Source organism: Quercus robur, chromosome 11 (assembly GCF_932294415.1).
Source record: "Quercus robur chromosome 11, dhQueRobu3.1, whole genome shotgun sequence".
Classification (NCBI taxonomy): domain Eukaryota; kingdom Viridiplantae; phylum Streptophyta; class Magnoliopsida; order Fagales; family Fagaceae; genus Quercus; species Quercus robur.
Genome location: NC_065544.1, coordinates 25,549,605 through 25,621,693, shown reverse-complemented (window position 1 = coordinate 25,621,693; position 72,089 = coordinate 25,549,605). Strand labels below are relative to the sequence as shown.

The 72,089-nt window shown below is 36.2% G+C and overlaps 1 long non-coding RNA gene and 1 pseudogene across 1 annotated transcript; both read right to left on the bottom strand.

Annotated features, from left to right (window-relative positions):
• Window positions 1-28,036: 28,036 nt before the first annotated feature.
• Window positions 28,037-57,711, bottom strand: LOC126704874 (probable ubiquitin-like-specific protease 2A; annotated as a pseudogene).
• A 946-nt stretch (window positions 57,712-58,657) lies between these two features.
• On the bottom strand, window positions 58,658-59,695 carry LOC126706643 (uncharacterized). The gene is made up of 3 exons (XR_007648677.1): window positions 59,630-59,695; window positions 59,458-59,523; window positions 58,658-59,370 (listed from the first exon to the last, which is right to left on the bottom strand). It is a non-coding gene; the product is annotated as an uncharacterized LOC126706643 (long non-coding RNA).
• Between the last annotated feature and the right edge of the window lie 12,394 nt (window positions 59,696-72,089).

The following is a 72,089-nucleotide window of genomic DNA, read 5'->3' as shown; positions in this document are numbered from 1 at the left end:
AACGAAGAGTTGAAACAAAAGGCGCGTCCCAAAGGTACAAGTATATTGCAGTCTCTACGCAATTGCAACGACAATGACGATGAAGCCCAGAGTCCAAAGAATAGCAGAAGGGAAACTTCAAAACACACCGTGCAATCAACTTGCGATAGTGATAAAATGATGAAGAACATGAGGAAGGAATTAGATGAGGTCAAAAATGCCATGAAGGATAAAACAATAGTAAACCTTGATGGCATGATCAAGAGGACAGACTCACCTTTCACTGCCAGTGTCTAGGGGTGCCTTTTACCTCCCAAATTTCGCCTCCCTTAGCTGGAAGTTTACGATGGCACTAAGGATCCCCTGGATCACATAAGGGCATTCAAAACAATTTTAAGCCTCCAGCAGATCCTAGATGAAGTCATTTGTAGGACATTCCTACCAACCCTTAGGGGAGCAACAAGAGTGTGGTTCAGTAAACTGCCCGCGACGTCTATTGCAAATTTTGACCAGCTGAGTGACTCCTTTGTCCGTCACTTCATTGGGGGCCAACGCCATAAGAGGCCCACCTCCTATCTACTAACTCTAAAGCAGCAGAAAGGAGAAACCCTGAGAGAATATGTGAAGCATTTTAAAAAAGCAGTTCTAGAAATTGACGAAGCAGATGATCAAGTGATAATGATGACCTTCCAGGCTAGGTTGAACAATCTTGACCTCGTCTTCTCTCTTAGGAAGACTACTCCAACGTCAATGATGGATCTGTTGTTCAAAGCGCAAAAATACATGAAAGGGGAAGATGCACTGACTGCAAAAGGACTAATGGGTAAGTGAAAGAAGGAGGAAAACACTGAGTCCCAATGCAAAAAGAGGGATCGTAAAGATAATCCCATAGAATCCAAGACCAGCAAAGGCAGTCTGGAGGCATCATCAATGAAAAAGCTGAATTTCACTCCCTTGTTGATGTCCGTGGACAAGATTCACACCCAAATAAAGGATGATCCTGCACTGAAATGGCCCAAACTGTTGAGCTCGTCCTCAAGACGGAGAGATATGAAGAAATATTTCCACTTCCACAAAGACCATGGTCATTATACTGACGAGTGCTGAGACTTGAAAGAACAAATAGAGGAGTTGATCCAGAGGGGAAAACTTTAAAAGCTTATTAAGAAAGATTATCAGGCCCGCCAGCGGACGGAGGAGAAGCCTACTGACGACTATAAGGAAGAAGATCGAGACAATCTCAAGCTGATCGTGGGAGAAATAAGGACGATCACTGGAGGATCAATCGTTGGGGGATCATATAAGTCCCTGAAGAAGGCAATCCTAAGGCAAGTAAACAACGTTCACATCAAACACCCAATAACAAAACATCATCGCACTAAGAATGACGAAATTGTTTTCTCTAAGCAAGATGTAAAGGGGATCAAGTAGCCACATAATGACCCCCTTGTCATTATGCTAACCATTGAGGGTACAACACCTGAAGAGTGCTGGTGGATAATGGAAGCTTGGCCGATGTAATGTACATGACGGCGATCTAGCAAATGAAGTTGGATCCAAAACGCCTCAGACCCTTCGGATCCCCGTTGGTCAGTTTCAGTGGAGACCGTGTATATACAAAGGGCATCATTTCATTGCAGAGTACATGTAAGGTTGAATTTATTCAACCATCTAATTGGCTTTATTCCGTGCCAAATTTGCTTGTAATTCAGCATTTAGTAACCCTGTATTTAGGTGGGATTGTTGTAAGGGTAGTGAGTGAGATAGTGTGAAGATTGCTCAAGAGTGTGCAAGAAAACAGAGAGTCGCGGCTGGGACTCGCGACTGGACTCGCGGCTTCAACCCGCCAGAATCTGCACACGTGCCAAGCATGCTGGAAGATGAACAGTCATGCTAGCTGGAGCACTACAGGACAAAACAGGACAACTGGCCATACGGTTAACTCGCGACTGGAACTCGCGACTTAGTCAAGCCGCGAGGTCAAGCCGCGAGCCACCCCTGTTTTGGAAAAACCTGACGTTTCGCATTCCACTCCTCTTCAGTATAAATACCCTTTTAACCCACGATTGAAAGAGAGCTTCCAGAGAGAATTTTGAGAGAGAAACCCTAAAGAAAAACCAGATTGTTTTACCCACAATCTCTACCTTAGAGTCTCATCAAAATCCCTCACTCTCTTCCTCTCCATTGTCAAATCCTTGAGAGGCCTTTATACCAAACCTGGTTCTCACCATTATCATCTCTGTGAGACAGACGTTTGGAGTTCTGGGAAGCAGTTAGGAAGGAGCCAATATTCATTGGTTGATGCTACGGTGTAGTAGCGGAATCCGGAAAGCTAGAAAAGAAAAAGGTTCGGCGCAACCTCGTTGGAGCAAGAAGCTTGGAGGGCTTAGGTGCATTGGGTAGATTAGGCTTGGAGGGTCTATTGCTGTCCTTGTATCCCAACTGTATTTTCTAGTGGATTGATTACCGCTTGGAGGGCGGCGGAGAGGTTTTTCGCCGAGGTTTTCGGTTTCCTCTTCGATAACATATCTGGTGTTATCGCTGTGTTTGCATCTTCCTTCCTCTCTATCTCTGCCTTTACATTATCTGCTGTGGTTTATTTTGTTGTGGCTTAGATAGTTGTTTAATCAATACCATGTTATAGCATATGTTAAGTTTCCGCACACTATTGTTTAACATATTACGTGTGTTGATTAAATTGGTTTTTGGGGGTCTAAACGTTCAAAAGTGTTTTTGTACACGTTTTTGAACTTTCAGTACAGTAGGGACTAACCCCGCTCAGGTGGCAAGGGTGGTAGACTTTTTGATCGTCAAATACCCTTCATCTTATAATGTGATTCTTGGACAACCAACCCTTAACTGCCTAAAGGCTGCAACTTCCACATACTGCTTGAAAGTGAAATTCTCGACCCCCCACAAGATTGGAGAAATCACTAGAGACTAACTTTTAACTAGGGAATGCTACCAAGCAGTAGCGTCCAGAGAGAATCACACTTGGATGGTAGAGGAGGAACCACCCAAGCCTATGGACAAAGCAAAAAACATTGAGCTAGTGGAAGGAGACCCATCCAAAACCACCAAGGTAGGAAAGGAGCTCCAACAGTCCTTAAAGGACGAGCTAGTGACGTTTCTGAAAAGAACTTGGATGTCTTTGCATGGAGCCATGAAGATATGCTAGGGATTGACAAAAAAGTGATAGAACATAGTCTCAATGTCGACCCAACAAAGAAGCCCGTTCAGCAAAAGAGACGAGCATTCACTCCAGAGCAGAATAAAGCAATTATGAAAAAGGTGGAAAAGCTTTTAGCTGCCGGATTTATTCAAGAAGTCTACTACCCCAAATGGCTTGCTGATGCTGTCATGGTAAAAAAATCCAACGGAAAATGGAGAATGTGTGGATTTCACCGACCTAAACAATGCATGCCCTAAACATGATTTTCCCCTTCCTAGAATTGACTAGCTCGTTGATTCGACAGCTGGTCATGAACTGCTAACCTTCATGGATGCTTTTTCAGGTTATAACCAGATCTTAATGAAGAAAGAAGATTAGGAGAAAACTACGTTCGTCACTAGCCAGTGCCTATATTGCTACAAAGTCATGCCGTTTGGACTGAAAAATGCAAGTGCCACCTACCAAAGATTGGTAAACTAGATGTTAAGCATGCAAATAGGCAGGAATATGGAGGTCTATATGGACAATATGCTTGTAAAAAGTAAGGAAGCCAAAACCCACCTTGAAGACCTCCAAGAGACGTTTGATACTCTAAGAAGGTATAGAATGAAGCTTAACCCTGTGAAGTGTGTTTTTAGGGCCTCATCAGGGAAATTCCTAGGCTTCATGGTATCTCAAAAAGGAATTGAGGCAAATCCGGAGAAGGTCAGAGCTATACTTGACATGACTTCTCCCAAGACAGCCAAGGAGGTGCAAAGGCTGACAAGGCGGGTGGCAGCATTAAATAGGTTTGTCTTGAAGGCCACTATCAAGTGTCTTCCCTTCTTTAAAACTCTCAAGTAGGTATTTCATTGGATGGACGAGTGTGAGGCAGCCTTTCAGAACCTCAAGGAGTATCTGGCCAAGCCTTCATTACTAAGCCCGTCAGTGGAAGGAGAAGATCTGTTTTTGTACTTAGCTGTATCACAAATAGCCGTTAGTTAGCCTTGATTCTAGAAGAATCCAAGATACAATGGCCTATCTATTACACAAATCAGGCTTTCTAAGGTGCCAAAGCGAACTACCCACGCATAGAGAAGATGGCCTTCTCATTAATTGTGGCTTCAAGGAAGCTTTGTCCATACTTCCAAGCCCATGCCATTGTAGTTATGACAGATCAACCAATCCGAAAAGTAATAAGCAAACCAGATGCTGCAGGGCGCATGGTCCAATGGGCTATTGAGCTAAGCCAGTTTGATATTGAGTACAAACCAAGAACAACAATCAAAGCTCAAGCATTAGCGAATTTTATTGCAGAATTCACTTTCCAGACCCTGACCAGGAAGCAAAGTATTGGATGATCTGCACAAATGGCTTTTTTGTTACAGGGCTCGGAGGTGTCGATATCATTATGATGTCGCCTGAGAAGGATGTCCTTAAGTATAGAGTTCAACTCCAGTTTCCAGTGACAAATAATGAGGCAGAATATGAAGCAGACCTTGCTAGCCTAAGAATTGCAAGAGCCTTGGGGATTAAGAATTTGAGATTGAGGACCGATTCTAAGCTGATTGTTGGGCAAATAACCAACGAATACAAAGCAAAGGAAGAGTGAATGAAAAGATACCTCAAGCTAATGATTCAACTCATTGACGAATTTGATGACGTCAAGTTCAAGCAAATCCCAAGGGAGAACAACTTAGCTGCTAATGAGGTCGTTAAACTGGCGTCAACTGAAGATGCCTCAACAACAACAGAATTGCTCATGGAAGTCTAAACAATCCCTAGTATTGACGGACTACAGACCCTCTCAGTCCAACAACCAAACACCTAGATGGACTCGATCCTTTCTTACATCAAAGATGGCCAACTCCTATCTGACCTGTCAAAAGCAAAGAAGGTAAAGCAGCTAGGTTCACTGTTTTGAATGGTGAACTTTACAAGAGAGGGTTCTTGATGCCATACCTGAAATGCCTAAATCCTGAAGAAGCAGCGTATGTGTTGCGAGAAATTCACAAAGGTGTATGTGGTAACCATTTAGGACCTCGATCTTTGGTGGGAAAGATGGTTAGGGCAGGCTACTTTTGGCCAACTATGCAAAAAGATGTGGTTGAACTTATCAAGAAATGTAATAAGTGTCAACGGTTTGGAAATATACAGCATATACCTGTGGAATTACTAATGAGCATCTCTTCAACTTGGCCATTCTCCACAAGGGAGGATCGACATCATCGGCCCACTCCTTCGAGGGAAGAAAAAGGTGAAGTTCTTACCTGTTGCCATTGATTACTTCACGAAATGGGTCGAAGCAGAACTACTAGCAATAATCACAGAAGGCAAAATACAAAGTTTAATTTGGAAGAACATTGTCTGTAGGTTTGGAATCCCAAGGACGATCATCTCTGATAATGGTTGATAGTTCGATAGCCAAAAGTTCAGGGAATTTTGTGAAGAACTAGGGATAAAGAAATCTACTATTCATCACTTGGGCACCCGCAAGCAAATGGGCAGACAAAGGTAACAAATCATACTTTGCTTAAACTTATCAAAGCATGACTTGCAAGGGCAAAGGGTGCATGGCTAGAAGAGCTACCTGGAGTACTATGGGCTTATCGGATGACTGCGAGAACACCAACAGGAGAAACTTCATTCAAGTTGGCTTTCAGTATAGAAGCAGTCATTCCCGTTAAAGTGGGAGTACCTAGTCTTAGGCGAGCCCATTATGACGAAGGTACAAATAATGACAAGCTGAGACTTAACTTGGATTGTTTGCCTGAAGTCAGAGACAAGGCAACCCTAAGAATTGCTTGATATCAACAAAGGATGGCAAAGTACCACAATCAAGGTGAAGCTTAGAAGATTCAAGCCCGATGACATGGTACTGCAAAAAGTCTCACAAGCTACCAAGGACCCAGCTTAGGGAAGTTAGGCCTTACTTGGGAAGGCCCATATAAGGTCATCCGTTACTCTAGAAGAGGGACATACTACCTGAAGGACCTCAACGACAATCCACTGCCACGTCCCTGGAATGTGGAGCATCTCAAGAAGTACTATCAATAAGAAGTGCTTGGACTAATAAGCTTTGTCTATAAGATTACCTCGCCCGACGATGCATTAGATAAGCGAGATTTCATTGTTTCTTCCTTTAAGCATTTTTTCCTTTCAAGTATTTTGATCAAGTTATTTTCAATAATCTCCTTGTAACCCCTTCGTAAATAAGGCTGCATGAAATAATAAGGCTCCATAAGCCATCTCTTTTTCAATAAGTTTGACAAAGCTTCAAGGTTAAGTTCATAGACGAGAAGGAGATATCGATGACCAAATGGTAAAAACTTAAATGATGAGTTTAAATCAAAAAAATTGTAAAAGCTCAAATGACGAGTTTAAATCATAAAAATGGTATAAAAAAAACTCAAATGACGAGTTTAAATCACGAACATGGTAAAAACTCAAATGATGAGTTTAAACCACAAACAAGGTAAAAGCTCAAATGACGAGTTTAAAACCTTAGACATGGTAAAGGCTCGAATAAACAAGTCTAAATCATAAATATGGTAAAAGCTCTAACAATGAGTTCAAACCATTAATATAACAAGAATTCAGAAGAACAAGAACCATAGAAGTTTGTCGTCAACAACGAAAAACTTTAAGTTCAGATCATATATTCCCCAAAGGAATATCATGTATGGTCGAAAGAACTTCAAAACAACAAAGTCCAATATTATGACAAAGAACTTCAAGGTTTAAGCCATAAGAAAGCTTCACCAGTAAAAGTTAAATAAGTAAAAGCTAAATCAGTAAAGGGGCATCGTTTACAAAAACAAAAGCCACAAAACAGGAGACATCCAAAATATTCAGTGTTTCTACATTAGAACCTCAAAATAGGAGGCATCTATTGTCTTTGAATTAAAACCTCAAAACATGAGGCAACCAGAGTCTTTAAAAAAAAAAAAAAAAAAGGTTATTTAAAATCTTCTTTTAAGGAGTAGTGACGACCTCCTCAACATGGCCCTTGTCCATATGAGCCTCGTCCACAACTCTACCTATGGCAACACCATCTCCTCCAGAAATGTCAGCAACAATTTCGCCTTCTCTCTCTTTTGTCTCATCAGTAAGGATCTTGGTATCAATAGCTTTGAAATTAAGATTTGCAAAGTCTGCTACTTGATTATGATGCTTCATCATCCATTTGTGAAGAAGCTCGAAGCCCTTGAAGTACTGGTTGAATTGGAGATCAGAAAAGCGATCAGACTCAAGAAACTTAGTGATCACCTTTTCGCGCTCCTTGTCTGTCTTCAAAAAGGTAGCTTGAACTTCCTTGTCCTTTTGAATGACGAGCTTCTTCTCCACCTTCAGCGCATCTTTGAGATCCTTCACCTTCTCCTTAGCCTTCGCCGCTTGATCCATTGCCTTCACCAAATCCTTCCTTAACTTCGAGCTCTCGGCCTCAATTAAATCAACCTTGGAATTGGCCACCACTACCTTCTCTTCACTATTCAGGTAATCCATTGTCAAGCGTAGGGATTCACCAAGAACCTGGAAAACAAAAGAAGGGACAAAACTTTTAACAGGTGTAAATACTCGATGAGCAATAAAAAGTAGCTGAGTAAAATACCTGCACCAATTTATGAATGTGACGGCTGACTAGTTCGTGAGAAGGGATGGACGAGAGACCTTTAAGCTCGTCATCAGTGATGACATTGTGAGCTCGTCCAAGGGCTGTGACAGGATCTTCCCAAACACTCTTGTCGACCTTACCTTTCCCTTTAGAGTGAGTCATTGGAGGAGTGAAGATCATCATCTCAAGGGAAGGTGTAGGAGAAGATGGGGTGCCAAAACAAGACAAAAGGGCAGGAGTTTCGTCTTTTCCTTCATCAAGCTTACGTTTCTTTGACCCAGGAGTAAGCAGAGATAAAGGCTCGTTCTTCAAGCTCTTCACACGAGCATATTTATCTTTGTTGTACCTAGTAGCTATTTCCATAAAACAGAAATAAGGATGGCAATTTTGCCCCACCCCTCCCCGCTTCGCCCCGTGCGGGTTTTTCCTACCCCACAAAGGTGGTAGGGTGGGGATGGGGTGAGGTTTTAGACCCGCACCACGGGCGGGGATGGGTTTACACTTTTTAGACCCACCCCGCCCCGCCCCGCCCCGCATTAATAAAGGTTAAATTGTAATTTTCTCATACCCTAAAACACTACTATTTAAACAAAAATATCATCAGTTTATTTTATTCTACCTAACGTGGCTCTACCTCTTTTTTCTCTCTAGCAAAGTTGGAAATAAGGTACAAATTTTAACTTTTTTTTTTTTTTTTGGTCTTTGTTAGAAACATATTTATATACAATTGAATTACTAATTTCATTCATGATTCATACGTCTTTCTCAACTTACTTTTCATCATGAACATAATATAATTTTTTTTAATGAGGTACTGGTTTGAGGCTCTAAATATTTGTGTCTGTCATTGTTTTTGTAATTTTGTGTGGGCATTTGGCTACTTAACAACAATGCTTCTTTATGCTTGTCAAAATCCATATCTATTTTACGAGCTGGGTTTTTGTTTTTTAATTTTCATGTTAGAAATATGAGGTGGTGAATGGAGAACGAGGGATGAAGAATATAGTTTGTCCATTACGAGATGATGAGGAATATAGGTTTGATTACCGATATAATGGCGTTAATCATGTATTAGCTCTAGACTTCTAGCTGATCGTTCTCTCCACACAAAAATTATATACAATTTAATTTTGTTTTCTATATTTTTATTAAAAAATATAAGGTACAGGTTTGAGACTTTATCCCATTCTCTATGAAATAGTCACAAAATGGGAGGAATTAAATAATGCACACTACTTAGTATAAAGGAGATTTGTTTTACTATTTTTTAGGCCAGTGAAATATGAATACCCATTTGTGTATGTGCTGCGGGTGCTTTGATTTTTAATTTAATTGTTTAACAACGTTGCTAAATATAGTTTAATTGTTTAACGACGTTGCCAAGGAGATTTGTTTTAATTTTTTTTTTCGTTCCCATTATTTTATATTATTTTTGTTGGAGAAATATAGTTTGTCCATTACTAAGTTGCTAAATTAACATCTGGAAAAAAATGACTTCACATGAAAACATTGGTAGCTCCAATCCATCTGGCAGCAATCAATTTCCTTTGATAGTAGATGAAGATAATGCAACCCTATCATCACCTCTATTGAATATGCCAAACGATGTCCAGGCAGTCCAGCCTAGCAATGAAATAATTCAAGAAGAGGGGAAGTACAAATCAATTGTTTGGAATCATTTTAAGAGAAAGAGAGTTGATGAGAAAGACAAGGCTGAGTGCAATTATTGTAAGAAATTGCTAGTAAGGGGATCCAATTATGGCACTAAACATTTGCATGACCACGTGAAAATATGTCCAAGGAGAAAGTTTCAAGACATTAGGGATATGAATCAAAAATTTTTGGTGAGGGATCAAAATAAAGTAGATTCAATGGTGGGTGTGAATGCTTATAATTTGATCAAAATGTATCAAGAAATGAACTTGCTCGTATGATCATCTTGCATGAGTATCCCCTCTCTATAGTTAACCGCATTAGTTTTAGAAAATATTCAACTTCTCTTCAACCAGTGTTCAAGATGGTTTCTAGGAACACAATCAAGAAGGACATTTTGAGCATCTATGAGAAAGAAAGGGAGAAATCAAAGCATGAAATTGATAAGAATTAGGGTAGAATTTCTATTACCACTGATATGTGGACTTCAGAAAACAAAAGGCGAGGGTTTATGGTTGTAACGGCACACTTCATTGATGGTTTGTGGAGATTACAAAGTTGAGTTATGAGGTACTTTTTTTAAAGTATATATTCATTTTTATGTTTCAATTAAATTCTTTTCAAATGTTTTATGAACTTATGTCATTGTTGGTTCTAATTATTTAAATTTCTCATTTAAGGTTTATTTATGTGCCATCTCCACATACGAAAGAAGTGCTTTCTAGTGTCCTTCTAGATACTTTGTTGGAGTGGAATATTGATAGGAAGTTATCTACTGTGACTATGGACAATTGCAATACCAATGATGCAATTATAAAAATTATCTTAGATAAGCTTCAACATGGTGCACTTATTTTGCGTGGATCAATGTTGCATATGCGTTGTGCAACACATGTTCTTAATTTGATCGTTCAGGATGGTTTGGATGTAATTGGATCATGCATTGAAAAGGTTTGAGAAAGTGTGGGATTTTGGACTGCATCAACAAAGAGAAGGCAAAAGTTTGACGAGACAGCCTGACAAGCAAATGTTGAATGTACCAACGAACTAGCCCTTTATTGTAAGACTCATTGGAACTCTACCTATCGCATGCTTTCTATTGCTATAAAGTATCAAAATGTCTTTTATCGATTGAACATATGTGAGTCATCTTATAAGTGCATTCCAACGGAAGAAGAATGGGAGATGGCAAGTAATATATGTGAGAGATTGGCAGTGTTTCACAAGGTTACAAAGCTATTTTCAGGTACCTCATACCCTACAGCTAATCTTTTCTTTCCTAAGGTGTGTGAAATAAAAATAGCTTTGAATTCTTGGTTTACAAGCACAAATGATGTGATTAGGAGTATGGCATTTAAAATGTTGGAAAAATTTGATTGTTATTGGAATGTGATTCATGGTGTTATGGTTGTGGCAACCATTTTAGACCCAAGATATAAGATTGAATTGTTAGAATATTATTTTCCAATAATTTATGGTGATGAAGCTGATAATGATATTCAAAGGGTTAGAGATATTTGTTATGAAATGATTCGTGACTACAGTTCTGGGAGAATGGGTAGGGAAGGTACTCGTGGCCCTTGTGTGGGAGAGGATCCGCAAGTTGATGACTCCCTTATGGACTTTGAAAGACATCTTAGTCAGAAAAAAAGGGGTGGGAATACTAAATTGGAGTTAGACCATTACCTTGAGGATGATTTAATGCCAAGAACTGTGGATTTTGATATTTTGGCATGGTGGAAATCTAATGGGCCAAAGTATCCTACTTTGCAACATATTGCAAGGGATATCCTTGCCATTCCAGTGTCAACTGTTGCCTCAGAGTCATCATTTAGCAAAAGTGGTCGATTGTTAAGTCCACATTGCAGTAAACTTCATCAAAAGACTTTGGAGGCATTAACGTGTGCTCAAAATTGGTTATGGGCTGAAATTAATGGTAATTAAATTTACTAGTTTAATTATGCAATGATTTATGTTGCTGCATTCTTTGTATTTTTCAATTGTTTGATTGAATTTATTTTATCTTCCTTTTAGGTTCTTCATCTACCATAGATGGAATTGAAGATACATTCCAAAATATCCTGGATGATTATGGTGATGAAGAAGAAAGTGGTGTCACAATGATGGAAGAAAGTGGAGATTCTTTTTGAAGAACTAGGCAATTTTTATTTTGTTATGTATTAGGAGTTTGGATTATTTTATTGTGTCATACTATGAGATTTTTGTTGTGATATTGTCTTGTTAAACATTTAGATAATATTATTTAGTTTTTGCTAAAAATTAGTTTGATTTGATAGGATAAATTTATTTATAATTTCAAGTATATTTTAATTATTGAAACATGTCATTTATTTGAAAAAATGGTAATAGTTGTAGGGAAAATTAACAAGAAATAAAGTTTTACGGTGTAGGGTGCGGCTTCGCAGGTCTTTGCAGGGCCTTAAGAGGCAGGGATGGGGCAAGAAATTTTCCCCCTCATGCGGGGCAGGGTGGGGATGGGACAAGAAAAATCCATGCGGGGCGGGGGCGAAGGCCACATGAAAAAGTAGCCTTGTAAAAACTCACCTCACCACGGGCAAAGGAGCAGGCTTTTTCATTTGGAAGAGGTAATCTTGCGACAACCCCCCCTAGGGAATTGAAATCTTTTTCTTATAGATTTCATGTGCCTCTGCTCTAAAGAGCAAGATTCAAAGAGAGTATGGAAGGGAATTGGAGACAAAGAAGAGGAAGGTTTAGAAGACGGCGAGGGTTTCAATATGACGATCTCAAAATCTTTGCCCATAAATTCACTGCTTGAAGACAAACCAGTCTCAAGTTCACTAGACCTAATATCGATGTCCCTGTACTTTACAGCAATCATCTTTAAGTGATGAGCAAGCAAGGAATGCCAAATTAAAGGATAAAGAGTAGTCAAAATAGATTTAAAAGCTCCACAATCTCGAGGTAAAAACAAACCTACTTGAGGACGATGTCCACCAGAGAGCTCTAAAAACACCCCTAATCTAACAAGAAGAATGGAATGGAAGGAGTTTCTTACCTAATGAAATCAAAATCAACTATTAATGGAGTTTTAAAGAAAAAGAGTCTTACCGTACTGAGTTTGTAGAGGCTCTCTTTGTTTGAAAGTTTCAGACTTCAAATATAGCCCACATTGAAGAAAAATGAGAATGTGAGAAGTTTTTGCTGAAAAAGGGAAGCAAAATCAATGCATGGGAAACACAAGGAAACACACATGTGCGACCAATTCAAGAGGGAAACGTGGCAATCACCTGACAGGAATATCACCTCACAATAAATGTGATGAGACAAGAATCTCAAGGCACCAACAAATTGACCTGCCAAAAAAGACTTTTCATATTCATTTGCTCATCCAAACAAACGATAGCAAAGAAATAAAGGGGGCAACTAATGAGTAAGCATATAAATGATCGCCTGTCACTTGCAAATTGTCCATAATAAGGACGAGTAAGGGTATGGATGAGCGTAAGTGCATTAATTCCAGACAACATTCAATGATTGAGTGATAAATAAACACAGAACCATTATCTTTGTCCAATAATGTGTAGTTAAAGGCCCATTATAGGCAGCAAACGTGGGGGTTAAATGGCCATCATTGAGCATTAAATCCTTTAGTTGCAGTGTAACGTTATATTGAGCATTAACTCAGCATAAGGCTATATAAAGCCAGGAAAGACAGGTAAAAGGACATGAACACACAAAAAACTTGCTCTACAGATTATAGAATTCTAAAGAGTATAAGCTAACTTAAGCATCGGAGGGTCCTTGACAGACCCCAAACCGGTGCCATTATCTATTTAGTGCTTTCTTTCACATAAGATCACAGGTGGTCAATCGCACTGACGAGGAATATACTGACGAGGCGAAATCCAGCTTCATCAACACTTTTTTGAGAGCTCCAGTTTCGATCTCTCATAATGGCAACTTTGCTGGGGATGTCGAGGGCTAAACTTCATGTTAGACTTAGAATGACCAGTTATGTACCCTTGTCTGTCTTGTATGATTTTGAATGTCACAGTTTTGAAATGCCATGATTGTTTGTTTACAGTTTTCCTTAATTGTCATTGCGCATGCCATGAAATTACAATAATTATGCATGAATCCATTTCAAAAATCTGGTAGTAGTAATGATGGATCACCAATTTTCCTTAGATTCGGATACCTAGTGGCGCAAACTCACAAACTCAGCCCAAATTCACCTGTTCATTTCTTGTTGACTACAAATGACAAACAATGTCATCTAGACCAACACAACGTTCATTACGATACAAGTTTGGAGTTGGAACTTCCTAACTATGGGAAACATTGAAACAACAAACCCATCCTACAATGTAATTACTATATAACCTATCCTTAGGTCGGTACAAATAAATGTTAGATTGCATTTTTTGTGTTAATGTTTTAATTGCTCAAATGATTGAAACGGATGGGAATGTAGCTTTGATTGATCAAAACCAACCTACCTTTCCATAGGGGAGAATTTGGCCAAGGTCAAGGGGAAGATTAGAAAGAGAACCTAAAAGTGAAAGCCGAGCAAGTTCAAGCTCAAGACCCATCACAGTTTTACAACCCCTACACATAGAAGCTACTCCACTTTTCTAGCACGATAATCTGGTGTTTAACTCTTAAGAAAGCCCAATTGAAGCAAGATTAGAAGATTCCATCACCATGACAGAAGGGAATGAACATTAGAACACAGAACAGAGATTAAGCAATCAGAAGCTTCTAAACATGATGGTCGCCAGTCAGGTTCAACTGAGTGAGGATATGAACCTCAACGTCCAACAATTCCAAAGTATGACAAATGACCGAGAAGAGGAAAAAACTAACCGAACTCCATCAATAACAGAACAAGATAAGAGGATTAATTAGAAACTATGCAAAATTGAGGAATTGATAAAGAAGTCCAGAAGGTTAGATGATCTCATAGACTACCATTTACTCTCCTTGTTTCCAGATGTGAGACTACCTCCTAAGTTCAAGATGCCAACTCTAGACAAGTTTGTTGGTACTGGTTGTCCAAAGTTGCATCTCAAAATGTACATGAGAGCCATGCAACCCTTAGGGGCCACTAAAGAAATGATAGTTCAAATGTTTCGAAACACTTTGACAAGAGCTGCCTTAGATGGTTCCTCAACATGGAAGATACCAGAAATCGAAATTGGGAAGACATATGCATAGAGTTTCATAAGCAATACAAGTATAATATAGAGGTGAACATAGCACGAAGAGATCTTGAAACCACCAAGCAAGACCCCAAGGAATCGTTCTCGACTTTTATAACTAAATGGAAGTCTAAGGCCACACAAATGATGAATAGGCCCAATGAAAAAGAACAATTAACTATGGTTGTAAAAAATCTCTTGCCAATATATCATAAATATTTGTTTGAACAATATTTTCCAAACTTTAAAGCCCTTACAACAACGGGAACACAAATTGAAGATGTAGTTAACAATGAGACAATAAAAAATGAGGAAGCCCTAGGGCTAAGAAGAATTTTGGATCCATAAACTCCAAGATCGTTGAAGTGTCCCACATATATAAGCAAACCCATATCAATTCATTGCCCCAGAAGACAGTCCATGAATTATATATGCCACGAAGCAAGTTTTTAATAAGTTGAAAGCAAAAGTGTTGACAAAGACCCTTGAACCAAAGCTGGTCCCTATCCTGTTACTGACAAGATTTGATGTGAATAAGAGATGCTCATACCATCAAGGCCCAGGTCATGACACCAATGTGTGTTTTAACGTTAGACATAAGACTTGATAGACAATAAGGTGATTACGCCTCCCATAAGGCCAAAGGTGGCTAACAACCCATCACTCAATCACAACATGAGTCGATGACCCCGGATCAATTTTTTGCTTTTAGAGGAAGAAGAGAAGAAAGATCTGACTAAGTTGATCCACGACATTCAGGAGTGCCTTATGCTAAAAAACTTTTGTTCACATCATTGCCGATATTGGGTTAGGGATTGGCCTTGGCTCAAGAGGTCTGAGCAACCATTTTTCCTTTAACTTGTTAGAAACTTGGCTTAGTTGCATGTATAGCTCATGAAATTGTCTTCTAGACTTTGGCAATTGACCTTGAAATGCTTGAACAAGGGAAATGAGCTAATACAAATCAGTCTCGTATATGTGAGATACTTCAACAATTTTAGAATTTGACGATCCAAAATTCTTCTTGGCCCTAGGCACCTCTTCATTCATCGTACCATTATTTGCTGCATCTTCGATTTGAGTCCCTACTGCAACGAGAGCCTTAAACCTAGAGAAGTACTATGCAAACAGATACTTGTGATATACAAGCAATTGGTTCTTCACCACCATAGTTAACTATTCCTCCTCACTAGGCCAATTGATCATTTGTGTGGCCTTGGCTTTCCATTTGGTCATTAAAGCTGAAAAAGACTCTTGGGATCTTGTTTGGTAGTCCTAAGGTCTCTTCGATTGATATCTATCTCCGTGTTGTACTTGTATTATTTATGAAACTCCCTACATATGTCTTCCCAAGTTTGAGTGCACGTGTCTTCCAAAATCAAAAACCACCTAGAGGGCTACCCTAGTCAAGATGTTTTGGAACATCTAAGCCAACATTTCCTCTATAGCTCCTAAAAGTTGCATGGCCCTCATGTCCATCTTGAGTTGGGATTTTGGACATCCTGTTCCATCAAATTTGTCTAAGGTTGGCATCTTGAATTTAGGCGGTAGCCTTACATTTGGAAATAGAGAAAGTGATTGGTGATCTATAGCTTCATTGAGCCTTCTAGACTTCTTAATCATCTCTTCCATCTTTCCCTTCTTTTCCATCACCTTCTTTTCATGTTCCGTCATAAGTGTGGGTTAATCAACCTTTTCTTCCTCATGGCCATGTTTTAAACTCTGGAACTATTGGACTATAGCATACATGTCCTCCTTTAGTTGAATTTGGCTCGCCACCATAGTATTCGACAACTCTTGAACATTCATGGTTTCTATAGCATTATGGTTCTCATTTTCCTCAGCCATTATAATAGAATGTTTTGAATTATGAGGGCTAGATGGATGTGGGCTTCCTTGAGAGTTATATACCAGATTGGTGTGTTGGAATTGTGGAGTTGCCTTTGCTTGAACTGGTTGTAATACTGCAATCAACCTTGAGCTTGAACTAGCTTGAGATGAGCTTTCACTTTTGGGGTGTATTTCAAGTCAACCTTCTGATTTTGACCAAGTCTTCCCATATTAGAAAAATATGTGTGGTTTTGGCCAATCATTACTTGTACCTTTCTATTTAATCATTGAGCAATTGAAACCAACCACACAAAATATGCAAATGAAATTTTAGCATGGACTAGCCTATGGACATGTTCTATTTGTCATTACATTTGTAGGGTGGGCTTGTTGTTTTGAGGTATCTCACGGCTAGAATGTTACTCCTCCCTACTTGTAACATAATGAACGTTGCGTTGGTCCAAACGTCATGGTCTATCCTTTGTAATCAACAAGAAATGATCAAGTGATTTTGCGTGATGGGTTGGTGAGTTCCTTGCTAGGTACCTGAATTTAATGAAGACCGGTGGTCCACAACTACTACTACTAGATTTTGAAAGAGTTTGCACGGGCAATTGTTGTAAAGTTTATATCATGACATACAATGACATTTAGGAAAAGCTATAAACAGACAAGCATGGTATTTAAAGCTTTAACAAACAAAGATATGGATTGGCCATCCTTAGTCTAATATGAAGTTTAATCCTCGACATCCTAAGTGGAGTCGCCATTGTGAGAGGCCGGAAAATTGGATGCTCTCAAAAGAGACTAGTGGAATCTCTTTTGGGGTTAATTATTTTGTGGAGTCACCAATTATTTTTATTATATAAAATAACTATAAAATGAATAACTTTGTATCACATTGATAATTTTTACAATTGATAGTAGTTTACAAGGGTTTGGTCCTAATTACATTCTTAAGAAAGCACAAGGCTTTGGTCTTAAATAAATCCTATCAAAAAAGAAAAAAGAAAAAAAGATTAAACACTGATCTTTGAACCAATATTTTAGGTTCAGTGACTACGTTACAAAGTGGAAAGATATTAAGCACCCACTTTGCCTGGAAAATCCGGTCTTCTAGACTTTGAATGGCCATTCACATATCCACATACAAGACACGACACAAAAAATACAACATGTTGATATTGGATCAAATTGCAAACACTCAAATGCTAGGTTTTCTCTTAGATCCAGAGTTATTCTTTCAACTAAAATTCATAGATCTATTTTAAAAGTAAAGTTTTAAAAGATTTAGAGATTAATTAGATAGAAAAGTAGATCTAAGGGATTGAAAATTAGATCTATGATTTATGCATAAAAAAATTATATTTTTATAGACAAAAAAATATTAGATATGTTTTTATTATATAAATAGTATTTTTTTTTAATAAGAAAATACTAGATCTAGTTTCATACTATGCAAAAAAAGCATTTTTATTAATAAAATAGTAAACCTGGAATTATTTTGTGGAAGAAGATATTTTTATGAAGAAAATATCACATCTAGTTTTTTTATAACAAAGAAATGATTTTTATAAGAAGAAAAAATCAGATATGGTTTTTGTTGAAGGAAGTGAAGAATTTAATACATGAAAATATCAAGTCTGGTTTTTGTTTAAGAAAGAAATGATTTTTTATAAGAAAAAATATCAGATTTCATTTTTGTTTAAGAAAATGAAAATTTTAATACATGGAAAGACGTTTTTTAATACATAAAATATTAGATCTAAATGTATAATGCGCAAAAAAGCATTTTAGATATTAAAAAAAATACTAGATCTAGATATATTGTATATGGAAAAACATTTTTAACATGGAAAATAATAGATCTATGAATGATTAAAAGAGTAACCCTAAATCTAAGATCACATTTTACACATATTGATTCTAAAGCATAGGAGACAATAGATCTAATAATTCATGATGTGAACAATCAAATCTAACAATTAAAACATGTGAGAAATTCAAATCTAGCATAGAAATTCAGATAGAGCAATTAAAAGCATGTGCAAAATTCAAATACATCAATTAAAAGCATGTGAGAAATTCAAATCTAGCAATTAAAAGCATGTTATAAACAACTAAAGCATGTTATATATCTGAATATAGTGATGAAAGCAAAGTGGATTCTCTTAGAAATGTGAGAGATCTTGAAAATAAAATCAACTGCTAGATTAATGAAATCAGTAATGAAGTTATGATCTCTCTAATTTCTATGAGAAATGAACCAATAAATGAGAAAAACTTGAGGAGAGTCTACAAAAATCTAATGTAGTGAAGATCAGAATTCTTGCAGAGCTTCAGGAATCTTTCAAAAAATAGGGGAATAATGGGTGCCTTTATTGATGGGTGTGTAAGTTCTGTAAACCATACCCTCTTTTATGACACATCGGCATGTCAATTCCTTCTCATGAATGCAAGATACGCGGTATTTAACGTCTCTAAAAGCAGCTTTAGATTCAAAGCTGCCATGAGCCCGGGAGTACGCAAATTCTATTAAAAAGGGATGAAAGAGTTGCCATAAGGTGTTGAGGAGGAAAATTGATGTCTCTGAATGAAATGTTGGGAAACCAAACTGAGACTCAACTATGGGCTTTTGAGATGACACCCATAGGCTTTCGGTGTGATGACAAGCCTATCCAAGCAAAAAAGGACTGTACTTAACAAAAAACAGCAACAAAGGCCCAATGAAAAATACGTTACAATACTTAATTAGAACATTCGTGGTCCTGTTTTGATAGTTCAATGGAAATAAATTCTTCAGTGGTAAGGGTGAAGTTATACTTAAGTCCAAAAGATGAATTGTTCAACGGCAAAAGTGGAATTACACAGTCCAGCCATCAATAATTAGATAGATTTAAGCAAATTTTAGGTCCTTATGTGTCTCATTCAAGAGGAATTTATGTTGCTTTCAGCTATCATTACATCAATGTGAAGGAAAAGTTCAATTGTTACAAATACATCATATCCTTCAACAGTAAAGTAAAAAGTAAAGATTAAAGGTTCCCTAAGAAGAAAAAATGGAGGATTAATTGGCATGGTGTGAAGGGAGAGAAAGATTCCCAGCTCAATGTAGCAAGTATTTAAATTAAGATTTTAGTGGGTGTAAATTTATAAGACATGAATAAGATGAATGTAGGCTACTTTTGAGTGAGTGAGATGCGGTTGATACTGAGACTGAAGTCTTTTATGGGTAATGGGCTGTTTGTGGCTAGCTAGAGGACACTTATGAGATGTGGTAGTGTAAAGGGAGGAGAAGAATATCTGGGATTAGATGAGTGTGGGTTAAAGGTGATGGATGGTGAGCTAGAAGAGAGTTGAACCACTAGTAAAAATGGCCAACGAATTTCAGAGTCTCAAAGTCTCAGAGGGGTGGCTAAGTTGCTTTTTTGGTTAGTTTGCTTGTGCTTTTATAATGGAGTTTTCAGAGAAGCATTTATTGACAAGGGTCCAAAAAATGTATGATCACTCAAAGGTGATAAATCAGAGTCAAGCTTTCCTGAGATTTTTTATCAGAAGTAGGAAAAACCATTTTAGGGGTTGTTTTGCTTTTTTGGGTAATGATGGGATTTTAGAGCGTTTTGCATTAAATGCCAGGATTCTTGGGGTTGAGCTTGATTATTGTGATCTGAAGCATGTATCAAGAGCGAATCCTAATGCTGCAACTGAGATTTGGACCCCTGAGAAGTAAGATTTAACACCCCAAGCCAGATGTTAAGTTCTAGTCTACTTCAGGGGGTTCCACTGGAAATCTCTTTATGCTTTCCAAACCACATTTTCCCAATTTTTTCCCCTTTAGGATTCATGGGCTTGGCACATGAATCACATCTTGAACATTTTTAGTATTTTTAACATCAATTTGTTGGAGTTTGAATAATTTGATTTTAGCTCCCCTTCTGCTGGAGGTGCAGTCTTGAGGAAGATGATGGAGTTCCATCATTCTTTAGACTCCAGCTAATATGATAGCCCTTGGGCACTACTCACGTCAGGTAAAGGTTGACAGAAAACTGATGGGACAGCCTTTAGTCCATTCTCAAAGGCTTGGTTCCCTTGTATGAGTCCTTAGTTGCTCTTTTTGGTTAGGAATGAACAAGGGCTGTTCTCCTTTGCCTCCTGTTGGTTTTTTTTGCTTGGGCTTGCTCTCATGGGCTGGGTTGTGTGCACATATTGCCATGGGTTTTCATTCTTCATGGACTTTTATTAGTAAATATTTTTGGGTTTTTTCATAAATACTTGCAATGGGCCTTTGGGCAATTTATTGTAATGTTTGAAACAATAGGACAAGTTTCAAAATACTTTTGTGAATAATATTTACTTTGACGAATTCAGGTTGCAAATAATGTTCATGGTTTCTAATAATCACATCATGACTTAAATGATGATCTTGTGGGTTTGAATGTTTACCATGAGTGTTGAAGGTGTATATTATGGATGTCGCGATGCAAATGATGTCCATGTATTTCACGGGTTTATAGTATCAGAACATTATCCTCAAGATAGCTCTCAATGAGTTTCTTCATAAGATGATTGCCATGGTCCTTTTTTTTTTTTTTTTTTTTTTTTTTTTTTGCCACGGTAACATTGTAACATGATATTTTTTCTTTGCCAAGCATTGATAATCCTGAACTTTTTCTTTTTGATGAAGTAGTGCCCAATGAAAATTGGGCTTTGATGTTGCCAATAAGAATTGGGGTTTGATATTGCCAATGAGTATTGGGCTTTGATGTTGCCAATAAGAATTGGGGTTTGATATTGCCAATGAGTATTGGGCTTTGATGTTGCCAATAAGAATTGGGCCTTAATGTTGCCAATGAGAATTGGGCTTTGGATGAATGAATCGCCATGGGTTTGAATCATGGGCTTTGATTATGGATTTGAATTCCATTGATAAAATTGTTTTGCCATGGACTTGAATCATGGGCTTTTCAAATATTGCCAAGCATAAGTATTCTTGGGTTTTAAATATAATAAGGTGTGTGTATTTGAAAGTGAATAGGTGGTACTTAAATAAAATTAGGTGTAATAAAAAAAAAGTACCCTAACACCAGGTTATGGGTCCAAGAATCGAAACATGACTCCATGATGGTTTTTTTACCAGACTAGGTTCGGAGTTAAGGTACAGGATAGGAAGAGGTTAAGCACCCCAAGCCTTCCTCACCATAACTAACCTTCATATGTCATTGCGTAACTGGATGGAGTATAAGCTATCCTAAAGCCTAGGTAGTGATCTACGTGTCTTGTGAGACAAGCAAGAAAAAGTGAGTAAAACATGTGATCATGCAAGCACATAGAGAGATAGGTATGGATAAAGGCAAACAACTAATGGCATCAAGCTCAACATCAACATATGAATATAGAGAGCATCATATCAACAACATCTAAGTGTGTGTATGTGTATACCCAATCATGCACGTGTACAAGACACATTCATGTGGATACCAACCAAGATTGGAAACTTTGTTCAGGATGAGTGATTAAGTATTATGAGAAACGATTAGTAATTGAAGTGAAAAGTTTCATTAACTTTTGAGTATTTTCCTTTATTAGACTTAGATGGTCTTGATTCATCATGAATGATCTTGCATATTTTAAGGATCAACTTGAATCTTGATTAATTGAGAAAGGATTAATTTTTTACTTTTATGTTACCATTTAAGTTCAAATTAATTACCTTAAACTTGTTAAGATCCTTTTCTTATGTTTGACTAGTCAACTAATTTCCAAAAGGGATACTAATTGACTATTGGCTTTGAGTTTTAGAAAAATAATTAGCATTTATGAGTTGAAAGTCTTCCTTAAATATCTCTAATTCTTTTAATTACCTTGTAGGGTTCCAATCGGAATTAAAGAGTGGATGAGAGAGGAAGGAGAAGATGCTTTAGGGTTTAGATTCCAATAGAAGAAAGAAAATGAGAGATCTTTTAAATGTTTTGGGTTAGCAAAAATAAACAAGACAAGACAAAATATATATATATAAAACAAATAATGCAGTTTAGGAAAGATAATAAAGCATGAATTTAAAGCTAAAAATAAAAATAAAAAATAAAAAATAAAAGGAAAGAAATCTGGTTAAGCAAAGGTTACAACAAAGGATACCTCACCCGAAGTCTAAACTAACAATCACACTTTGAGGACATGATAAAATTTAGATGAACTCCACTGTATTGATTTCTTATCATGTTATATAATTGCAGGGTAAGAGGATTGTGAATCATTCAAATTTGTGAAATAAATAGACTAAATCAATTTTTTCTTATTTCTATTACTTCTACTACTACCACTTACCAAAAAAAAAAAAAGTCAATGGTCTACGATAAGCAAGCCATATTTCTGTAGTCCATAACTGCTGAAAATAATATACGAATTGGTGGTCATAGAGACACTTCTATGATAAAATCATTATATGTGTAACAGTTTGTGTACAACAAGTTTAACCATACAATAAAGTAAATATCTAATATGTATATAACACAGCACAACATAATATGCAAACTAAATATGACTTATAATATAAATTTATTCTGATTAGCAACAGGGTAAACACTCAAGCACTCACCAATTGGATCAGTCTGCGCAGAGGCTGGGAGCCACTGGTGGTTGCTGGAGCCTTGGGTGGATCTCCTCCATTTGATGTGGTGAATTTGGCGAGGTGTGACGCCATGCAGAGGCCAGGCGGCGTGGTTTTTCTGAGGTTTAAGAAGTAATAACAGTCAGGGATTATATACTTATATAGGTATTTTGGAAATTTTTTTTTAGAAATCAGAAAATTTTTATGTATTTATTTTGTATTAGGACTGTCCACGGGCCTAGGAACATGGGCCAATTTTATTTATTTATTTATTTTTTTGGGTGTGTTTGAACTAATACAAATTTTTATGGGTAAGGTAATTTGTTTGAAATACAAATTAAATTGCTATAGAAGCTGTGTGTTTGAGAGCTGATCATTGAAGGTGATAACGCTGGTGTCATGCAAAGCTTGCATTTCCCACGACCTAGATCAAGACTCGGGTATTTTTTGTTTGAAATACAACAAGTCACATGGCCGATCTTAGACATGGTTCTTTCTCATGCAACTCCATGCACAGGCAACATGGTAGCACATTCTCTGGCTAGTTTGTGGTAGAAGAGTTAGTTTGGTTAGAAGAATTCCCACCTCCATAACTCGATATCCGACCAAAAATAGTCGGATTTTACGTTGGAAAATCCACCACCAACTGAACTGGCCGAATTGCTTCAAGTCATTTCAGATAGACAGAGGTTGGATTATTACTTTGGAACAAGATTAAGAGTAACACTTGCTGTAGCACATGTGTGTACTTACACGAGTGCAACAACTAAAATCATGAGATGAATACATGATTTCCAACTTAAAATCGTGTCTTTAACTCATGATTTTAAATACTTTTGTACATGTGTGTATAAATATGTATACAATTTGGTGTGTGTAATTAACATTGCCATTTTAATATATAAGTTTAAAGTAGTTTTAAAATAGAGGAATATTCGGCACAAAATTAAAGCAGATTTGAAATCTAGTTAGTATTACGACCGTGAGATACATGGTTCAATTAAGAATTATATGTAAATAAATCAAAATTATATTAATAATTAGGGGTTCACATGATTAAAAAAAAATTTAAAAAAAAAAAAAAAAAGCTATTGATTTTAGGTTGTATAAAACACGCTCATATGTATATATTGAGCCACTTTGTACAAATATTAAATTTCTTGTTAATATAATTTTAATTTAAGAAGAATTTTTAATTTCTTGCGATTTTGTAGTAAAGTTTTGTGTAGAATAAACTACTGATAATAGAATTTTAATATACGATAAACTATTTTAATAATTAATAAGAATGTATTATTTGTAGAAATTTAGTTAAAGTAAAATTTTAAATTTTTTGAAATTTAAGAAATAGAGTTCTATTTAGAGTAAAATATTGGTAATAGTATTTAATTTTGGTAAGAACAAAATTTAGTTATAAAATTGGTTGTAGCCTAAGGCTGAAAACTTACTCAATATATTTTTATTGGATGTGAATTTTAACAAATACACCATTGGATTATATCTTCTTCTTATATCCTCCATGCTTAAAAAATTTCTAGAAAATTAAAGATCAATAGCTATGTCATCAATAAATTGTTTAAATGGCAAGTTTTTTAGTTTAAAATTATGCATAAAATATAAACGTATAGATCATATAGTCAATAATATCCAATTGACACAAAATTTGATATGTGTATTAAAAGTGTAAAGAACATGTAATTCAACGGTTAGATTTTCAAAATATATAGTAATGTTTATTTTATTGACTAAGGTTGTAACCTTAGACTACAACTAATTTTGTAGTTAAACTTTGTCCTTTCGATAAACTATATGCTTGTCACAAAGCCAAGATAATTGCTCACCAATTTCTAAGATCCAACTTTTATTATATAGTAGCAACTTTAAGGCCTATTTGTTGCACAGTTTTGACCATGAACTTATAAAAATACATAATTGTAATAAAATATAATAACTAAATGAATAATTATTAGCGATAAGTTCAATATTTAACCATGGTTATGAAACCCGGACCGGACCGTACGGTCCGACCGGAAAAACCTCGAACCGTTCATTTTTACGGTTCTTTTAGCATCAAGAACCGTTCTAGAGGACAAAAGCAGGGACCCGTGTGAACCATGGTCGGACCTCACGGTTCTCAGAACCGTGATCAAACCGCTTCTCACGGTTCCTTGCTTCCCTTTGAATCTGCAGCTTAAAAAAAAAACACACACACACACAGAAAAACAGAAGAAAAAAAAACACAACTGCTGGAAGTACATCATGTTTTCATAAACACTGCCACTGCCATCTCCAGAAAAACACAACATGTCTTCATGTTTCTTTTTCTTCTCTCTTCAAAGTACATCACGCAGCTCCCTCTCTTCAAAAACTCTTCTCTTGGGCGAATCAAGCTTTAAATTCCGGCTTTGTTCTCCCCCGGTAATGTGTGTGTGACATGGTGAGAGTATAACAGAAAGAGGAAGAGACAGAGAGAGCTAGAGATGAAAGAAAGAAAAATAAAAGCAGAGAAGACACTGTGGATAGTGGAGGAAGAGTCTAGAAAAATAAAACCATGATGAGACTTGAGAGGAGTGGGTCAGTAGGGATGGGGATACGTGTGTGGATGAAAAAAAACAAGAGAAAAAAAAAAAAGAAAGGAAAAGGAAAAGAAACGTATGGACGGAAAGAAAGTAAAAAGAATAAAAAATCACAATTAAATGGTACTATAATATTTTCACAATATTTTACAATAAATTTTAAATAATAAGTTGTTATTAGTTAATATTGGTGAGTAAAAAAATAATTTTAATGGTGAATTTAAATTAGAACTAGTAATAATTTTTTATATAAATTTTATTGTAAAAATATTGCTAAAAATGTTGTAAACTTTTTCACTGCTTCCGGAGACTTCTTTGCTGCTGCGTGCTTCAGTTATTTGCTGTCACAATATAATGCTTGCCTGTTGTCAAGCACTTCTCCTTGGATTTTGTTATTTATTTAACTTTAACATAAATGCATGGAGTCAGATCTAACTTTTGATATATTTTTTTTCTTAATTCTTGATAAATGGTGAACAGTAACTATTCAAATGGGCTTGAAAAAAAAAAAAAAAAAGATCCACAGTCAAATGGGCTTGGTCATAAGTAAATAAACTAATTTGCCTCTTAACTATTTTATTGGGTTTCATAAAATAAAATTATTGGGTACTAAAGTATGCTTTGTCATGACTTAAAAATAATTTAAAAACTCAATAGCTATTTATGTTTTTTTAGAATTTAATAATTTTTATTTGTATTAGGAAAGTTATGTTATAAAAAATACTATCTATACTTGTTTTGGACTATTTTAGTTAATTTTTCTATTTTTTTTATTAATTTAATGTTTTATATATATTTAAAATAATTATTAAATTAATTATGACATCATCACGGTTCGACCTCGGTTCGACCTCAAAAACCTTAAACCTCTTCCTTTTACGGTTCAATGAACGGTCCATGTCTGAAAACCTTGTATTTAACTTGATAAGTATATCTCACCTTCTTGTAAGTCTTTCTAAATATCAAAGTAATATCTAAGAATAGTATCTGCATGTACACTCTAACTTGACCCCAAAAAAAAAATCTAACATCCTATCTAATATAAATTTAACCTATAAGTAACTATTATAAAAAGAGTTTGCATGCTTTAAACCTCGAAGTAATCACCGCATCATTATAAACTAACCAGAATGATAAGCATTTTTTATAAAGTAGTACCGAATAGAAGCCCCAATTCAATAATTAAGAAAGAACAATCTAAATCTCTCTACAAAAAAACATAAACGAAAACAAGGTTAACAAGAAAGAGACTTACATGGGAATTAGACTGTGGATCGAATTGGAAAAGTTTCCCCAGAAAGTAAATAGGAGGTCGTTGAATTTCACTTCGTGAAGAAAAATTGAGAATTTTATAGATTTGGAGGAATTTCTATTAGATGAAGAAGTTTGAATTATAATCAAGTTAATTATAATTTCTAATTAATTTTAGAATTGTAGGAGAAAGAGAATGTGAGACGACATTGTGAAAGAACTCGTGAAATGAAGAATTCTTTGGTCTTGGTTTGAAACTAACGAAGAAGCCTTCACAAAAATATGAGCAGCTGTCTTCTACATGATGCTTATATATGATGTTATAGTAGTGTTACTAACTAAGAATTAATAATAGAAAGTTTAAAGCTATCCGGATACTTTAACATTTTTTTTTTTTTGGAGAGAAAATCCGAATACTCCAACTGATGGAAGAGTTTTATTCCTAAAACTAAGGTTGCGTTTCAGAATAATAGGAATATAATTTTATTCCTAAAACAAGACTTTTTTATACGGCTAGCTAGGATTTTTTTGGGAATGATATACCATTTCTTTGGAGCATCTAGATAAATTCGGGAAATGCATTCTACAAAACTAATTGCTTTGAGTTTGATATTAAAAGGTGCAGAGTCCCGACGTGCGTATGAGACTGAATTACGAGTCCACAAGTCCTAGCTAGCCGTATGTAGTGTTCTAAGCTCACCAGTCCAACGTGAGAGGAGATATCACCAACCAAAACAGAGGTTCAGGACAGCATTGTCTGGGTTTGAGTTCTACAAAAGAGACTATGGAAGCCAAGAATCGCTGGAATTATGCGACTGATTTCTCACAATCACTGACTAACAAAGCCAAGAATACCATCAACAATGTCAGGCGATTATTTTATTGGTGTCGTTGGAGAGATGCTGGGGGCAATATCCTGGGCTTCAGAAGTGGTTGCCGTGAATGAGCCCCAATCAGTCAACAGTGGTGGAGGCAAAATTATTTATCTAAAATGAAGTATGGCAAGTAATCTGATCATGTCATCCATAAAATCCTAGAAACAATTTAAACCAGAAGAAAAAAGAAAAATATTGAAGTGGAAAGTTGAGTTCTCATAGTCAGGAAGGCAAAAGTCAGCCCATCTTATAAAAACTTTGCTTTTTTCATTTTTTATTTTTTATTTTTTTTTATTATTATTTATTTTATCTGCTGTAAAAACTTGATATTAATATATTACATGAGAGCTTTGATATCAATCAAAGTGTTGGGATGCCAAACAACCCCCTTCATTTTATCCTATTGTGTGAAATAAGGTGGGGGAGGGCTCTATTTTCCTATTTTATATACTTAATCCTACAAACTCTCAGCTAATAACAGTAACACTATACTGAAGGCCATCAATAATGCAGTTGTTTTGACAGACTTCTTGCAAACTGTCTTTTACATTGCCGCATACGCTTCAGTCTTTTTTCAACTTGCTCTTCATCTAATTGCCACTCCGGATCTTCATCGCTTGATGGTGAAATATTTTCTTTAACATTAATGATTTCAATTGAGTCAACCTCTTGATCAGACAAGGAAATAATATTCTGTTGAATGGAGGGAGAATTTTCACTTTCATCTTGATCGTACATGTCATTTGCCTCTAGAGAATCCTCAACAACACAAGCCATGAGTTCCTCACTTGAGGTTGAAGAAGATTGAGGTTTATCTGTTTTCTCCAGATGGTTCACTCCCTCAGTTTCTGGAAGCAAATACTGGGATCCACCGACAAGCATTCCAGAAAGTGAGTTCCCTTCATCAGGTTTTCCAAGATGCTTAGAGAATCCCTGCTTCCAAGGAGTCTCCAACTCTTTAAAATCTTTGCCAAAACATGATGTTGAGGGTAATTCAGAAGCAAATACAGCCTGTCGCTGACAATCTTCCACATCTAACAGTGACTCAGCAATTTGCTCACAGATTTCTTCACCTTCCTGCTTTCAAGCAAAGCATAATACAAGTAATTTAGTTGATCTGACAGTACTCTAATAAACCTGAAAATAATTCCATTAATAACTAACATCCTGTTACCAAGCATGTCAGATCTCTTTAGTAATTTTGGTACAAATTTCATGGTCAAAGAATACACAACTTGATGAATCTAAAAATTGGTTTAAGGGCCCCAGCACACTGGCTCATTGAATGGTATGTTAAGACCTTCATGGATTTTAGAATGAAGTATCACATGATCAGAGAAGTGTAGAATCAGCTGAAATTTTGGAGTGGCACATATTGCAATACTACTACATAACACCAACATTTGGCCAAAGTCCCATAAAAGTACTCCATTTGAATATGTCCCATAAAAGTACTCCATTTGAATATGTAAGCATGCCGTGTGTGTGTGTAGGTAGTCTTGTCACGTTTCCTACCTTTTCATTACAACCATACACTCTAAAACCAGCAAGACCAAGTGGTATATTTAAGGACATAAGAAGAAGTTGCTTCTAGTCAGTACATGATTTTTTTTATTACCTCTATTGGTGACATGATGCTCCTCCCATGATGATCTGCAGTCTTCTGATAATTTCATCAGAAAATGACCTGCCAGTAGTTCCTGGCTCAAAAACCTCCCTCGAAAAAAATCCTAATTCTTTAAAGTTCTGTACTCTTTGAGGGGAAACAGCATTAGATATTTCAAACCTCTGCTTATCATTAGAACCAAAGAATTCTCCATGGCATGAATTTGCTGAAATGCATGTCCCCTCAAGAAATTCTACTCCAATTTCTAGAAGGTTTGTGTTAGTTTCTTGGGAGTGACAAGGATTTTAGCGGAGCTTTCTTTGCATGATCTTCAAGGATTTCATAAATTAACTTCCTGATACAAGCACGTTTTAAAGAAGCCTCTTCTGGTGGAAACCACTTGCCATTAAGCTGGAAAAATATACACTGTTTGTGACCTTGCTTAAAACTCACAAAAAATTCTCTATTTTTAATAAGTAATATAATGCTTTATTGAGAATGAAATGAAAATGATCCCTCATATACACAGGAAGTGTACTAAGGATGCAAGTATGCAGCAAAACTAAAAAATATAAAAACAGAAATCAACAAACAGTTATTTGGTTATGATGCAATAGTAAAGCTTCCTGAATATATATTTATAGAATCGCTTTCTGCTTGTCCATATTCTTTTTTTGCTTTTTTGTAATTCTTTTGGCTACTTTATGCCCCTTTTTGGCATAAAGTAGTCCATTTTCAATAAATTTATTCTTAAGTACAAATAAAATAAAATAAAAAATGAAATCATCATCAAAAACTTCCTTTTCAAAATTAAAAAAAAAAAAAAAAAAAAAAGAAGCTTTTAAATAATGTGATACCTTTACAGCAGGGTATGAAAGTCATGGATTCATACTGCCTTTTTTTTTTTTGGCTGGTGGGCAGAGAAAAGAGGGATAATAACACATCAAAATGCTCAGTTATGCAGGAAGTGCAAGGAAAGATTTTTTTTATTATTATAATCTTACTTGATTTTGGAGTCCATTGTATTTTTATTGGTCAACTGTATTTTGGGTATTAGTATTAATAGGGCTATTAGTATTTTAAATTAATTTCCTAGAGTCAACAGTATTTTTTAAATTCAATAATTGGTATCTCCCAAGTCATAGAATTAGGTTCCTTACATCCATGAGAATTAGGATTCCTTATATTGCTTAGAATTGGATTTAGTGGTCTACATAAGCAAAGCATTATACTCCTTTAAAAGGGGCTTATTTTGAAGAACAAAATTTCTACTGAAATCATCCCAATGGTGTTGACTCCAAGATATTTTCTCTCGCTTGGTGCTAACTCTAGGCAATCCTAGGTGTTTGACTCCTAGGTTCTCTACTATTATTATTATTATAATAAATTTTCTTATTACATCATTTTGGTTTTACCTACATCAGTGAGCTTCCTAAGTCCTTAGCAATGTAATTCTCTTCAAGAAAAATAAGTTAATTTTGTTAACAATGAGTTTTACTTCAGATGGCACCTCATTTCTCCTTACAACATAGGATGAAGGGTTCGGTAATAGAGTTAACTCACCGGGTGCATGTATGTCCATTATTTCTAAGGTGTCTTGAGCGGTTCTACGGGGGCTAATTATCCTTGAAGAAAAATATGGTGTGCTAAGGTGCGTCGGAAGATCTCATTCTTTGTTGAGCAGCGGCGTTGGATAAAATCCTAATGGTGGTACCATAATATAATGATTATTGTTCATTCTTTCTATGGTGTCTATAGTGTGTTAAGGTGCCTCTGATTGCTTAGGTAGCGTTGGATAAAATCCTAAGAGTGATTATCTTTGGAACCGCAACATAATCATTATAGGTTAATGTTGCATGTGCAAGAATAGTGGGAAATGATCACCTTTTATTTATTTATTGTAAAGTGGCAAGAAATATATGGTCCCTTATATTTTCACCATTTGGATTGTCTTGGGCGATGCCAAAGACTCCGGTTCAACTGTTAAGTTGTTGGCAAGGGAGATTTCAAGTCATTGAAGCTACAAAGCTTAGATTGCTGCCCCATTATGCATCTTGTGGACAATTTGGAGAGAGCAAAACAACAGAACATTTGATGGTTTATACTCAAGAGCATCCAATTCATGCCATCAAGCAGCCATTGTTTAGATATCTGCTTGCATGGACAGTGGTTTTAGGCAGCATCACCTCCTGTTCCTTTTTAGGGTATTTAGATAGCTTGCATTTGACCATGTGATTTCTGATTGTGGAAGATTTTTCTATTATGTATACTTTATTTAATCTGCCTCAAATTAAATTATTTTTACTTACCCAAATAAAAAAAACCTCACTGGGTGCACGAGCGACTTACCAATAAAAGAAAAGATGTCACATCCTATTGTCTTGTGAACTTGACAATTATTAAAGATAATACATTAAAATCAATAATAATATGATGATATTCTCACCGAATGTTTGGGAAATGAGATCAGATCACTTACGAATTTGGTGGACATTGTTATCCTAAAAGAGTTGAAGTTAATAGGTGCTTCCTCCAAAAAAAGTTCCACATAATGGAGTAGAAAAAGACCACAATCAAATGAATTTTCCTGCTGCGGTAGCTGAATAAAAAATGGAACAAAAAGTGAAAGAAACAATAATTTTCACAAAGTCTATAAAAGCTAAGAATCATTGATAAAATGAGAATAATTTTAACAGATGCTAAACTTCTATATGTTACAAGTGGACTGGCTTTACAAGACAACCTTTAAGAAGGGCTTAGGTGATTCAATGTATGTACTAACAAGAAGAAATAATTATAGCTTATGTAGGAAGGGGGAAAACAGGAAAGGAAATAAATGGAATGCAACTTTAAGGGAGAATGCCCGATTTTATTCCATTCCCTTACAATGTCAACTTTTGGTTCCATGCAAAATTGGGCAAAATCAGAGGTAACAGAATCAAGGAGGGAATTTTGATAATGTAACATAATATTAAATAATGCATATTATTTAATGAGGGTGACAATAGTCTGCTGATCCAAACAGTCACCACTCCCTCCTTTTAAATAAGGTTACTTGCCTTTAATTGTGAACATCCAAAGAAGAGAGAAAATGCATGACTCATTTATATTCCCTTGTCATTTTAATTTTGCATTTTGTTTGGACAGCAATTAAAGCATTCTTATTGGGTGCTATCCAAAATAATTCAAGCAATGTATCTTTCAGGTAGGAGTTCCTTCACCACCACAATCATGCCAAAACCAAATTAGTGTGCTGTCCCTCACTGAGAGTTTTATATGTTGTGAAAAGGTATCCCCCTTAAAATTCATCATATTTGGAACAAATAATACGCAGTCAATCTTCCTTTGATAATTTATATTATAAACTTATCCAAAAAAAATAACACAGTAAAACCTAATCCCTCTCTCCTTAAAACCTACATAGCCATTTACCTAGCAGCACTTGATTAGATGTACTAAGATTACAAATCTTCAGCCCTCCCTTCTTCAAAGGAGAACAAACAAGGGTAGCGTACTCTCAATAATCAAAGTGAACTTCCCTCCCTTTGAATGAAAAAACTTCTTCCACCCTATAAGCCTTTGAGTTCACTTATCCATTCACCAAATGAAGCATTGTTAAGATAGAATTTTTATTATTTTTTTGATAAGCAATGATATTATTTTTATTAATATCAAAAAGAAGGCCCGACCATATAGGAAATATACAAAAGGGGACCTTACAACCAATCACATAAATTACATAAATCTAGCAACTCAATAACAAACCATAAGGAATGACTGCAAAACTGACATCCAATCCAACAAAGTTCTAAAGAAAAATAATTTGAGATCAAACATAATTCTCTCAATATCTTCAAAACACCGGTGTTATTCCTGTCCCTCCCAAACAATGCGAGGCAGCCATCAAACAATGCTTGGAGAGAATTTCTTGGTTCTGAAGGAACTGATATAACTTGATTTCCAAGCAACAAGCACATCTTAAACTCTCACTAATTCTAGATTGCTTAACCAGGCCTAGAGTTTCTATGCAAATAAAATAACTAAACTATCTGACCTTTTGAGGCATAGTGCAGGCTTAGGAAGTTATTTGGTGGACCATGCATAAAGCCATACACTAGGGCTTAGTGATTGCATGATATAATAATCACAAAATATAATGGTGAACATAATTTCCCACACCTGGATTTTAAGAGATTCGCAGGTTGACAACCTAAATGCACTTCTGAGCACAAAACTCATATTTGTTTCCTTAATCTGTAGAAGGTATTTCACTAGGAAAGCAACCATGATGTAAAAGTATGAACGGTGCTATGGACAACCATGGATGATTCACAGCATGCTTTGGAGCAGTGACACAAAAGCACCAGCGCAGCTTATGGAACTGGTGACAGAGTAGAGTATTCTGCTGGGGAAAAATTAAGATTTGAGTGTGAGCTGAATAAAGTTTTTTTTTTTAAGAAGTTGGATGGGATGCACTTCTGAAATTATATGGGGGACTGCAGAGGAGAAGTAAAACCAACTTTGTTAATCATTTCTAGATATACAAACAGCATAAACCATTCTGAAGAAAGGAATATTTGAGCACAGCTCCATTAGTGTGGCGCTCTTCTTCAGAAAATGGCATTTATGGATATAAACAACAGAATAACCTAGAGATATTGGGGAAACTAGCACAGCTGTATCCTGTAGTATTTGCAAGGAGAGGGTACAAATGTGATCAGCTATCCATTGCCAATATGCAGTGTGTTCCTATAGAAATGATAGGAAAGGCACATTTCTGATAATGAATTTATTTATATAAGGATATTTTATTAGAATAATAGATTACTTCAGCTCATGATGACGGTTCCTAATAATATGACTTCTTCAGACAATTGCATTTAAATGAAATTAAATACTAGAATGACCTACAGAAAGTGGTGAAACTAGCAAAGGAACTTTAGCATTTGCAAGGAGAGGGGACACAGGTGATCAAGCAACAATTTTAAATTTGCTAGGGGTGGAAAGACTTTTTCCCCAAGCTCCACTTTAAGAATATGCAGCATCATACTATGGAAATGATAGATTGATTCATCATTTTGTCTGACAATGCCACAAGCAGGCAATACCAGGAGCAAAGGACAAATAATATTCTGTGAATGAAGGAATGGCCAAATGGAAGTTAATATTCTTGTTTTTTTTTAATAGAAAAAAAAATGAAGATTCTAAAGATGCAATAATCAAATGGCAAAAGCATGGCTATTACTTGGGGTTTTGGGGGGTATCGAACAAACTTTTCGTTTGTAAAGGTTGTACAAGCTCTCTCACTACACCTCATTCACTTAACCTAACCAGTTGAAAAGGAATAAATTAATAAAAGAAAAGATCAGAACCTTATCAGCTGGTGTACCCTTTACTTTGCAAACCCGTGAGTTTTCATACTGGTCTAGACATATTTGATGCAGTAAAAGGATAATAATATCACTTTTTAATTTGTGCATTGTACAATACCAAAATTTGATGATGTCCATATTAAACTAGTCCATTTTCCCTATTATGTACCACTTAAGGCAATTAACGAAACACAAAAGGTAGAATCTACTCTTTTTCAGTAAATATATGGCACATCTACATCCACAAAGAAAAGGTTAACTCAATGAAGAGATTATGTATTTAATCTCAGGAAGCAATTGTTTCTTTACTAAATTCTAGAATATCCATCACAGAAACTAAAAATCAAGGCAATACCTCAAGTGAAACAAATCACAAATGTAAGAATTTTGAAGAAACCTCAGCTGCTGTCTGATCATGCCTCTCTTTCCACTCTTCGCGTAAGTAGCTGGAATTTCATCACAAACAAATGAAGCTGGTCATTGTCTATTAAAATAATCTAGTTCTCTTATTCTCAAATATTTGAGATTAAACGACTCATGAAGCAAAATAGTTTCTGAACTTCTCAAAGAAACTACGAATCTATGCTATAGCATTGGTCCTTCCCACAAGCCAATTTTGGCCTCATCAACAAAATCTCTTGGGACTGAAAAAATTTTTAAAATTAAAAAAAAAAAAAAATAATAATAAATAATTTTTTTTTTAAAAAAAACACATACACACACAAAAGAAAGGCCAAAATATTAAATTGGAAAATTCATAATTTACATTCTGCAAAGAAATTGATTCTAATTTCTCCTTGTCACTTTAGGATTATTTTTCTTCATTGCACTTTTAATTTTCTTTTTATCTTTGAGGATTTAATCTTGTATACTTCGGCACTACAGTTGCAACCCATCTCTCACAATAAATTATCCATACAAAAATGAAATTATATGTTAAACACGGACCTAGCCAAAAACATAATGACAACAGGTAATCAAAGGTGAGCAGTCTAATAAAAAAAAGGTAGCATAACACCCAATGGGTTTTAAACCAACCCACAACCTTAAAATGACCCATTCTTATTGGAAGATAGGGTGCCATTTGAGCCAAAGCTCATTCACATAAACGAAGGAAAATAGTTATGAACATGAAATGCAGGCAGGCTACCTTTGAAAAAGATTTTTGAGGCCTCTGTGACTTACTCTAATAGAATCCATGTGCAAGATGCAAGGTACCTTGGGCAAGTTTTCAATGTCTTCATCTGCAAGATGGCTCTAAATTGAATATAGGGATAAGACTAGAAAATATAACAGAGTGATAATCACATAAGATCTTTCCTTTGAAATTAGCCACTTCACCAGGGTAACAGATGACAATCAAACTCCAGTGAAGACTGCCACATAGATGCATCAACAACCCAAATTAGAAAGCAATACAATAAGAGGTCATTCTTCAGTGGTACAAGCGAGTTATCTGTGCAGCCACTGTCTGACCTGTAGTTTACAGGAATAAAGATGTAATCCTTTGTAAAAAGATTCACTTTCCTTGTCCATTTACGGACACGTTGAAATGCTGCTCTGCCTTCACAAGCACTTGAAGGATCTTTGTCAAGATCAGCAAGCTTCCAAAAGAAAAAGTTATTGAAAAAGTGGTACCTATGCTCTTCCCCAGGTTGAATTTTATTTTTCAAATGTCTGAAACAGGTCAGATTTCATAGATGGTATCTTTTAGCATTTAGAAATAAGAGCTACATTAAACAATTATTTATTGAATGTATTAGTATGTGCCTTAAGGGGGAAAGAACCATTATACTAAACTCACAAGATAGCCAATTCATAAATTTTATCAGGCTTCAAATAAATAAATATACCAAGGAGAATCTTTGTTAATGTATACACGTGAACCATTGAGACAATTTACTAAGTCATAAGATAACAAGACATTCCTTATAAACAAAATGCCTATGTTCATCTTTTTTCCCAACCAAAACTGAAGCTGATTTTCTTTACTTAATTTCTTTTCACATGATTTATATACTTCGTAGTTTGTAGTTGATGACATGCAATAACAAATTAATTAAGTTTGAGTTTCTAATTCCCGACCATACTACCAGACAATTTCATTAAATACTGCCTCACCTAGGAAGAATGAACATAGACGCAGAACACGGGCGAGACACGATATAAACATTACGATTGAAAAACTAGGATACAAGTATACAACAGCAACATGACAATTAATTAATATATATTTTAAGACATATTTTATGTTTATCTAAGCTTTTCAAAATAAAAAACCATCAAAATGTTTGAAAATATATCTAGAATTTACTGCCAAAGAAATTAACAGATAGCAAAGAAGTGCCACCTATAAAATGATGTTAAGAGTACAAATAAAATACAAACTAAGTGTGCGTTTGGATTGGGATAGAAAATTAAAATTATTTTACTATTCAGCTTATTTTTGCTACTATTCATGGGTCCCACTGCACTTTTTAATACTATTCATGGGTCCCACTGTATTATTTCAACTAACATTTACCTTAATATACAGTATTTTCAACAATAAGTTTTTACTTTCAACAAAATAAATGGTATCTAAACACACTTTAAGTGACTAAAAAATGGTATATTTTCTTTCATAACAAACATACAGGCTACTTAGGCAAAAAAAGAAGAAGATATAAGTGATAAATTGGTAAAATTTGGAAAAACCATGAATGAAAACCAAAGAAAATTGTGTAACAGAGGCAGTGAGGTACTAGACCCAAAGCAAGAAAAAGAAGAGGGAGAGGGAGAGCAGATAGTTGATTGGGGTGAAAAAGAGGAGTCAATTTGACTCTAGGAAGCACGGGTGCGGATTCGGGTTCAAGTGCGGTGCAACGACATGACAATTTTTGAAAAAGCAGGACGCGGGTGCAACAGGATACGTTTATTAATTAATTATTAAATATATTTTTATTTTTATTCTGTATATATTGCTAAGAAATTTTTTTCATATAATGATAAACATATATCAATTTAATAGCAATAGTAGATAATAAAGTGAATACATAACCATTACATGATGTTCATAAATTAGAATATCGAAAGTTTGAAACTAAAACTAAATAAAAGATAAGTTTGAAATTAACGTTTTTTTTTTGTAAGTTTTTCAGCCCATATCAGGTCCAATTTTAGACCATTTCGGACCATATCGGACCCATATTGAGTCCTATTTCAGATTATTTCAGACCAAATCGAGCCGCAAAAAATCGTCGATGGACGCGTGTGCAGCTGCGTCCTCACAAATCCGAGTTGAGTGCACCGGCCAAAACGGCGCACCCGTGCTTCCTTGATTTGATTTGAGAAGCTTGATCAATGGTTCATAATTTTGCTGGGTAGTTAAAATCCATCTTTTGCCTCTCTTTTCAAATTTTCACTTCATTGTGTCAAGATCGTGTCTCTGGCGTGTTCCAACTATGTCCAAAGATATATTTATATATGTGTGTGTGTGTTTTATCTGGGCATGCATATGTGTGTGTCCCCAACAGATCTGTGTCCAATATGTGTTGGACATGGACACAGAAGAGATTTTGGCATTTCGGCACTTCCTCAAACTAGCTTCCTTGCTTTCAACTCTAACATTACACATTCCAACTTGATAAGAAAAAAATACACCTATTCAAAAATCATTTCTTAAGCCCAAGGCACACTGCTTTAACTAAATCTTACCACTCATGCATTTAGCTTTCTGTCATTTTTATTAATCAAAATAATTCATACGAACTAAGGGGCTATTATATAGAACATCAATCAGCATTATTATAAGAGATTGAAATGCTTAAAATTTTCAGTAGGGGTGGCTAAATATAATGGTGACAAAAGCCTAAGGTCATCATAGAGGTGTGCAAAGAAAAATCTTCCAAAAGAGGACAATACATAAATCAGCAGAGTTCATAATTTGTGATTGCTTTTGCTTAGATTCATCATGAAACAAAAAAGAAAACCTTATTTGGTAACTTTAATTTTGCCTTTGTAATTAAGAAGCATTCACCTTTCCTTGTCCTGAATTGTTTTCAAATGCCTTAAATTCTGACATCGGTGAAGGACAAGAGATGTGAAAGAGATTGGGATGGTTAAATCAAAAGCAGGGGAGGTTTCGCATACTAATATCAACTGGTGTCAAAGGCCCACCACTGTTAAATATTTGCAATTGCTTAGATTCATAGCAATTACACTGCAGCTTCAAATGCTAAGCAAGGACCCCTACATTTGCTCCCATATCTTTTAAATATTTCATTGTCATGCTCTCCGTTGATAGTCCTAATCAGACTCCTAGGTGCCTACATAGTATTTTAATTGAAAATGCTACAACTTCTTGACAAGTAACCCTAAATTGCAGCTCCAAGATGAAAACTTCATCATAAGTTATACTGTATAAGCAGCATTAAAGAGACAAAAATATTGCAAATAAATATTACTATTTAAAACCCAAACAAAAAATAGATAAGAAATATCTTTTAAAGCTATGCTATATTGTACCGACTGTTGGGTGATTAAAAAGCATGTTCATAAAATGAGAATGCTAAGATGGATAGGCTAAAGTACAAAGAAAGATAGGATCTGAAATGAGGAAATTAGCTTTAAAATAGGGGTGGGCATAATTGACGAAAAGATGAGGGTGAAGTGCTTGAAATGATTCAAGTCAAGGGAACAAAAAAACAAAAAAAAAAAAAAAAAAAAAAAAAAAAGGTAGACGGAGACCTAAAATAACCTTAATAGAAGTAGTAAAAAAGGAGTGTCAAGTAAGAGACAGAGAATATGACTTTGGCTAGGACAGAATAGCGGAATGCATGAATCCAACTTTGATTAGTTTGTTGAGGATCCATAGCCAACCCCAAAGTTTTGGGACTATGGCTTGATTGTTGTTCTTGTTTATGTAGAGATCTTGCACATGAATGCGTATGCACAAACCACTTCTCATAAATTTAAATAGCATATAAGATTTGATCAAGGCCAATAAAATAAATAAATAAACAAATAAATAAAACATGGCCTCGTGAAACAAAACTATAGTGATTCAGACACATTCACTATAGCGAAACCCTTGGAACATTTTCACTTACTTAATATAAAAGTCAATGATAGTATCATTAATGAACCTCTCTGGCTGGAGAAGCTCAATGTCTCTCTTACTGATACAAACAGCATCAGGATCCCCTTCTGGATAGAAAACATCTTTGAAGGGCTCATCAAAACTGAAATTTATAAAATTAAATCAGAGCATAGAAAAAGAGGGGAAAAAAGAAGGCTGAGATTGAACGTATAATCATGATCAACAAGTTTATGAGCATGAACGAAGTTTCAGTTATCAAAGGGGGGGTTGTGGGGGGGCGGAGGAGCGAGAGGAGCATGAATGAACTTTCATCCAAAAAGCATCATATGTACAGGTGATTAAAATTAATTACATATACAACAAGAGACTTAATTCGCATTTGGAATCAGTGTTTGCATAGCACTGAATGTCCATATATCAGCATGTGTGTGTACTTGTTAAATCATGCACCTAATCAATGAATAATTTCCCATTTTTCCAGAGTGATAGAAGAACCAAATATATCATAATAATAATAATTAAGGCAGGGAAAGGTCAAAAAAATTGGCTGGGATAATATTTGTTCACTTGTGGGTAGTGCTCCAGTTTTTGTACTTTTACTATTGTACTGCTGCTACAATATTATTGCAGTAGATCTAGATTTCTGAGTCATTACTGATATTCAATATGACTTTTTGCACATCTCACTCTGTAATTCACATGTTCTGTTGATTTTTTTAAGCCTCTCATATTTTCAATAACCAAGTTCAAATCAGAATATGCACATGTAATGAAATAAACCATCTAACCTGTAAAACCACAGTCCACTAGTAACTTGAACAACTCAACCTTTGTCAATATAAATCCAGGAAAATTTGACATTATAATTTAAAGATAATTAACTTCTTGTTTAGTCAAGAGAGCTATAAATGTTTTGACCTTCTAACATGACTACAGCGATTTATGAGCAGCAGCAGAAGGATGAGAAAGAAGGCTGACTCATAAAACTCAGGAATTATAGTAAGTGGATTGTAGAAGACCACATAACACCAGAAACCATCTAAACTGGCAGATGATAGTGCAAGCATATGTGACTTGCTTTGACTTACTGAGAAAGATAATTCTTTGAAACGAACAAGTTATTCTGCCCCAAGAAAGTATGTTCTTTACTTTCTGAATCAGTACTGCAAGCAAATAACACAAATAATTAAACAATGTGAATCAAAATTATTAAAGAAATGCTGTTTTAATAGATAAGTGGAAGTTCTTTGAGGAACAGAAAAATGTGTGCTTGAAAATGGATGTACGAACAGAATGAAAGCCCATGGGGAAAAAAAACCATGGAAGCTAACCCACATCTTTTCACCAGAAAAACAAAGTCTCATCTTCATAAGAAAGATATGAAAAGATACCAAATGGCATATAACAATCAACTTCAAAATCTATAACTAACCTATTCTGTTATACAGTGGACAAACTAAAGAAATGAAACAGTTCTAGTTTATAAAAAACATGAACATTTCAATTATTCAAAAAGAAAACTGTTAAATTACCGATTGTCCCAAGAGCATAAGTTATTGAGATATAGTAAATTTAACCATTTAACCATGCAATTTTAACACTCCCCCTCACGTTTGGGCCCAACATGTGAAAATTTAAATGGGAGGTAGAGTAGAGGAGACAAGGATCGAACTTAGGACCTCTTACTTTGATATTATGTCAAATTACTGATTGTCCCAAATGCTTAAGCTAATAGGATAAGGTCAATTTAATCATCGAACCACACAATTCTAACAAAAACATATTAACACAAAATTACTAAGCCAAAAAGAAAAACTCACTCAAAAATAACATTCCACATATTCGTGTATCTCACATCCAATGATTTGATTGCTTCCTCTCCATTGGACCAATGAGGGTCATTAGTTGCAAATGTCAAGAGCTCAATTCCTGCATGCATTGGGGCAGCATAAAGGTAGATAAATTATCTATTCAGACATATTCACTTAAAAATCCAGTTTCAGCAAAGGTAAACCAATTTTTAGTGAAAAGTGGAGACATATCAAGTAGAAATCTAACTTACAGTAACATAAGTATTAGTCAACACATTTTTACTTGCTTTGTATAAAAAGAGTCATAGACACTTCTTCCAATCATTCACAAAATGTATTACAAAAATAAAAGGAAAAAAAGAAAAGAAAAGTCCATGGTAACTTATGGAGGAGTATTAGTGTGGATTGGGATAGATTTGTAAGCTATGAGCAGTTCAGGATAGGGGATGGTAACCTAGTGAGGTTATGGCAAGACGAGTGACATGAGAATCAATCTTTAAAGATGTACCCAGAACCGTATGCCTTTACAGTTAATAAAGATGCCTCAATTAACTCTTTCTTGGAATGTCAAAATGATGGGAATGCAAGCTCTTGGAATGTTAGGCCTATTAGAGATTTTAATGACTGGTAATTGGAGCTAGTTGATTCATTTCTTAATATACTGCACTCCAATACACCAAGAGAGAGGGCCCTGAAAGAATTAGGTGTTGGCTGAATGGTAATGATAGCTTTGATGTTCGTTCATTCTATGTTGCCTAGTGAGGCTCGAGTGAGGTTTATTTCCCTTGGAAAAGCATTTGGTGTGCCAAGGTTCCAAATAGGGCTGCATTCTTTGTGTGGACGACAGCCAAGGGAACAATTTTGACATGCAATATTCTCAGGAAGAGAGGAATCATGTTAGTAGATTGGTGGTCTATGTGTAGGTGCAGTAGTGAGATCATTTTATTGCTGCATTGCGACATAGCATATGCATTGTGGACCATTGTCTTCTGTGTGTTTGGAATTCAACAGGTGATGCCAAAGAGGGTAATTGATCTTTTAACTAAATGGAATAATTGGTTTCACAGAGACTTTTTTAGTTTAGAATCTAGCCTCCCTATGTCTGTTGTGGACACTAACCTAGTGTGGAATACGGGTGTCTACATACCGACTGGACTCGACAGACCCACCTTCAACTGATCCAAACTCCGACTTATCCAATGAGCATGGCAGTCGGCGGCGGTACTTGAATATGCAGATCCGATGAAGTCAGTTCAAGTGACGGGTGAGAGAGTTCGAACTTGATAGACCCGGCTCGTCCGAAACTCCTCTCTTTACTCCATTTTCCTCATCTGTATGAAGGTTCCTTTGTCGTCCTCCTTAATATTCCTATTAGATGTCATTGATTTTGCCTCCATTCCAGTAAAATTTAAGCTTACTCTCTCCGCTGATATAAGGAGATCTTGGCCAAATCCGGCAAAATCTCAGCCCCCCACCCAAGCTCTCTGACCAACACTAGGGGTGGCAATTTTTATCCATATCCATGAACCCACCCATTACCCACTTTATTTGGATAAGTCTTAACCCAACCCATTTGAATATTTGGGTTAAATGGGTAAAGATCCATTTGGTTATTTAATTAGATGGGTCTAAATGGATAATCCCACTTATACCCACTAAACCCATCTAAAATTTAAATAAACAACATAAAATCTAAATTTCTAGAAAATGACTAAAATACCCCTGCAACTTAAAAAATGACCAAAATATAACCAAAACCCAAAAAATAACCAAAATACCCCTAAAATCCAAAAAATGACCAAAATACCCCTGAAACCTAAAAAATGACCAAAATACCCCCCAAAATCTAAAAATTACCAAAATAGCCCCAAAACCAATAAAATGACCAAAATACCCCCAAAACCCAACAAATGACCAAAATACCTCCCGAAACCTAAAAATTACCGAAATACCCCCAAAATTCATAAAATGACCAAAATACCTTTGAAACCCAAAAAATGACCAAAACACCCCTAAAACCTAAAAATTACTAAAATACCTCCAAAACCAAAAAAATGACCAAAATACCCCCGAAACCTAAAAATGACCAAAATACATCCAAAACCCAAAAAATGACCAAAATACCCCCGAAGCCTAAAAATAACCAAAATACCTCAAAACCCAAAAAATGACCAAAATACCCCTAAAACCTAAAAATTACTAAAATACCACCAAAACCCAAAAAATGACCAAAATACCCCCGAAACCTAAAAATGACCAAAATACCTCCAAAACCCAAAAATGACCAAAATACCTCCAAAACCCAAAAAATACCCCTGAAACCCAAAAAATGACCAAAATACCTCTGAAACCCAAAAAATGACTAAAATACCTCTAAAACCTAAAAATGACCAAAATACCTCCAAAACCCAAAAAATGACAAACATACCCTCGAAACCCAAAAAATGACCAAAATTTCCCCAAAACCCAAAAAATGACCAAAATATCCCCAAAACCCACAAAATGACCAAAATACCTCCAAAATCTCTAAAATGAGCAAAATACCCCCCAAAACCTCTCAAATGTCCAAAATATCCCCAAAACCCAAAAACTGACCAAAATACCCTCAAAACCCATAAAATGACCAAAATACCCCCAAAATCCACAAAATGAGAAAAATACCTCCAAAACCTCTAAAATGAGCAAAATACCCCCCCCCCCCCAAAAACCTCTAAAATGTCCAAAATATCCCCAAAACCCAAAAATTACCAAAATACCCTAAAAACCCAAAAAATGACCAAAATGCTTCCTAAATCTTAAAAATGACCGAAATACCTTTGAAACCTTAAAATTACCAAAAATACCCCTGAAACCTGTAAAATGATTAAAATACCCCAAGACCTAAAAAATGACTAAAATAACCCCAAAACCTAAAACAATGACCAAAATACCCCAAAAACCAAAAAAAATGACCAAAATACCCCCAAAACCTAACAATTACCAAAATACACCCAAAACTTAAAAAATTACCAAAATACTCCCTAAACCTAAAAAATTACCAAAATACTCCATAAACCTAAAAAATGACCGAAATACCTCTAAAACCTAAAAAATAATTGAAATACCCCAAAAACCTAAAAAAATTACCAAAATACCCTGAAACCTAAAAAATGATTGAAATACCCCCAAAAACCTAAAAAATGACCAAAATAACCCCAAAACCTAAAAAAATTATCGATAAAAACCCCTAAAACCCAAATTATGACCAAAATGCCCCTAAACATGTAAGATGACCAAAATACACCTGAAACATCTAAAATTACCGAAATAGAGGTTTCGGGGTATTTTGGATGTTTCAAGGATATTTTTGACAAATTAAATGTTCTAAGACTCTTTCATTCATTTTATAGGTTTCGAGGGAATTTCAGTAATTTTTTAGATTTCGGGGTTATTTTGATCATCTTTTAGATTCTAAGGGTATTTTAGCATTTTTTAGGTTACAAGGGCATCTCTGTCATCTTTTAGTTTTAGGGTTATTTTGGTAAATTTCTAGGGTTTAGAAGTATTTTGGTAATTTTTAGGTTTTGGGGTATTTCGGTGATTTTTTAGGTTTTGGTGGTATTTTGGTCATTTTTAGGTTTAGAGGGTATTTCGGTCATTTTTTGGGTTTCAAGGATATTTGGTATTTTTTGAGTTTCGGGGGTATTTTGGTATTTTTTTGAGGTTTTGGGGGTATTTTGGTCATTTTTAGGTTTTGGGGGTATTTTGGTAATTTTTTGGGTTTTGAGGGTATTTTGGTAATTTTTAGGTTTTGGGGTATTTTGGTTAGTTTTTGGGTTTCGAGGGTATTTTGGTAATTTTTTAGGTTTCGGGGTATTTTGGTCATTTTTTGGGTTACGGGGGTATTTTGGCCATTTTTTGGGTTTTGGAAGTATTTTGGTCATTTTTAGGTTTCGGGGGTATTTTGGTAATTTTTTGGATTTCAGGGGTATTTGGGTAATTTTCAGGTTTGGGGGTATTTTGGTCATTTTTTGGGTTTTGGGGGTACTTTGGTCATTTTTTGGGTTTCGGAGGTATTTTAGTCATTTTTAGGTTTTGATGGTATTTTCGTCATTTTTTTGGGTTTTGAGGGTATTTTGGTCATTTTTTGAGTTTGGGGGTATTTTGGTCATTTTTAGGTTTTGGAGGTATTTTGGTCATTTTTTAGGTTTTGGGGGTATTTTGGTAATTTTCAGGTTTCGGGGGTATTTTGGTCATTTTTTGAGTTTTGGGGGTATTTTGGTCATTTTAGTGGTTTTTAAGCATATTTGGTGATTTTAGAGATATCAGGGGTATTTTGGTTATTTTAGAGGTTTCATGAGTATTTTGCTAATTTTAGAGATTTTGGGGATAATTTTGGATGTCCAATGGTATATTGGTAATTTTGGAAGATTAGGGGTATTTGCATCATTTTTGGTATTTATGGGTATTTTGGAGGTCAAGAGGGTATTCAAGTAGTTTTAGAGGTATTTTAGTCATATTGGGTTAAATGGGTGGGTTACTAATTAAATGGGTTGGGTTGGTAATGGATAATTAATTTATATATAAACGGGTCATAAATGGATAAATGGATAATTATACACCCAACCCATCTATGACCCAACCCATTTATGACCCAACCCACCCATTTGCCACCCCTAACCAACACCCACCTGCCACCTAATGAGGCCCAATCCATCTGATCCAGCGTCACTTCACGGTCAGTAGCAAGTTCCAATCTTCCCCACCCGAAGTGTTCAAGTTGAGTCTGAGATAGGCACAAATCTAACCCAAATCAATCCAGGGACACCCCTAATATGGAGGGAGCATAAGCATTGTATTTGGGGAAAAATAGGTAACTACCATTAATTTCCTAACTATCTAGTCAGTAGTTAAGGTTTTAAAACTATTTTTTTTTATAGCATCTTGAGTCTTTTAAACTCGATTTTGGGCAATAACTCGAGCATAAAACACTCGATTTCTATGCTCTAACTTCTTCCAACATGGCATAGTTTTCCACATGGGTAGACAGAAATCGAGTCTCTAAGACTCGATTTCTAAGGGTTATACATAAAACCAAATCAGTGAGGAACCAGAACATCAGGGAAGAAAGCAGAGAAAAAAAAAAAAAAAAAAAAAAAAAAAAAAACAGAAACAGAGAGAGATCGGAGTGGGTCGCGCGAGCCCAGGCAGAGCGGCGCCTGGGTCGCGCGACCCACTCCGATCTCTCTCTGTTTCTGGTTTTTTTTTTTTTTTTTTTTTTTTTTTTTTTTTTTTTTTTTTTTTTTTTTTTTTCTCTCTCTGCTTTCTTCCCTGATGTTCTCTCTGTTTCTGGTTTTTTTTTTTTTTTCTCTCTGCTTTCTTCCCTGATGTTCTGGTTCCTCACTGACTTGGTTGTATTTCTTCCCTGATGTTCTGGTTCCTCACTGACTTGGTTGTATGTATAACCCTTAGAAATCGAGTCTTAGAGACTCGATTTCTGTCTACCCACGTGGAAATCTATGCCACGTTGGAAGAAATTAGAGCATAGAAATCGAGCGTTTTATGCTCGAGTTATTGCCCAAAATCGAGTTTAAAAGACTCGAGATGCTATAAAAAAAATAGTTTTGAAACCTTAACTACTAACTAGATAGTTAGGAAATTAATGCTAGTTACCTATTTTTCCCTTGTATTTGATGTGGAAGCTTTCATGGGTCAATTGAAGTCATATTTCGGCGAAAATCGGTAATTTCCCATAAAAAACAAACCATATAGTTAGTAGGGCCGGTTTACAAACTATATGCATTTTTAGCAACTCGAGTCTTAAATGCTCGATTTTGGGCAGGTAGTTTGATGTGGCAAAAATCCATGCGGCGTCTATGTGGAACTCGAGTTTCTGAGACTCGAGTTCCACGTAGATGCCACGTGGATGCCACTATGCTTTAAACTCGAGTCTCTGAGACTCGGTTTACTAAAAGTGAAACCGAGTCTTAGAGGCTCGAGTTTCAAAGCCCTATGCTTCTGGCAATGGTCATGTCTGGTTGGTCATGTCTGGTTGTCTGGTCATGTCAAATGCTTTGTCTGTTTTGAGACATATTCAGAGAATATATTAGACTAGCACAAGCAACAAAAACTTCTCTCAGACCATTTTGAACCAGTTTTGTCTGTTTAGGAACGTACTCAATGAATATTAGACTAACAATAAAAAACTCTCACACTACTCTCAGATGCAGAGAATATTTTGACTGAACACAACTCTCACACCTTCAGCAACTTGAATCGTAGAACCTCAACAACTCTCACACCTTCAGCAACTTCAATCACAGAACCTCTCTCAACAACTCTCATACATATTTAGCAGCAAAACATTGCTCCTCTCACTCTCATACAATCTCAGCAGTACATTTGCACATCATCATGTCAGGTAAGGGTCTCCTCACTCTCTAATTAGTTGTTTAGTGTATATAGCTGCTTTAGAAAGTGTTGCTTGCATTGAATTTGTCATGCCATTTCCTAATAAAATATTTGTTTGTATTAGGCAAATATATTTGTTTCCTGATAAGATATTTGTTTGTATTAAAATATGTATATTTGTTTCCTTATAAAAAATATGTATATATATTTATATTTATATTTATACAACTATATAATTAAATATTTATATATACATATTTTTATTTATATATTTATACAACTATATAATTAAATAATTAAATATTTATATTTATATTTATATTTATATATTTATACAACTATATATATAAATACTTATATAAATATATTTATATAAATATTTAAATATTTAATTATATAGTTGTATAAATAGGCTAAATATAAATATATTTATATATATATATTAGAGAAAGATACAGGAATCCACTAATAATCCATCCACATAGAAATATGGAGTAGACATGCATAGGTTCCAAATATGGAGGGAGATTTTCTTCTTTTTCTCTCTTATTCAATCTTGCACACAAATTCTTCTACCCAATAATGGATATGTGAATCCAATTTATAGAATTTGGCATGAATAATTGCGTATAAAACAGTAAGAGAGATAACTTTAGGTTATATATTAAGTGGACCTGGCGGCTGGCTACTTCGCCCATTGTGGACAAATTTTTAAAAATTTAAAAACTTAGGCATATAGTTCGAAAGCTGTTAAAAGATGCCGAGTCTATCAAAATATGACAAGTTGATGATTTTTTGTTCATAGATTTTTCTCCATCTATATATAATGAATTTTGCAGTGAAAATTATTTCATTGAAAAGTAGGCATATAGGACTTCAAAACGAATATAATTTGATTCAATGGTGATTTTAAATAAGTGAAATGCGACCGTTTGAAATTGGCACAACTATAATATCTTCAATATTTTCACTTGAGTAAAATGTTCTTGTTCCTATGCAAATTTTTAGGTTGTGAATTCTCATTTGTAGAAAATGTAAACAACCTATACAAGGCACAATAACAACAACTTTTTGGTCAGAGAGGGCAGTCACGAAATGAAGATCTTGAAGCCTTTCTCTTACTTAATTTAGAAACAAAAAATAAAATAAAAAACTTGGGAAAAAAAATAAAAAAAACTCATCTATGTGCTGTGATCCAAAAAAACAAGTTATTAGAATTCTTGACAACACCTTAAGCCTTAAACCTTTAGTAGTTAAATCCCTAGAGTTGTTTTTCCTTTCAAGATTTAGTGTTTTACCTTAGTTACCAAATCTTGTGCTGCATAATTAGGCTTTATCATTATTGCTTTAGATTTTGAAGTTATCTGCTTCCTTTCTCCATTAATTTAAAATTACTTGAATGATGTTGTTACATAATTGCACTCATTCATTTGCACATCCTCATGACTTTTGTTGTTTGGTTTGATATTTATATTTATATTTTTGTTAGAGCTGAGTTTAAATTTTGTAATGGGGGTGAGCTTTGTCTTTAGTTTTTTTATTTGTTTGAGTACGAAATTATAATGATTGAGTGTGTTTGTATGTGATGTGGGGTGAGTATATGCAATTGTTACACTTTTAGAAGTTGTGATTTTTGTACTTTGAGTAGATAGAAAAGGTTTTGTAATTGATGTTAAATGAAAGAGATCAAATATGTCACTAACATAAATTTACTTGGCTCTCTAATAGGTTCACAATCTTTGAAGAATATTGATATAAATGTATACTTCGGTGGACCCCTTGAAAATCCTGAAGGGATTGACGGATTCCCATTTAGAGGGGAGGGTATCGAATGCTACTACATGAATGATTGAAGCATGGAGATTGGAGGTAACTCACCTTACTGACCAGTACAAGGCTTAACACAGCTGTCAATCCTCAATCTACCTTCTCGATTAAGTTAAAATCCTATGTTTCTCTACATATGTGTGTATGTACAGGTGTAGGTAAGTGTACATACAATAGTTTATTCTACTAGAGGATCATTGAATAAAGGCGTACTCATGTAGCTTTATTAGTTTATGCTAATATGCTTGCTGACTTTGGTAGCAGTTGCAATCCTATTGTCCAATGTCCATCCACCAGATGGGAAATGGTAACCCATTAATGTGTAGTATGTATTCGATATCCAATTCTATTGACATATGTCAACACTTCATCTAGATCAAATTGTTTTATGTAGGGTTGAAAAATTCTTCATTGGAGGGACAGTTGGGTTTGTTCTCTGTTTTAAGCATCTCAATTCCTGTTTTTGTTTGAAATTTCTAATAATGTATGATGTTAGTTTTAGTGATATCTAAATAATTATGATTTGACAATCTACATTTTGAACATAAATTAGTTGGTATAGTTGCTAACGATGGTTTTGAGATGGTCGTTTGGAATTTTGTGCAGAGAAGCTGATTGTATTGGTTTAAAATGGATGGTTTGGCCCATTCTATCAACATGCTATTCAAATCAAATAGCTTTCTGATTGTTCTTTCTTCCTCTCTCTCTCTCTCTCTCTCTCTCTCTCTCTCTCTCTCTTTTTAATTTTGATTTTAATTTTAAAATTTGATTTTTTGTTATAGACTTGCTGCATAGGGAGCCACAACAGGAAGGGTGGTGCACTTAACAGAATATTTGCAGGCATATGGTCAACTTGACAACTTGATTTGTTGATTTTTTTTTTTTTTTTTGGTTGATAAATAACTTGAGTTTGGGAAGTTACTAGGCTACTGAATTATATTTGAACTCATATGTGCTGTTCATGATTTTTATGTTACTGATTATATATTGTTTGTAGTTATAGCATGATTAGACTCTTTTATGTGGATTTTGTTCTTGGATGTCATTGAACATATGGAAAATTTAAAATTACTAAATGCGAAAAAAATTTAAAATGACAACCCAATTGAAATATTTAAATGTAAATAAAATTTAAAGGAGCACAGATGCAGAATTCACAAAATTAGAAAAATAAAAAGGGGTTTAAGACATTATCAAATTTAGCAAGAAGAAAGTCATCAAACTTTCAGTAACATGGATCGAATTAAACACTAAATCATCAACTTTAACAAACCCTAACATCAACAATTTAATTTAACAGAGACCCAGTTAACAAATCCTAACATCATCACTGCAAAACAATGCATAGTTCAAGATTTGAGTATGAAATTTCCCTCATATCAATAGTTCAACCCACAAACAGAACAAAGCACAAAACAAAACAAAACAAAACAAAAAAAATCAAACCCACAAACCAATTCAATCTCAAAACACAATAAAGTTTCGCTCTTTTTTAGCAGGTTTAACAGTTTTATTACAAATTCAATACAAAAACCAAAATAGAAAACAACTTCGTGAAACCAAAGTTTCTTTAATTTTTCATGCATGTTTCTCGGCAACCAAACAGTGAACGGTGGGTACAAAGCAACTCACCTTTTTCTTTAGTTTTGAGAGACCGCGTAGACTCAAAGCTTGTTGTGGCTTGATCAAAGCTTGCTGTGGCTTGATCAAAGCTTTTGGCGAAGGCTGACTGAGACTGAGAGTGAGATTGACTGAGAGAACAATGAGATGGAGAAGCAGGTGAGTGAGAGCGTGAGTGGAGAAAGTGAGTGACTTGGATCAGTGTGTGAGAGGGTGAGACAGTGAGTGAGAGCGTGAGAGTGTGCGTCTGCTCTGTGTGAGAGAGAGGGTGAGGGTGAGTGAGAGTGGAGAGTGATTTGTGTGAGGTGAGTGAGGCGTTATTTTTGAAAATACCTTATTTGAAATCGAGTATCAGACACTCGGTTTCCTTGTCTTCCACGTGGAACATTAAAAACCACAGCTGAAATCGAGTTTCTGAGGCTTGGTTTCACTTTAAGTAAACCGAGTCTCTGAGGCTCGAGATCTACTTGGCCAAATTCCAGGTGGCGTGTCCACGTGGAACTCGAGTTTTAAAAACTCGAGTTTTACGTGGGCATGCCACGTGGAATTTGGCCATATCAGGTCGCAGAAACCGAGCCTCAAAGGCTCGATTTAGAGGCCCAAAATCGAGCCTTTGAGGCTCGAGTTGTTAAAAATTGATATAGTTTATAAACAGGCCCTACTAACTATATAGTTTGTTTTTTATTGGTAATTACCCATTTCGTCCTCATATTTCATTAGATCATTATTCGAATGGTCTCGTGTCTTGGGTCCTAGTGAAAGCCATTCTATTGTAGATTTCTTTGAGTCCCTCTAAATTTTTTTTATAACTCGATTGTTATAATTCTTTGGGATATCTTGCATATTAATATTGCGTTCCCTTATTGATGTCATATATTACTTAAAAATATATAAAATCAAAATTAAACACCAATAATTGATCCTTTCATGAAGTGATGTAGCAAGTAGCAAAGCATCAAAAGTAATCCTAAAATGCATTTACCAAATGGAGACAAATATTAGACTTTTTTTTCAAGTACAAATTTAGACTCCATACTTATTGCTAACAAATATCTATACCAAATATTAAAATCTAGAGTTTTGGGACAATTGTCTGTGCAAATTGGATTTAGAGATAGCTTATGATTATGTAAATTAGAATTTTCTTCTATATATTGAGCAATGTGGAATTCGCAAACAAGAGAAAATGGGTTATTAAAGTACATCAATTTTTTGACTTTCAATTTTGGTTAATGGCAGTTTGATGGATTTTTTAATAGTTCCCATGGGTGATGGCAACTTAGACAAGAAGATGAATTGTCCCCACTTCTATTTGTTATGGTAATGGAGATTTTGAGTAGAACATTGTTAGGGGCTAATGATCCCATCTATTTGGATATACGGTGAGAAGCATTAAAAATAATTTGTTGATGATCTCTCATCTTCTAATTGTAGATGATACTTTAATTTTTTGCACGACTAATCCAAATCAAACTACATTATTTGTAATGTGTTGTTCTCTAATTTGAAGTTATAGCAGGTTTGAAAATGATTTAGGAAAGTATGAATTAATGCATATTGGTGATATGCTGGGTTTTGAAGATATAGCAAACATTCTTGGTTGCAAGGTGTCAAATTACCCACGATATATTTGGGTTTTCCATAAAGTTCTACTTTCAAATGAAGAGAAGTTTGGGAAAATGGACTAGAAAAATGGAAATGAGATTGGTAGGTTGGAAGAAGATTTACCCGTCCAAAGGAGAAACCAGTTTATAAACTTTTTTCCTTTCTCATTTTCCCATGCCTTTTGGTATTGCTACTCAAATCGAAAAGTTGTGAAAGAATTTCCTTTAGACTTAAAATTCCCTCTCGGAAGTTGGACAAACAATTTTGAACCTACATAATATGGAAGATTAGGTATCAAAATTTTTGGTAATGTTCAACCATTCATTGTAATTCCCCCACATTGTTTGAATTTGTATGTGGATTTGGATTGTGCTTAAAGTGTAGTGCAAGTGCTAAGTCCCATGTCGAGTATTTAACATGTCAATTTAAGCTATATAAGAAATTAGAAAAACCTAAATTGTGACTCTGCATTTGAATGATGTATATGTTGCTAACACTTCCTCAATATCATGATAAATGGTATCAAAGCCAACTTGGTAGATGTTGTGTGGCTCGAAAGCAATACAACACAATGCGTGACTAAACAAGAATGGCTAGGATTTAAGTGGGAAAGATTATAATACCCTCGACTATATGGATTTGTTGTGTAAGAGGTGTGGGGAGTCGGTGGATCATCTTTTGCTTCATTGCCCCATAGCTTTTGAGCTATGGTCCTTGGTGTTCTGTTTGTTTGGAATTCATTGGGTTATGTCATTATTGGTGTTTGAGTTGTTTGAGTGTTGGCAAGGTAAATTCAAGCAACATCGCAATATAGATTTTTGGAGAATGGTGCCGCATTGCTTGATGTGGTGTATTTGGAGGGTGTAGGGGCCTTTTTTGTGTATGGTGTTTTGGGCTGGGCTGCCTCCTGCAGTAATGAGCCCGAATATTTCTGAGTAAGGGAGTTGGGGCCAATCCAATTGTAACTCAACTTGAGCCGGTTTGTGCACAAACTTATGCCTTGTCTGCTAGGAGTAAACTTACGGCAAGCAGAACTGTTGCAGACGAGTTACGGCAGGCAGATATAATAATAATGACAAAAAAAAAGTATCTGACTATTTAAATAAATGGCTATGTAATCCCTACTTATAAAGCACGATTACAATTATGATAATGTCATTGCACAGAGAAAAGTAAAGGAGAAAAAAAATAACATAAACTAATCTAGAATGGGCATGAATCAAGTTTTAAGTCTAGTCTGTCAAAACAAAGCCAAAGAGGGGAGAACGCCTCTTTTCAATGCAAATAATTCCCTAGGAAAAAGATCATGCCATGGGGATTAATGGCTTTGAGGGACTCGGACCTGAATGGTTATTGCCCAAAAAAGAAAGAGTCCTTGTTCACGTTTTGGAAGAAAGCAAGATTTGAAGAGGGAGAGAGGGAAAACGATCTACCGGTGCATGCCCACTGTATTACCTTTCATTCTTCCTTAATTTTCTCTCTTTTCTTCTTTGTTTTCTTTCTTATCTTTTTTCTCTTCTTTTTACTCTGTTTTTTTTTCCTACCACGTAAAAATGCTCTGTTTTTCGATTCCCTTTTCAGGGCACGGCAAGGGTCCTTTTATAGTGTCTGTCGTGACCAATGTTTTACTGTTTTTCCCCTTAACCACCTTTGTCTGGTCTGGGCGTACTTGCCGACCACCAGGTCTGTGCGACATCCACCCTTGCCAGACAGAGGCAGGTTTGTTTCGTTCCTCTGTATACCGTAACACTTTTTCCTGCCACGGTATAAATGCTTTCTCTCTCTACTCTCAAGGCATGCACCCAACGATTCCCCTTCAAACTTGCCTCTTTTGGGTGGTCTATCATCCTAGCAAGACGTACCTCCCAAAAGGGTTTAGGCAGGAGCCGCAAAATAGATCTTTTCCCCTCTCCCCACCACCAAACCATACCCCCTTTACCTCTTACCTCTGGCCCATGGCCCCACCACGTCCCATATTGGCTGGGTACAGGCTGGTGGTGCCTGGGCCTTGCGTGTGCTTTCTTTTCAGATATGTCCAAAAGTCTGCCTGCTACTCATGCATCTGCCGTGATCTGGACTCTCCGTCTGTGTTTTCTGACCTTTCATGTGGGCTTTTCTTTGGTTTCCCGCTCCATTCAGGAGCTGGGCTTTGTATGATGATGGGCCTTACATTTCTTTGGCCCATTCTTGATTTTCTTTATTTCCTGCAACGTTGAACTGTTATTCCTGCCGTAATAACTTAATCCTGCTATACCTCTTTTTGGGCCAGCCATTTATCCCTTTTCTCAGTGGCCTGTCATGGGCACTGTTTTGCTTTTACTCATAGGCTCCTATGTCCCTTTGGGCTCTCCTTTGGGCATTCTCGACCCGATTGATTTTTTTGGGCTTCCTCGGCCCGATTGCTTTCTTTGGGCTTCCTCGGCCCGTTTGCTAATTCCACACTCTCATGGGCTTTTTACTAACTTCATTGGGCTTTCCCGACCCAATAACCTTATTCTTATCTTTGGGGTTCATGGGCCTGCCATAAAACCCCTTACTCTCTTAGTTTGCATTGTCTTGGGCCTGCGGTGACCCTTTCTCACTTTTCTACCTCATACACTGCCCATGGGATGCTATTTCTTTTTTTCCTAGCTTCTTTGAGCCCACTTGCCTCTTTAAGACTCATTTATTTATTTGTTGGGCCTGTGATCCATCATTCTTGCCGCTTGGGCCTAATGGGTTTTTTGCTATCTATTTTGTCAATTCTTTGTAGCTCTCATTATTGGGCTTTCTTTCTGCCTGCCTGAGCTTCTACAAATGGCCCTCAACAAAGGGAAAGGAATGCTAGATGCTTTGAGGGATGTGAGAGGTCCTTTCTAGAGATCAAGTCTTTTTTCTTGCATAATCTCCTTGTTTAGAGTGTGATTTTGTCGCATTTTTCTTGTTTTTCTCTTTCTACTTTACTTGATCATTGTAATTTTGGTTCTTGATTTTTGCCCCCATAGTACATCCCCAATGTACTCGGGTTGGCTACTTTTTTCTTAATTAATAAAATTGTTTCGTTACCTATCAAAAAAAAAAAAAAAAAAGATTATATGGATTTGTTTGTGGATTTGGATTGTGAAGGTGTTGTACAGTACTGTTAAAAGTGTGCTTAGCCACACTTAAATCACAAAACCCCATGGTCTAAGCACTTTGCTTGGCCAAAGTTAAGCTCATTAGTAGAAAATCCCTAAATCCACAACCCGAATAAAGAAAATTAATTCTCTAGATGGACAACCCGACTAAAGAAAATTCATAAATCCACAATATCTTTTCTCTTTGTACACAATCCTAACAAAAGGAAATTTCTTGAATCTTTTTGAACCTCATTCCAACAAGTCTTAAGAAGGAAAAAGTAGGTAAACATGTTAGTAGGCTTTTATTAGGATAACCCCCTAGTAAAGAGTATACCAGTCTGTCCACCATCGTAAGCATTTCATGATTGTTTCAACTATGAGATACAAAATTTAACAACTAGGAATTTTCAAACCTATTGTTAAAACAACCTAAACAAAGCCTTTGTATTTTTTTTGGTTGGAGGAATTGGTTAGGGAAAAATTTGTAGGATAATTGGAATTTGGTTCCACTTTGTTTGATCTGGATTCTTTGGCAAGAATGGAATAGGAGAACGTTTGAGCATTTGGAGAGATCAAGGGATCTGCTTCTAGATCATTTTGTTGGGACTTTATTTGATTGGTCTCGAGCTTGGGGACTCACGAATAATGATTCTATTACTATGTTCTCCTTGTATATAAGTTTCTGTATTTGTTTGTAATTATTTAGGCTTCTTTATACCATTTTGCATAAAGCAGTCTCATTTCCAAAAAAAATTCTTACTTATCAGGGGGAAAAAATTGTTGATGTGTGAACCATTAGTATTAAATACTAAACCAAAAGAATGTAGCAGAAACAACAAAGTCTTGTAGACATCTCAAATTAAAATTCTTAAAAGTCTTTCAAAAACTTGAGTAGTTTGATCCATTGTGATACATACAGATTACAGAATAGTTCCAACACAATTACTTTCCGAAAAAGCACAAACCTGAAGTTTCTTTTGCATTTCCAGCTCCTTTAGAACCCCTTGATTTAAGATGAAGGTTAACCACAGCAGTTTCAACCTACACCCAACAATTACCAAGTTGGACTATATGGAAGCAACAAAGTGGAAAATTCAATGTAACTCACCCTTCCAAACCATTCTGATTCAATTTTAGTGATAGCACCAATAGCCCATTCAAAGCTAAAGATTTCCTTGAGCCCATTTACAGTTGAACCCTCAAGTTTGATGCTGCTGTTTGAAAATGTGAGCCGACATTTCGTGCAATATATATCCCCATAAATAAGAAAATCCGGAACACATGAACAGTCATATTTACACTGTCCTGCAAATCCACCAAATTCAAAGTCCCATAAAAAATCCAACCTCTCGAAAGAAACCGAGAAAAGATGCACTTTGCAAAAAGAGTGAAATGAAACAATTTTCAGATGTGCAAGTAACAGATTCTAGTATAAAATGCAGCGGGAGTGGTAAATGCTTCATAAACCAACAAAAGAAAGGATTATGAACTGTGAATAAAATTAAATTGGGGCTACAAGCCTACAATCCTAAAGAAACACCATTTTTAGATCCATATGGATCTTGCGCAGAAGTATTTGCATTTTTCCACGCTAGCCGATTAAAAAAATACTCCTCCCGAGCCAAGTCAATAGCCTTCTTCAGGCCCTCCAAACAGCCAAGTACTCGAGCATTTCTCAGTTGATTATGGAAGGTAAGAAGGCTAGACTAAACAGGCCATAGAGGCTTCTAAAGTTGGATTAAGCTTTGGGATACAATACTGGATATGTTAGCAAATGAATGGTTCTGCAGTAAGCGGATTTTACAATAATCATATATGGATAGTCATTTTGAAAGGGCTTGCACTAGATTCTTAGAAAAATAACTATCTATTTAAAATCTAATGAAAGTCATAACCGCAAAAAGGCTTCCCAGGTGAACACAAGTAAAAGTGCCAGGATTTCTAGCTAGTTCAGCTCAATTTAAACTTCCAAATAATGAATTTCTTATGCACACAAAATTCCTATCCACGTTTGAAATGGCACATTGGTAATGCAAAGAACAAGATAAAAAAAATTTTGATGACGTGGAACCTTACCAAGGTAGGACCTGTTGGACTCACCCCTAGGGAGCAAACCCCATATACACAGCCCCCCACCTGCCAGAACTGTGAATGAGGTAATACAATTATAAGTATTTTGGTACCCCAAGCACAAAATTCAAGATTACATAATGAGTTGTCCCTCTAATGTAATTCTATTGGACTACACGGATGGTAAGAGAAGCAATGTGATGGTTTCAAGTCTCCAAAGTCCAAACATAAAGTAGACACCAAATTGTTGACAAAGTTTCTGTCATGTACTCTTGTACAAAGGATATACCACCACCCTGTTGACTATCCACCAAAAAAAAAAAAAAAAAAAAAAAAAAAGGATCTTAAGGGGTCTTTCATTTAGCATTTAGTTTAGTGCTGGCTTCTTCAGTAAGCTAAGATTTTACGTTCCCCCTCCCCCCCCCCCCCCCCCCCCCCCGGGGGGGAGGTGGCACAAAATTTCTACTCACATACTTTTAATCATTAAAAAAAATCCTTTCCAAACCCCATGATTTTTCAAAAACTGTCTCTTCATAGAGCTGTCAGATAACAATATCAATTGTTAAATCATAAAAATATGTGGTGAATACACTTAAAATTTCATATCCACCAGAACCATACTCTGACACTCGTTCTTCTAGTGAAACTGTACGGAGTTTAGAGCTAAAATCAATTGCAGGACTTGAGGCTGAAGTTGACGAACAAGTTCCAATGTTGTCTTCATAATCTGAAGCCATACCAACTTCCTTGTTCTGCAACAACTTCCAATTGATTAGTTACAGATGATATACAAGATCTATATCTGACTTCTTGCACTTCAAAAAGAGTGCTGTCTATATAATTTCTGGCAGTTAAAATACTCAAAGATTTTAAGTCTCTTGTTGGAAAGCAACTTGCTCCAAAAAAGAGAATTCAAGACTCAAGATAACAGGATAAGAAAGATAACTGAATTGGCATAAGCATTTACTTCAGAGTTTGAAGAACTAGACAGCAGAAGGGTATCCAACCCAGGGGTCTCCACTCTTACAGTGCCATCTTCAACTGACAATTCCATAGGACATTGATGATCCGTATCACTAGCATCAATGTCTAAATTCAGTGCCAACTTTCTTTCGCAGAGTCTTAAATCTTTGTGAAGCTACATCAAATTCCTTTTGCGGACTCTTGGTTTCTAGCACAGCCTCAGAGAAAATATAACAAAGGAAATTAGATACATTGACATTTAAATAACCAAAAAAAAGGCATTGATGACTTATACCTTCAGCATCAATGTCAATTGGTGCATTTCTGATTTCCTTCAGTGGAGTCTTGGTATCTCGTGAAACTAAGTATGAAGTATAGGAAATAAAATTAGACAAACATATTTCACACAAAGAAAATTAGATACGTTGACATTTACATAACAAAAATAAAGCATTGATGACCTGTACCTTCAGCATCAATGTCAATTGATGCATTGTTGATTTCCTTAGATGGAGTCTTCGTATCTTGTGCAACTATTTAGGAAGTATAGGAAAGATAATTAGACAAAAATATTTCACAACACAGCATAAATACTTTAAGAATGATACAAGGCCTGAGAACACACAACTTTTTATTTTTATTTTTTTGCAAACATGGGAGTCCAAAGCACTTCAAGCACTTGACCATTCCCCTAGGTGCATGTAGTCCCCCCCGACCCAGAAGGCCTAAAACCACAGAAAACTGAAAGGACAAATTCTAAATTTGGTCCCATTTGGATTTCAGTTTCAACATAGCCAACTCAACACTAGTGACTGTATAACCTTCAGAGCTATCCACCGCATTACTCAAAAATCCAATTAAATAGGATGAGCTTAAGATGCCCACCAGTTTTGAAATAAATTTATTGAAGGCAAGCAGCAACTTGTGTATGCAAGGTTGTTCTATAGTACCTCTGAGTTATCAAACCCACTACAATCAAAATTGTTTATTTCAAGTTTTTTAATCTGAGCCTTTTGTTTATATTTAAGAAGGAATGACGGATATTAAAACACTTGAAAATACACAGTTATGATCATAGTGAGTACCATACTACCATATACCCTCGAAAAAAAACTAAAGCACACTTTTGCCCCCTAAAATCTGGATTTGTTTTCATCTTGATCCTTTACATTTCAAAATTAACAATTTGGCCCTCCGTGTTTGATTTTGTTTTCATATTGGCCTTGTCATGCATTTCTATTAGTAATTTGGCCGTAAAATGATACATAAGTGGTGCCCATATGATGCCACTAACAGAATATGAAAAGGGAATCAAACATGAGGGGCCGAAATGACATTTTTAAAATGTAAAGGACCAAAATGAAAACGATACCAAATTTTAAGGGCCAATAGTTTACTTTAGTCCTCCTTGATTGAAGTTTAATTTTTCCTTTTTGTTCATGTTTTTTTCTCCCCGATCTTATTGATCATTGTAATCCGGGTTCTTGATTTGTCCACTATAGTACACTTCCAGTGTACTTGCTTGGTTTTTCTAATAAAATTTCTTACGTTACTTATCAAAAAAAACAGAAACACAGAAGCACTCTAGAGTTTTCCTTTGAATACAAATTAAAATCAGGAATGTACACATTTCTATGAATCTAAAAGTCTAACACAAGTTCAAAACCAACACATATACACAAACTCTATATCACATTTCCCACCATGATCACAAAACTCAGCAAAATTGTACTTAAGTCATAACCCTCCTCAATGCACATAGCTTTTCAACATTAACAACAATTATTACCATAACAACAATAATACAAAGAGTGTGATTAGAAACAAGCAAACTTGATAGAGAGAGTGTTTGTGTGTTGTGAAGACTTGCAGCACTAAAGGAAAGTGTACTTGGAGAGAGGAGAAGGAGGCTTGGGTTTGGGTTTCTTAGGGTTTCCAAACATGCCTAAGAACCTTTGAGAGGCTTTCTCGACTTGCTCGTCCTCTTCGGCGAACTTGAACACGTCGAATCGCTTTCCTGACGAAGACCGACTCATGGGAGGGGGGGGGGGGCTTTCAACTTCCGAGACAAAAGGAAAATGGAATAAAAGTGCTGGGTATTTTTTTTTTTTTTTTTTGAAACTGAAATCAAACTTTCATTTAAATCAAGGAAGCATCAATGTTTACATACTCAACAGCAACTGATGGAACCTCTTCCATCCAAAATAAATCAACATTAACCTTTTGGGCAAACCTAGCAAGCTCATGTGCTACCCTATTACCATTTCTCTTAGTGCAGCTCACAGTCGTCCATTCCAAAGCTCCTACCAGATGCTGGATGTCTCCAACAACATGGCCAATAGCTGACCGGTTCTCCGTACCTGAAGCAATCCACCTTGTAACCTTAACACTGTCCCTTCCACTACAAGCACCGTGAAACCAGCATCAATGGCGAATTCTAGCGCCTTACGACATGCGAGTAGTTCAGCCATATCACTTCCTTGGACTGCCGGACCTTTAACTGTCATCGCCGCCATAACTTCTCCAGTATAATTTCTGATCACTGCATCGAACCCAGAGCTAGCAGAGTCCTCAAACACCGCAGCATCATAGTTGAGCTTGTACACATCTTGTGGTGGGGGTATCCAGCGTGTTCCATCATTCTGCACTGCCTGCCGAGACGTTCCTACCTCCACAGCCACCTGTAAACTCACCTGTGCCTGCTGAAACTCCTCAAGCAATTCAGATGCACACCTATTCAAACAGCCCGGTTCCATTAATTTGCCTTCATGCACTACTCTGTTCCGCTGGTTCCAAATCAGCCATGCCTGCACCAGGCACAGCTCCACCTCTGTTCTGTCCAGCCGGTCCAGCAAATACTCCAATAGAACAACAAAATCAAGCTGACTCGTCCCACACTTCTGCAACGCCCTTACACTACCATGCCAAACATCCTGCGCTACTGTACATTCCCATAAGACATGAATAGTTGATTCTTGGAATAAGCCACATAACGGACACACATCATCCGTTAAAATCCGTTTCTTCTTGAGGTTCCTTCTAGTAGGGAGAATATCATGACTCGCCCTCCACCTAAACACCTTTATCTTATTGGGGATCCTTAGCTTCCATATAGCAGCCCACACCCGACTACCACCACTGCCTGATGATGATTTAGCCCAATCCACCTTCCTCAGTTGAGCTTTGGCAACCTTGTAGGCTGACTTCACTGTGAAAATACCATCCTTATTATGCTTCCAAAAAATAGAGTCAGATACTTACCTTCGACTTAAAGGTATATTACAAATAGCTTCCCCCTCTTCCCGATTGAAATGAGCCATAATAAAATCTCTTCGCCACACATGGAGGTCTTGGTTAATCAACCTTAACACCCATACATCCTCTTCATCATCCCTCACCAACAAAAAGGGCTTATTAGTAGGATACTCTGGAATCCACCTATCCCGATAGACATTAATAGAAAGTCCATCACCCACTCGCCAACAATGTCCCAATCTTAAAATAGGTAAGGCCGCCACTAAACTCCTCCACACAAAAGAACAGTTCGGTGACTCTGAAGCCTCAAGTACTGAAGTTCTAGGAAAGTACCTTGCTTTAAAGCATTGATAGACTAGAGAAGTTGTATCATTTAATAGTCTCCACCCTTGCTTGGCCAACATAGCTAAATTAAACGCTCTAAGGTCCCGAATCCCCATTCCACCATCCTTCTTTGACAATGTCAGTTTATCCCAACTTTTCCAATGAATTTTCCATTCATTCCCTACCTGGCCCCACCAAAATCTAGCACATAAGCCATCTAACTCCTCACATAATTTCCATGGAAGCTAAAAAACACTCATTGTAGACATTGGAATAGACTGGGCAACTGCCTTGATGAGAACTTTCCCAGCTCTGGATAACATCATCCCCTTCCACCCCTGTAGCTTTTTCCACACCCTATCTTTAATAAAAGAAAAGGTATGGTATTTTGCCCTTCCAACTAGAGTAGGCAAACCCAGATATGATTCGAACCGAGACACTTCCTTCACTCACAGAATCCCCAAAGCCTCCTGCTTCTGGCTAACAGTGGTGTTATTACTGAAATACACTGAAGACTTTTCCAAGTTTATGCATTGACCAGAGGCTTTAGCATAAACTTGAAGGATCTCAACAATAGTATTAATCTCCGCTGGTGTAGCCCTGCCAAAAATCAATGAATCATCTGCAAAGAGAAGATTAGTAATCTTTGGTGCACTTCTACAGATAGATACCCCATGCAAACTCCCTCCATTCTCTGCTATGTCCAATAGCGAAGTAAACCCTTCAGTGCATAACAGAAATAAGTATAGTGAGAGAGGATCACCCTGACAGATTCCCCTAGAAGGCAAAACATTACCAAATGGTCTCCCATTTACCAAAACAGAGAAAGCAGTCGTTGTCACACAACTCATTACCCTTTCTATCCATGTTTCAGGAAAACCCAACCGCTGCATAACCCCCTGAAGGAAGGGCCACTCCACCCTATCATATGCCTACTAACATCCAATTTCAATGCCATGTACCCTTTTTTCCCTTTCTTCCTGTAGTGCATAGTGTGTAGTGTTTCATATGCTAGCAACACATTATCAGTAATAAGACGTCCAGGGACAAAAGCACTCTGAGTGGGAGATATGATAATAGGTAACACCTGCTTCAGTCTATTGGCTAATACTTTAGAAATTATTTTGTAAATCACATTACACAGACTTATGGGCCTAAAATGTCATTCTTCACTTTAGGGATCAGCACAATATAAGTATGATTAATATCAGGCAACATATGACCATTATTCAGAAAATCCAACACAGCATCAACTACAGTATCACCCACAACATGCCAAAATCTTTGGTAAAATAAAGCATTCATACCATCAAGTCCAGGTGCCTTTGTTGGTCTCATTTGGAACAACGCTATCTTAACTTCTTTAGCACTAAACTCACTGGACAGGGTATCATACATCTCCGGTGTCACCTTCCTGGGGACCGCATTGAGACATTCCTCCATCTGGTCACAATTACCTGCACAAAACAAATTGTCAAAATAACCAGTAGCCACAGTAGCTATCTCCTCCATCTCCTCCACCCAAAGCCCTTGTTCACTTCAAATCCCCTTAATATAATTCCGCCTTCGTCTCTGGGAGGCTTTTGAGTGAAAGTATTTAGTATTTTTATCTCCATGTTTAAGCCACGGGATCCGAGACCGTTGTTCCCAGTAAACTTCCTGCTTCAATAGCAAGTCATTCAGCTGTTTGCCAACACTCAAGTATTCGGCCTTTGATTCTTCAGTCACCACTTCAATACTATTTAATACCTCCAGTCGGTTTTGGAGAGTTTTAATGGCTACTTCATTTGGCTCTGACTTTGAAGATCCCCAAGCTTGCAATTCCTCACCACAGAACTTAATCTTCTCCTTTATTGAAGCTAAACCCGACTCCCCCCCTCCCACCATCTCCCAAGCATCTTTAACCACTCCGCCACAATCCTCCCATAGTAACCAAGTTTCTTCAAATTTAAACCCCTTTTTAAATTTATGTTGAAACCTCTAAACACTTTTCACATGCACAAGAATTGGCAAATGATCTGATGCATGGGGTGGAAGATGAGAAACTATAGTTATCGAAAATTTTGCCCGCCACTCCATAGTTGCCACAGCCCTATCAAGTCTTAATTTGGTATTAGCTTCACCAGGCCTCTTATTAGACCACGTGTAGGTATACCCTCTGTATCCCAAATCCTCCAAAGTACAGGAATCTAACACATTCCTGAAAGCATCAATCTCTACTGAATTAGGAGGCCTTAAACTTAACTTCTCTGCACTATTTAGAATTGCATTAAAGTCTCCTGCACAAAGCCATGCACCATTAACAAAACTCCTCAGATGTTCCAGCAGTTGCCAAGATTTTTCTTTATGCTGAGCCTCAGGCCAGCCATAAAATCCAGTGAAAAACCAGACAAACCCATCCTTTTCAGTGACCTTCATCAGAATGCGATTAGGCGAATAATTAATCAGATCCATCTCGACTTCCTTCTTCCATAGTAAAGCCAACCCACCTCCTGTATTTGGCTGTTTAACTATAATTTTATTCTGAAATTGCAAATCTCCATACAAATTATCAAATCCTTCCTTATCCAGACGTGTTTCCATAAGAAAACACACAGTGGGAGCTTACTCCCTCACAAGTTTGCGAAGGCTTTGACCTATCCAAGGGTTCCCAAGCCCTTGGCAGTTCCAGCATAACAACCTCATTGCTCCTAGCAAGGGTGGTCATCCACCCCTGCCGATCTCTCAAACACAGAAGCTTCCTCATTCTCTAATTTCCCCCTCTTAGTTCTTCCCTCATCTCCCTTAATAATCTGGTTCCCATCAAAGTCTACTGGCAGTGGCCTTTTTCCATTGGACGGTAGCAACACCTTTTGCAAGCTCCCAAGCCCAAAGTCCATCCTTTGGAATCTAGTCCAAGATGACTTGGGCTTACTAGCATTCGGCCCATCTGAATGTTTTCCAAAGCCAACTTCAACACTACTTAAGCCCAACACTTTATTTTCACGTGCTTTGCTCACCAACCCACCAGAGAAGTTATCCACCTTTTGTATCAAGTCTTCCTTCAGCTCAGTTGCTGGATTGTGCACGTCAGCAGTGCCACTCACCATGAAACCTGCATGGCCTTGATTACGTTCCTGATCGTGCGGCGTGATTCCTGAAAATCCGGAATGGCCTTCATCATCGTTTCTAGGGTTTCTGCACTGTCCTTCATCTGCCGCCACAGCTCTACTATGTTGCAGTGCCTCTTCACACTTGATCGGATCTCCCTTCGACCTGTACCGACCAGCGCCGGACGTTTCACCACCCCCTTTAAACCGTATTCAGCCCCCCTGCCTTTCTTTCAAATGGACCACTTCTTGCTCGGCCTCCCATAGCTTTAAGAAATTCTCCATATTGATAGTCGACCATGCCTCCATTCTTAGTCGCCGCAAAGTGTTCTGCACAATTCTTTACATCATGGCCAAGCATGCCACAATAATGGCAAAACAACGGCAACCGTTCATATTTAAACTTCACCGAGTGTTTTTCTCCATCAGATCCTGCAATAAAGCTTCCTCTGCGAATAGGCTTCGAGATAGGTAATGCCACTCTAACCCTCATGAAGTAGTGCAACTCGTCCTGACCTCTTCTCTGTTCAACCTCCTCAACAGCCCCAAGTCTACTCCCCACCTCCTTAGCAACATGTGATGTAAACATGTCTAGCGGCACCCCCCATATTTGAATCCAAAGGGATGCCGTCTCCATGCTTATATTCTCAACAGTCATGCCTCTCCTCCACCGCTTAGGCAAAAGTAATTGGTTATCAAAAGTCCACGGGCCGCCTTTGAAAACTCTATTCAGATCAAATTCAGATGTGAATTTAAACTGAAACAGATTTGGCCCTACCTCTGTGATACGTAGTCTGTCCTCTAAACCCCAAGCCCTTCTCATAGTATTCTTTGCGGCTTGCTTGTTAAAAGATTTGCATGTCAAAAACTTACCCATCAAACTGAGAGTGCAGTCCTCAATGGCTTCCAAGCGTCCTTCGTCAGAGATGGAAATCACCTCCTCCTCTTCCGTAGTCAACTTCATGTTCTCCATGCCATGCACGACATCATCAGCCATGGGAAAATAATATCGCTCACACAACTCACTACTGAAAAAAACCAAGATGCCCTAGACCTAAGTCACGGGAGGGAGAAAACTCGTATACACGAGAGAGAGAGCTCCACAGGGGAGATTTGTTGTGAAAATGTTATTTGCTAGTGTGTGTGCTAATTCTTTTGAAAGTTTAGTAGAAAATATGGAAATTTTTTTCCATTTAGCGTTAATTTTCTAAAAATATCGTTAGTTGTTAGGTTGTAAAACAAACTGAAAAACTAGCATCTCAAGTTTTAAAAACTCGAGTTCAATTAAATGATTATTTTATTTGCTAGTGTGTGTGTTAATTCTTTTGAAAGTTTAGTGGAAAATATGGAAAATTTTTTCCATTTAGCGTTAATTTTCTAAGAATATCGTTCGTTGTCAAGTTGTAAAACAAACTGAAAAACTAGCATCTCGAGTTTTAAAAACTTGAGTTCAAATTGTCAGGTTGTAAACATTCCACGTAGAACTTGAGTTTTATAAACTCGAGTTCCACCATTTTTTTTCAGATCAGCCTTTGTCTTCTTCTTTCAGTGTATCTCCAAGAACACAAGCAATAACACCCACCAACTCCAGCCTCCATTACCGCCGCCACGTCCGATCCTAGCTCCACCGTCGCTACCTCCACTGACAAAAGGCAATAACTTGTTGGGATGATGACAACGACGAACACGGAAACGAAATTGAAGCAAGTGGGTAGCTTAGACTTCTTCTTCCTCACGATCTTCTAAGTTCTTCTTGCAGATCAGACTCAAATCATCCAATCACCCACTCAAATCTGTTCTTCCTCTGTTCTTTGTTGCTATTCTTCGTCGTCAGATCATTCCTCTGTTCTTCGTCGTCAGATTGTTCCTTTGTTCTTCGTCGTCAGATCGTTGGTTCTTTATCCTCAAATCGTTGGTTCTTCTTCGGGTCTATTCTTCCTCTGTTCTTTAGGTCTATTCTTCGGTTTTGGTGTTCTTCAAGTACCAAAATCGAGTCTCAGAGACTCGGTTTTGCTTTTTAGAACTTGAGTCTTAAAGACTCGAGCAAGTACCAAAAGTGAGTCTCTGAGACTCAAGTTTTAATATAGATCTCAAATTTCTAAAACTCGAGATGCTAGTTTACTTATACATTTCAAACGCGTATTAACTTACTACATTATAGACCCTTACATAGCTACTCTACAAATATCCTCGGAAAATATGGGTCAAATGGAAAACAGGTTCCTAGTCAACCAAATTCAAACTTTAGTCTATTGTGTAGTGTAGTACAGTGGGGAAGTTAAAAAGACTTCAGTCTGGTTTCTCTCTTATTCTAATGGGCCCAAACTAGGCCTACATTTTTTGTTTTTAAATAACATTATATGTATTTTCACACATTTTTTTACCTACATGTATTTCCAAAAAAATTGAAAACTGTTGTTTAAAGGTGAAAACCACATTTTCGTCCCTACATTTTCATGCAATTCTCAATTTGGTCTCTATCTTTTATTTTCACCGCTTTTACTCCCTATTTAGGAAAACGCCTTCCATTTTAGTCATTTCCGTCAATACCTTAACGGCAAAGTCCTACGTGGCAAACGGAACTATTAAAATAATAATAAAAAATTTTATTTTGGCATTAAAAAATGCCATGTCAGCATTTAAATTAAAAAAATTAAAAACAGAATTAAAAACCAAAAATCACAGAATTGAGATCTATATGTGTCTGGAACAAGAACAACAAAAACACAAACCCAGATCTAATTATCATAATTAGAGTATGATAATTAGAGTATGTCACTCTTAACATTATTAGAAAAAGGATTGTAATTCAGAAGTGATGCTACTGAGCTACAAGATTTCATTTTGTTCACCATATTAACACCACAAAAACAAAAGCAATCTAACACCCAAAAGCCCACCAAGTAATCAATCTTATTCAAAAGCCCTTTATGAAACCAAGAAGGATACAACTGACACTGTATATGGTGACCAATCAGTATCAATCAAATATTTATGAAATAAAGAAAAAATACTAAAATTATGAAATTGATCCTCTTGCCAAAACCAAGAATGTGAGAAATCCAAATAATAAGGAACAAAAACACAAGGGAAAAAAAAAGAGTAAAAGAGAGGGACCCAATAGCAATATCAATCAATAATTAGACATTCTCCTACATTCTTTACCAACAATAGAAATCTAAGTAAAACAAAACAAAACATAGAATCCCAAATGCTATGATTCTGTAAAACCCAACCTAAAGAAAAAACAAACAAACAAACAACCAAACATGTAAAGAGAAGAAATCACACCTGAGAGAACTGAAAAAATCCCACATTAAAAAACCACACAATAAGAAAAATGACCAAAAATGTACTTCAAAAGTGGGTTTAGGAGAAGAAAATCACACCTGAGAGAACTGGAGAAGGTTGTGAGAGTGGAGGTGCGTGAATGGAGACTGAGTGAGAGTGGAGAGGGTGCTTGAGAGTGGAAAGGGTGAGTGAGAGAGGCGTGATAGTGGAGAGGGTCTGTGTGAGAGTGAGAGTGAGAGGGCGAGTGATGAGTGAGAGTGGAGAGGGTGAGTGAGAGAGACATGACAGTGGGGAGGGAATGTGTGAGAGTGAGAGGGTGAGTGAGAGAGGCATGAGAGTGGAGAGGCACAAGAGACTTGGTTTAATTTTGAAAAAGCCCCATATGAAATCAAGTATTAGAGACTCGATTTCCAGGTGGCTTCCACGTGGATCAACCACATCACATACAAATCGATGCTAAAAGGGTCGAGATATAACTCAAGTCTCAAATACTCGAGTTCCAGGTGGATGCCACGTGGAAAAATGCTAACTCAGAACATAGAAATGCCAACTCAAAACATAAAAACCGAGTCTTTAATGCTCGATTTATAAGCCCTAAATCGAGTCTTTTAAACTCGAGATGTGAGTAAAAAATATAGTTCTGAAATAGTTCCTAGTAATTATATAGTTGGACAATTGGGGTTAATTGCCAATTTTGACTGAAAACTTCCTATAGCACATAATGAAGCCAATAGCACAATTACCCAAAAATCCCTTTGAGTGGACAGATCAGTAGGGTCAACTTCGATGATGGGTCCGTGCCTAGCGAAAGGCACTTCAAAATCCACACTGGTCCAAGAATCTGACTCACTATCATTAGCAAAAGGGTTTGAGTTGATATCTGAGTCGCTACTCTCGGTCCACCCATATTCCTTAGGGTTGAAAACGTCATCCATGTGAGACAAACATAGGTATTGCATGCAAAGAAAAAACACAGAAAAGAAAAAAGGAGGGACCACTAGGCGAGACAAAAAGAAAGGGGAGTAAAGGTGAAAGAAACAAAGGGAAGCTCAAGTCCTAACCAATAAGAACAACACAAGTCAAATAAAAATGCTGACATCATTTAAATTATCTAGCTCAGCAACCATAGCTAAATGACATTAGTGTGCTGGCCTTCCATTAACATTGGGCATTAGAGCATCTCCAATAGGAGAGCTAAACACAAAATCTTCTCTACTATAGAGAGTAAACCCACAAAATATGCCTCCAATGGACTCTCTATACCTAAAATTTTTTTTGGCTCATGAACAGTAGCTCATCAAGTCTGATGAACTACTATTCATTCTTCAAATGTTTTTTTCCTATTATAATAATTAGGTATTGAATAAAAAAAATGTTGGAAAATGTGTAGTTATTTAAAAAAGAATAAATAATAAATGAAAAAATAATATTTAAATGAGATAGAGAATCTATTGGAAAGTATATTTGAAAAAATGGATAGTTAAAAGATAAAAGTCATCATTTTCCAAATAGTACAAAAATTTACCTAATGTGTTGGAGATGCTATTTTCAAAAATGTTCAGGACTCGCTTCAATTTCAAATATCAATCCATCACTTGTTTCTCATATTTCATTTCTCCTCTAAAACATAAAAATGAAAATCATTTTCTTGCAGCTCTCTACTAGTCCGAAACAGCCACAGTCCCGCTGAAAGCCTCTTCAAAAAAAAAAAACACAGAAAAGAAAGGAGGGACCACTAGGCAAGACAAAAAGAAAGGGGAGTAAAGGTGAAGAGGGAATGGGCAGACTAACACAGTTCAACCTTTCTATGTAGTAAGTTAGGCAACGTTTGAAAGAATAAAGGAAAATAGCATCTCGAGTTTTAGAAAATCGAGATCCACTTTAAAACTCGAGCATACAAGACTCGCTTTCCATTATTTTCTACTGGCTGAGGTGGACAAAATTGCCACCTGGATCTCGAGTCTTAAAGACTCGAGATCCATAAAATAAAATAAAAGTCTCAGACACGAGATGAACAAAATAAAGTTTGTTATATATTTCAAGGATCTCAAGTCTTAAAGACTCGAGATCCACAAAATAAAAATAGAGCACTTCACGTGCACAAAATAAATTTGGTTAAAAATACAAGTAACTCGAGTCTTATAGACTCGAGTTCCACTAGGGCAAATTATAAAAACATAACACTCTTAACACTCAGCCCGTATAACACAAGTGCTAACACTCTACAACCTTCTCACCCAAAAACAGAGCATCCTCACTAAGTCTCTCAGCCTCACTAACTCTTACCCTCACTAACTCTCACTCACCCATAACTCCTACACCACATTGCCTTTCACTCTCACTCATCACACTGCCTCTCTCACTACTCTTCCCTCTCAACAAATTGATATCTCAGGTAAGGGTTTGCATAATTTGATTGTCATTGTAGTTGGGTATTAGTTGTATATGGGTGTGGGTTAAAGAGTTTGACTAATTATTTTGTACATAGTTGACATAACTTAGTTAATTTACCAATATTGTGAGTTATAGAAGTTTGTTTTGTTAGTGTTAATTTTTTGAGTATTTATTTGCCCATTTTGTTATGAAAATTTTATTCATCATTTCTAGGCTTTTATTTTTATCATGATCTTACAAGTTTTTTTGACTTTATTCATCATTATTTTGGGTATGAAATGGGTAGTGATTGAATGTAATGAATGGGTATCATAAACATACTCCTGAAAGTAATTCTTAAAATGCAGTGACCTACAATACATGACTGTATAAGGAATTGATCATTATTAAAATTTAAAAAAAAAAAAAAAGTATAAGAATTGGTCATTTTGGAAACAATTTGGTATTTGGTAATGACATTTAAGCCTTAAGGATATGGAATACTCTGGTCTTGTTAATTTAATATGTTTTGTTAATGCTACATCATCTTTGTAAAGTCTCCTCTCGTTCTATGTATTCTTTAAATATATATATT